This window comes from Odocoileus virginianus, chromosome 6 (genome assembly GCF_023699985.2).
Source record: "Odocoileus virginianus isolate 20LAN1187 ecotype Illinois chromosome 6, Ovbor_1.2, whole genome shotgun sequence".
NCBI lineage: Eukaryota > Metazoa > Chordata > Mammalia > Artiodactyla > Cervidae > Odocoileus > Odocoileus virginianus.
In genome coordinates this window covers 9950861-10022949 of record NC_069679.1, presented here as the reverse complement: position 1 = coordinate 10022949, position 72089 = coordinate 9950861, and the positions used below count along the sequence as shown (strand labels likewise).

At 47.5% G+C, this 72089-nt stretch overlaps 1 long non-coding RNA gene across 1 annotated transcript; it reads right to left on the bottom strand.

Moving 5' to 3' along the window:
* Positions 1-67835: 67835 nt before the first annotated feature.
* LOC139035471 (uncharacterized) lies at positions 67836-71480 on the bottom strand. The gene is made up of 2 exons (XR_011488068.1): positions 71012-71480; positions 67836-69963 (listed from the first exon to the last, which is right to left on the bottom strand). It is a non-coding gene; the product is annotated as an uncharacterized lncRNA (long non-coding RNA).
* Positions 71481-72089: the final 609 nt, after the last annotated feature.

Here is a 72089-nt window from a genome sequence, read left to right as displayed (position 1 = left end):
CTTCTGTATTAGCTAATCAGCTGTGCCCACACGTCTGTCCCCAGGACCACCAGACCTCCTGCCCTTCCAGAGTGCTTGCTCAGGAAGAGGCTTCCCGGAGACACCTACGGGGTTAATTGCTCCTGATGATCATTTGAGGGCTGGTGTGGTATAAGGGGAGGAGAAGGAGGGAGGGAGGGGCAGCTCATCCCACCTACTACTCTCTTCTGCAGGGGAAGAATCCTGGAACTCAGGTGGAGCTGTGTAGACTCCAGCAGGCAGTGTCAGGAGTCTTGGGTTCCGAGGAAGTGGGTCCTAAGGGGAGGGACGTGGGGCGGGCAGAAGGACCCTCCTGGGAGAGGGGAGAGAAGAATCACCCAAAGGAGACAGGAGGCTCTCAAACATAGCCAGCGCCACGTGGAGGGACCATGCCTGTCCTGTTCACCCCAGTGCCTGACACAGCACCTGGCATACAATGGGTGCTCAATAAATGCCAGAGGAATGACTGGCATGTCAGAGGAGAGCAGCCTGACTTGAAAGTCGTTTAGTCGTGTCTGACTCTTTGTGACCCCATGGACTGTACAGTCCGTGGCATCCTCCAGGCCAGAATACTGGAGTGGGTAGCTTTTCCCTTCTCCAGGAGGTCTTCCCAACCCAGGGATCGAACCCACATCTCCCGCATTGCAGGCAGATTGTATACCAGCTGAGCCACAAGGGAAGCCCTCGGACCCCCTAGAGATGCTGAAATCCACCCCTGCTTGCACCCCTCCAATGACAAAGCACTCACTGAAGCCCGTGGGACCCGTCCACGGTGGTTCGTGCCTTTTTCGTATCCTGAGCTGAATCCCAGCCCTCTCGCCGTCACCTTCAGAGTCACCAGAGCCAGTACCCACAGGAGACAGCACAGCCACTTCCTGGCTGTGTGATTCCACCCACACTTCTCAACCTCTCTGAGCCTCAGTTTTCTCACTTATGAAATGTGGAGGTGACAACATCTTGCTGTTCTTTTTAAAAGGTAAACACAGGTACACACAACCATTTAGCACATCAAGGGTGCCTCTTTCAGGTAACCCAACACCCACCGGCCAACACCCAGCCCCCACTTGTGAGTGGCCTCACTGTCACAGTGCCCAGTGACCCATCCCCATCTTGGCTCCTCTCACCCCAGCCAGTCCAGAGGCTCAGACTTCCTAATGCAGGGCATCGCTGGACTGCCCTAGCTCACTCAGGATCTGCCTGCCAGCCCTTGCTGCTTTCCAGAGGACTATGCTAGGGGAAAGGGGGGAGAGAATGAGGAAAAGGTGGGGCTTTTAAGGACCAAATGGGAGCAGCCCCCAAGAGGGGGAAGTCAGGGTGTGGGGCCAGACTGTGCTGGATTTGAGTCCAGTCTCTACTCCTTGCCAGCCGCCTCTGAGCCTCAGTTTCTTCATCTGTAAAGCAGTAATAACTCGTTATTTGTAGGGTTCTTAAGGAGACCATTTGCAGGGGTCTGACACTTAGTAGGTCCGTCTAGTCAGAGCTATGGTCTTTCCAGGAGTCATGTACAGATGTGAGAGTTGGACCATGAGGCTGAGTGCCGAAGAATTGAAGCTTTCGAACTGTGGTGCTAGAGAAGACTTTTGAGAGTCCGTTGGACTACAAGGAGATCAAACCAGTCAATCCTAAAGGAAATCAACCCTGAATATTCATTGGGAGGACTGTTGCTGAAGCTCCAATACTTTGGCCACTTGATGTGAAGAGCTGACTCAGAAAAAACTCTGATGCTGAGAAAGATTGAAAGCAGGAGGAGAAGAGGGTGACAGCGGTTGAGATGGTTGGATGTCATCACTGACTTAATGAACATGAGTTTGAGCAAACTCTGGGAGATGGGGAAGGACAGGGAAGGCTATCATGCTGCCGTCCATGGGGTCGCAGAGTGAGACACGACTTAGCATTGGTGGTGGTTGGTTGGTCAGTTGCTACTGGTAGTTTTCCTACTGCTTATTAAGTGCGTTTTGTTGCTCATGGCCTCTAACTCTGGGGTTCTTGTCTTGCTTTGTTAACCTGGAGTTTTAGAAACCCCCAGGAGCCCCAGCCCCAAATCAGGTCTTAGGCAGAGATGACTCCTATAGCCCAGGAGAGGGGGCTCAGCCCTTTCATCTCCAAGATCTGCACAGTCCGTCCCATGCGGAAGTGCCCTCTGGCCAGCTTCTGACTGAATCGGGTCAGCCCTGACACCAGCTGCCTTAGGAAAAACGGGTGCTAGCAGGCGCGGGAAATGACCAGACCATGAAGAAAGAAAATGGTTGAGAGCCGAGAAAGGCGGCTGTGGGAGGGGGGAGAATGCTCATCTAAAATGGGGAAACTAATGAAGGAATCTCCATCTAATTAGACAGGCTGCAGTTTTAATCAGAGAGTTTCCTTGGCAAAACCTGTTTGCATGTTTTCTGTCATTCAGCCAACGTGTTAATTAGGCAAATAATATTAATAATGATATTCACTTCAGGAAAGTTAAGAGGGGAGGGAAAAGGTGGTAGCGATGGTTTGGGGCCAGGCATGAGGGGGGTTGGAAGGGGGCTGGAATGCACAGGCGGCCTGAAGATGGTGAGAGAGAAAAGCTTGGAGTGGGCTGAACGTGGGCTCAGGTCCCGGATGGGTCTTGTAGCCCAGAATTTGCTCCTCTCCAAGCCTCCATTTCCTCATCTGTACAATGGGAATGATGACACTCCAGCCCTTCCTCACAAGCAATATGATGTGTGTGAAACCAGAAGGCTGTGTGCAGGCCTGGCACAGAGCAGGTGCAGGGGGTTGGGGGGTGGGCAGTCAGGAGAGCTGCTGCTTCCTTGTTTCCGCCCTTCCTGCACTCAACCACCTCTCTGACCTGCATCTCTGCACTGTCTGGAACCCTCACTGCTATAAGAGCAGGGAACAGGGCAGGGGTGTGGGGCCTTGAACCCCACTGAACACTCTGCTTAGGTCCCCAGAACCCCACATGGGGAGCACCCCAGCCAATTGCAGCCCTTCCTCAGGACGGTCTCAGGTGGAACTTCCAGTCTACTGAACCTGGGTGCTGGGATGAAGGGGAGGAAGCCTTCTGCAAGTCCACCTTGCTTCGGCCTTACACCTGAGCCTGTGCGAAGACAACCTGCAACACCCCCCCAGCTCCGGCCCCGAGCATCCCCGGTCAGAGGACCCCTTGGGCACGAGGAGGCAGGAGCCCACTGCGCACCCTCCAGGCTGGGCTCCTGGAAGGACACTTCCTCCGACTCGTGATCACAGAAGAAACCTTAGAATCAGCCAGTGAGCCTCCACCCTCCCTGGTACCAGAGCCCCTCAAACACGGTGATGAGCCTCATGTTGGATATATCCTGTGACAGGGCACTCATACCCACCAGAGCTGCCTGGCCATCAAGCACTCTGGCTCCTCTTCACTGTGGGTTAAAACACGTCTAGGTGCAACACTTAGTCCCTGGACCCAGTTCAGCCCTCCTGAGATACACAAGTCGAGGCTCTCTCCCTCAGGGAGCTGGCCCTTGAACCATTTGAACCCAGCTCTCCTGGGCCCCGAGGTCTTCCTCTCTCTAAAACCCATGGCCCCAGCCTCCAGCAGGTCCTGGTAGACTGTGTCTGCGGGTGCTTACTGAGCACCCACTATGTGCCAGGCACAGAGTCTGGCATCATCTACACAGTGTGTCTGCCAAGTAATCCTCCCAGCCAGCTCATCAGACAGGGCGCAGTATCCCCATCATACAGTTGGGAAAACTGAAGTTCAGAGCCATGAAAGTTACCTGAGGCTTCTTATAACTTGGTCACCAAGAATTCAAGTCTTAATGTTGTACTCCACGATCTTTCTAGAAGAAACCCCAGTAATGGTTCATGAAGCAACTCTTCATCTGAGTTCTGTGAGGGGAACACTGCCGTCTTCCCTGTTCTGCAGGCGATGGCCTCAGCATCGGAAGTCACAAAGGTTGCCCGTGTTCCATGACCAAAAGATGCCAGCTTGCCTAGATCCGCCCTTCTGTACTTGGGTTGAGAAAAACTGGATTATTCTGGCCCTCACAGGGCACCGTCCAAACCCAAGGACTTGAATGATGCCAGCTTGTTGCATTTGCGGGGTGGGGGCAGGGATGGTGGGCCTCACAATGCTTAGTGCCTCCTCTTTGCCTCTAAAATTCCCACCCTGACTCTTGCAGCTCACCTTCAGGAGAGGCTGGCGAACCCTCTTAGTTGCAGTCAGAGAACTCGGCTGCGTTCCCCTTGCCCTGGGGTCAGACACGTTTCACACCTCCCAGCCAGCCTCGAACAAGGTGATTATAAGCTAGTAACCTCTGGTTCCAGAACCCCAAACTGAGCACTGACCAGGGGTAACCCCGAAGGCAGCTCCCGGGGAGGCGTGGGAGCCAGGGACGCCCTCGGCTTTGCAGCCACGAAAGAATTCCCTTCTCAACGGCAGGGTGCCCTCCCTGGCTCCTCTCCCGGCCTGCTGTCACTACCCAGCGGCGGGACGAGTCCAAGACCACAGAGGGTCCCGCTGGGGCCTGCCTGCTGCCCTGAGATGGGATAGGGTGGGCCAAGGTCCCCGAGGGTCTGTGGCAGGCAAGCCAGGAAGAAAAACTTCACCATCCACCTGTGGGCCTCTGGGTCTTACCAGCTCTCAGGATCTGCAGAAGGTTTTGCTTGTTTAGGGGCCGGGGTGGGGGCGGGTAGGGTGGGGAGTCCAGCCCTCTACATGAGCTGCCTACCAGCTTATTACTGGCCTCTTTCAGACACTTGAATTTTCTTCCTCTAGTATTATTATAATTTAGATGTCAGGCCCAGTTGCTGAGGGGTGCAGAGGGGCCGAGGTGAGGGAAAAACTCAGGGTGGGAGAAGCAGAGTTGGGGGTGGGAGGGGGCTGCCTAGGAGCCCCGCAGGCGACAGCATTAACTTGTTATGTAAATACCTTATTCAATTATTCTTCCTCCTCCACCTCCAGCACGCAGCCGCTAATCACTCATGCCTGGCTGACTCATGAATATTAAACCCAGCTCCCCTGCCAGAGCATCTCAGTGGTGGGAAGCCATGGCTTCCGGGGGAGGGAGACAGGAGTGGGAGCCCCACATCCCATCTTTAGTGTCCTGGAACTCGAGAGGGAAGACTTGGGCACCTTATTTTCATATCCCTATCATGGGCTGGCACAATCTGTCTACGGAGGCCGTGTGCCTGTTCTTGTGGAGACACCAGACTAGATGCAGGCCCGACTGGCTGTGTGTGCCCTGAGCCAAATGATTCAGTTGGTCCAGGCCTCAGTGTGCCTGTCTGTAAAATGGGATAACAGCTTTCACCTCAACAGTGGTTTGTGATTCATGAACCCAACGTGTAGAAAACATGTATATGTATCATATGTGTGATTAGGAGTTCCTAACTGCTGAAATCCTCTCTGCAGCCCAAGCTTGCCCTTCTGGAGCTCAAGGCCTGGTTTGTAGGGTCATCCATGGAGGAGAGAGAAGGGCAGAAAGCAGGTAGAAAGGGAGGCTGGGGAAGCAGAGGAGCCCACAGTCCAAGGGGAAGGGGTAGAGGGCTTCCTGGCAGAGGCAGGCCTGGCTGGACCATAAAGATTTTGTCTCTTCTTTCATTTACTCAGTACATACTTATTGAGTACCTACTATGTGCCAGGCACTTGGAGTATTCAGTTCAGTTGCTCAGTCATGTCCGACTGTTTGCAACCCCGTGGACCACAGCACACCAGGCCTCCCTGTCCATCACCAACTTCCAGAGTTTACTCAAACTCATTTCCATTGAGTCGGTGATGCCATCTAACCATTACATCTTCTGTCATCCCCTTCTCCTCCTGCTTTCACTCTTTCCCAGCAACAGGGTCTTTTCAAATGAGTCAGCTCTTTGCATCAGGTGGCCAAAGTATTGGAGTTTCAGCTTCAGCATCAGTCCTTCCAGTGAACACCCAGGACTGATCTCCTTTAGGATGGACTGGTTGGATCTCCTTGCAGTCCAAGAGACTCTCTCAAGAGTCTTCTCCAACATCACAGTTCAAAACCATCAATTCTTTGGCACTCAGGTTTCTTTATAGTCCAACTCTCACATTCATACACATGACTACTGAAAAAACCATAGCCTTGACTAGACAGATATTTGTTGGGAAAGTAACGTCTCTGCTTTTTAATATGCTATCTAGGTTGGTCATAACTTTCCTTCCAAGGAGTAAGCATCTTTTAATTTCAAGTGTCTTTTAGTTTCCTAATCTCAAAAGCATCACCCAATGTAAGGCTGTCCACAAATGGTGAGATTTGTCACCACTATAGACAGCAGATGAAGAGACACAAGACTTTGAGTCAAGTCATGCCATGAAAGGGACCTCTTCTACCTTCTTCACATCCAGGTCTGGGCCAGCCCACGGGGAGCCAAGTGAAAGCAAAGCAGGATAAGCACTGGCAGAGTAGTCAGGAGATGGTATAGGAGACACTGACTGTATTCAGTCCAGACAGTGATAGAGGGAAAGGGAAAGCGGAGTGGAGTCAGCAAGATCTGGTTCTCTGTGGGTCTGCTTTCAACAAGCTCAGAGAGGAAGGAAGGAAGGAAGGAAGAAGAAAACACTACTCTTGGTTAAGGTCAGCATTGTTAATAATTGATTGAGGATGATAACATATCTAACATTGATTGAACTTACCTTCTACCAGCCTTTCAACACAGCTGATTAACTCTTCACAATAAACCAAGAAGTAGGGATGCCCACGTGACATAGGACACTGTGGCTCAGAGAGGTTAAGTAACCTCTGCCCAGTCACACAGCCACCAAGCATGCTGAACCCAGCCCTTTTCAATACCAAGGCCCATGCTGTTAATCACCGTGTTACATATGGAACAACTAGCAAAACATGGCCCCTGCATTAGGCCATCTGCATTGAGCCATATACAAGCTGTGAGCGAAGGTGATCTATAGACGGAATTTCAGGCATCAACCTCCAGGACTCGGAGCAAGGCTCCAGTTTTGTTTGTGCAGCCAGGTTTGAGCCTCCCAAGAGGCCCTTGAAGTTAATATCACTCTTTCCTTTTACAAATAGGTAGGCCAATAGCCACAGGTACTTAAACAGTCTCGGAGAGTTAACTTCAAAGTTGGGACTTGAGCCCCAGCTGCCTCCCTGCCGCCCAGCTCACACACCCCTCGGTGGCCCATGGTCACCCCTTCACGCAGCTCTGGCCACGGTTAGAGCCTGGGAGTGTTGTGCCCACTGGGAGGGCCGCACCCTGTGATTGTGCTTCTGTGTGGAGGGCCAGACAAGCCCTGGCAGAAGCTCTAGGCTCCGGGGCTGAAGGCCTCCTCAAAGCCAGCACTATGTGCCAATTTGCTCAAACATAAGATGGGGACAGATTCGGGCCTGGGGTGGGGGCTCCCATGCTCATTTCAGGTCCTATTATACCACTGCATTTTTTAATCAATGCCTTACACGCTTTTCTAAAACGACTTGAAAAGTTAAGTCCCAAATAGATCTCACTAATAGTTGTACATGTGTGATCAGTCACGTCCAACTCTGTGTGACCCCATGAACTGTAGCCCTCCAGGCCCCTCCCTCCATGGGATTTCCCAGGCAAGAACACTGGAGTGGTTTGCCATTTCCTGCACCAGGACATCTTCTCAGTCCAGGGACTGAACCCACATCTCCTTCATTGGCAGGTGGATTCTTTACCACTCGTGCTGCAAAGGAAATAATGAAAAGATGTTTTCATCTATCTGTTTGGCAAAGAGTTAAAAGATAGTACCTAGACTTGGTGGGGGTTGGGAGTGTTGTATGGACAAAAGGCCACTTGGAGAATATTGGTGGGAAAATAAGTTGGTAAGGTTAGCACTTCCTATCCATGTGTTCCGCAGACACAGATTCAGCTAATTTCAACCTGCAGCAGGTTGAACCCACAGATGGGGGGACCCCACGGATAGCCCATGGGTGTGAGAACTGACTATAGGACAATATTTTATATGAGGGACTTTGAGCATCCATAGGTTTTGACATCTTTGGGGGGCGGGTCCTGGAACTTCAACTCCCCAAAGATACTGGGAGCTGACTCCAAGTAATACATTTTTGAGAACCAAATGGGCAACAGACTAAATATAAAATATTTTTACCTTTCCTCTAGCAATTTTACTTCTAGGAAGGCATCCTACAACCATTCAAAGGCACTGACTTACATTTGTTAAGATGTTAGTTGCAGTGATGTTTAATTTTTCGTGGTTACAGACAATACCTGAATATGGTCTATGGGGAATTCATAAATTCAATGGAGTAATAATAGTTATGAAAAAGAACATGGAAGATCTCCATATAACAGAGCATGTGTAAGTAAAGGCAGAACAGATTACCTTGGGGGTGTGGAGGCATTCTGGCTGGGGTAGAGGTGCAGTGTGCAGGGGGGCAATAGAGACAAAGTAAGCCCAGGGTCAAGGGAACTTTGGGCCCACCCAGCTTTAGGTGAAATGGTCATCACAATGGGTCCTAGGAATAGTGGTTCTCCAAGGAACTCCAGACCCTCATTCCCGAATCTCTGAGCATCAAGGCAGGAAACTTTCATTTTAACACTATTCTCCTATGAGTGTTCGGTACTCTGAAGTTTGAGAACTAACAAGTTGTTGTTGTTCAATGGCTAAGTTGTGTCCAATTCTTTGTGACCCCATGGACTGCAGCTTGCCAGGCTCCCCTGTTCTTCACTACCTCCCAGAGTTTGCTCAAACTCATATCCACTGAGTTGGTGATGCCATCTAACCATCTCATCCTCTGTCACCGCTGCCGCCTCTTGCCTTCCATCTTTCCCAGCATCAGGGTCTTTTCCAATGAGTTGGCTCTTTGCATCAGGTGGCCAAAGTATTGACGCTTCAGCATCAGTCCTTCCAATGAATATTCTTCAGGGCTGATCTCCTTTAGGATTGACTGGTTTGGTCTCCCTGCTCTTCAGGGGACTCTCAAGAGTCTTTTCCAGCACCACAATTCAAAAGCATCAATTCTTTGACACTTAGCCTTCTTCATGGTCCAGCTCTCACATCTGTACATGACTACTGGAAAAACGGTAGCCTAGTTGAGTGCTGTCAGCATTGGCTGGGGTACCATGGAAGCACCCAGCCAGGATATCAGGCCAGGGCTGGGGCTCCAACTTTGACTCACTGTGCCATTCTGGGGGAGTTAGTCCTCCTTCTGGCCAGCCTCCTAGTCTGCAAAATTAGGAAGGCAGACCCTACATTCTGCAAGGTTTCTCCAGGGTACATAACTCATCTACACACGGCACCAGAGCTGTGACTCATCCTGAACCACCCCCTCCCCACCCCAAGTCTCTGGCTCTGTGCTGGGCAATTGAGAATTCAATAAATATTTAGCTGATTGATGTAAGCAAAGCATAAAAGTCACTGAAAGGGACGTTAAGCTTCCAAGAAACACTGGAACCGTCCATGGTATCTCTCTCTTGTGAATTCTCTCAGAGGGCAGAAAGCATAAATAAAGTAGGCAGCCAATTTTTTTTTCTCTCTCTTTAAAGTCAAAGGCCTATAAATCATGCATGTGCAAATTCACTTCATAATTAACATCTCTGGGTATATGTCTGTGAATGTTGTGCTTCAGCTGAGTGCGATATTCTGTTAATTAAAGGCTTATTTTGTGATGGGAATCATTTTGTAGAAGCTGCTTCACATGCACTAGTTTTGATTTTTTTTAATGACCCATAGGCTCTGCAAAGCGACTCAGCTGATGGCACTGAGCCACTCATGGCTTATTAGACAGTAACACCGCAGGCACTCCAGAGCCTCCATTTTCAAGCACAGCCAGTGGCGAGTTTGTTATCAAAGTCACAAAGATCGCATGCAGAGAGCCTCTGAGCAGGAAGGGAATCCAGCAGGCCTTGGAGATAACAGAGGCCCAGAGAGGGAAAGCGATCTGCTCAGGGCCTCCCAGCAGACTGGCCGAACCCAGGCTGAGAATCCCACTTCTCACCAATCCCCGCACCTCCGTCCCTTGCTGCACGTACCCACGTGCCCCCAGGCATCTTGGGAGCTCTGGGTTCGATAGCTGGGCTCTGCCTCTCCATGAACAAGCGCTCGGTAGGTAAGCCTGCTCGCTGCCTTGCTGAGCACCCCCCTGGAAGCAAGAAAATTGGAAAGAGACAGCTGGGATGGAGTCTTAACTATTTTAATAATGTTCATACCATGGCTGTTGCCGGGAGATTAGCAAGGAAATGTAACGGTGTGTAATTTTTCCTAAGAATTCCATTAACAGAATCAAATGGGCAGACAGAGGCAGAAGCTGGTGGAGGGGGATGGAGAGCTTTCTGGACCTTGGCTTCTAGGCTCAGGACTTCAGCAAAGCTCCGGAGTTTAAGTGCCATCTTTCCTACCCATGCCTATCATCCATGTGGGATAGACAAGGCAGAATAGGGGAAGAAAGAAAGGGTTCAAATATCTATGTTGCTGCTTTCTCAGCATGAGGCCTTAAGGAAATGGCTAAACCTCTGAGAATCAGGTTCCTTGCCTGAAACTAGGGCTGTCCATGTGGTGTTACTCTGAGGGTCAAGATGATGAGCATGGCGCCTGATGCAAAGTGGCCTAGGATGGATGCCTGTCTGGTTGCTCTCCAAATATTCACTTGGCAGCCCACCCAGATCTGTACCGTCCACCTGTCCTCCACTTTCTCTCTGCATGCCAGGCCAGGGCTGGGGCTGAGAACAATGCCAGAGAGAGTAAGATATGGTCCCTGTCTCTGGCCACTTGCAGGGAACTGAGGAGGCCAGATATTGACATCCTCTTTTCTCCAGCTTGACAGCAGACTTAAGATACTATAGAGTGTTTTCCTAGCCAGCATCACCCAGATCCATCTCAAAAACCTGAGGGAAAGGGGCTATCGGGTCCCATTTTACAGATAAGAAAACTGAGGCTCAGACAGGTCGTGACTTCCCTGAGGCCACCAGCTGGTCAGCAGCAGAGTTAAAAATAGAGCCCAAACACCCACATTGGTGGTGGTGATGTTTAGTCACTCAGTCGTGTCCTACTGTCTGCGACCCCATGAACTATAGCCCACCAGGCTCGTCTGTCCCTGGGATTTCCCAGGCAAGAATACTGGAGTGGGTTGCCACTCCCTTTTCCAGGGGATCTTCCCCACGTAGGGATGGAACCCACATGTCCTGCATTGGCAGGTGGATTCTTTGCCTCTGAGACACCAGGGAAGCCCAGGTATCCCCAATTCTCTCTCCAACAACACTTTCCTGTGTCGGTGTCACCCAGCATCACATTATTTTCTCACTTTCTGTTTGGTTTGGTTTTGCACTATCAACTAGACTGTAAGCTCCGTGAGGGCAGATGTTTATTACTCCCCCTCTATCTTCCATGAGACTTGGCACACAGTAGGTACTCAAGTAAAACATCGAATCAAATGGACAGAGACCCTGTGAGACACCATTTGCTTAATAAATCCAGACTTGGAGTTGTCCCTTTCTCCCTTCCTCCAGCCTACACACACATACACACACACAAACACACCACACACACACACACACCACACACACACAGCTTGCAAAATCTAATAACCACCAGTTTAAAAACATACTAAAAACAGAAAATTTATGTAGCATGACCCAAATTGAATTATACATTACAGCACTATAATTGATTTTTTAGAAGAGAGATTAAATTTATTTTATGCCTCACTAACTAACAGCTAGATTTACCTAATTGCTTGGAGTGCAGAGTTACTATGATTCATTAAACTCCATACATGCTTGGGTACACTGTGCACTGAGCAAGGCTTCCCTGCTCGGAGCAATTAACGAGGAGAAACCCGAGGCCGCACCAGTAATTGACGAGAACAATTCAGCCTGAAGTTTGCTCTGGGTGTTTTATTAAGTTCTTTGAGCGAAAAGCGGATACTGCGCCTCCTGCTAAAGCGGTTCCAACAAATCAAAGACAACTCATGCTCTCTCTCTCTCTCTCTCTCTCTCTCTCAACTCTGCCGCAATGGGGAGGGGAAGAAGGAAAGGAGAGAGGAAAAAAGGCAAGATGGAAGCCTTGTCTCGATTTAATTACATCAATCATAACAGTGCTTTTAAAAAATCTCACCAGCATCTGACAGCATACAGGCAAAGTCAGCCAGCCTAACAAAGAGTGAGTTTGGGTGGAATCAGGGAGCATTCAGTAATTATATACACATTATCTAAAAGGTAGCAATTTAGGAAAATGGAAAAAAATATGCTAATTTTTGAGAGCAAGAGAAAATTAGAAATCCCTGAACCATTGGTTTATTATTATTCTTATTAATACAGGACATTTAAAGTGGCAAACATTCAAATAATAAGTGTCATTTCCTCTTTTTGGTGCCTGTCTGGATATGCTTTTAGGTTCTGTGGATGCCATACACACACCCTTTCCTCTTCCTTCAAAGGCACACTCAGATTTTTCAAATTCACTGCTCCCAGGACCAGAGAGGGGTATGTTTTGACTGGTCTGTCTATAAAATGGATGAAATTGCTCTGCCCACAGCATACTTTAAGTTGTAGGTTTTTTGCAATTGTGGAAACAGAGAAAGAGAGGTTCCCACACCCCCAAAACCAAATCTCTAGAGGCCCTCTGCCTGTATTTTGGACTTGGAGCAATTTGTTTTGCTCTGGGAGAGGCATTTTAAAACATAGATTTCAGCCATGACTTTTATCTTCCAGGAATGGACAGTATAACTGGGGTATATATCCAGCATATATACTAGTATATCCAGCCACCGATAATGCTGCCATGATACCAGGACATCTTTCTCTGAATCCTCCCAAGATAGGCAAGTGGCATCCCACAGCCCTGACTAAAGTTGACTGGGCCGGGGTGAACACCTGGCCCTGCTGGACCAATCACATTCTGTCTTGTGGGGACCTGAATCTGAGCAAGAGCCACAGAGATTGGTGGCTGTTTGTGGTCAAGGCACATCGGGGGCAACACTCAGAGATGTTCTACCACCTTCCTCTTCTGAAGCCCCCAAAACAATTGAGATCCAGAGGTTCTGCACCTCTTTTAAATCTGTGGTGCCCCCAAGTCTTCCTTTTGTCTTATGTCACTCAGAGCCATTTTCATTATTTGCACCCAAAGATCCTTACCTGATCCCCAAGGCCAAGGCAATATAACCACACGAGACAGAGTGGGAAGCTGGTTGGCACTCCAAGTACCACTGAAACGGCATCATCCCTGCTGGAGGATTCAGGAATTCGGGATGTTTGGGCTGGCCTGGCCCCTCATAGACCCTGTCCATCACAGTTTTGCAGACTGGGTTCTCAGGAGCAGGAAGGCTCCTGCCTTCAGATCAGCAATGACATCAGCTGATAGATCCTTCTGCCTCCCAAAGCATGTGCAGCTAAGCCCATCACACGTTTGAAAGCTTCTGTTCTAATTGGAAACCATCATTGACAGACTGGAAAACGGAGCACAGAAGTGTTTAAAGTGACTTCTTAAGGTTATAGGAGGGGCTTCCCAGGTGGCTCAGGGGTGAGGAATCTGCCTGCAAATGCAGGAGACACAGAAGACGAGGGTTTGATCCCTGGATCTGAAAGGTCCCCAGTAGGAGGAAATGGCAACCCACTCCAGTATTCTTGCCTGGGAAATCCTGTGGACAGAGGAGCCTGGCGGGCTACAGTCCATGGGGTCGCAAGGAGTCAGACACGACTCTGAGATAAAACAACAAGGTTGTAAGAGCTGCATCCAGGCAGAGATGAGGCTCAAGCCATGTCTCCGGGCCCTGACACCATCTCCTGTTTTATCTCCACTGCTTGTGATGCATTCCAAAAGCCCCCGTGAGGGCCTCTCTCTGGCACCATTCACACACATCCTCCTCCTCACCCCTCTCCCCAGGATGCGTGTGAGTGGCTGAGGGGAGATCCATCTTCCTCATCTCTTGTTATTGGGAACCCCCTCAAGTACACAATATATCCCAGTGTCAGGGGCTCAGAAAATGATCTTTAAGTTCCTGTAGGGGTGATTCTCAGTAAAGTTTCTGTTGATCATGAGGGGCTCTCCTCACTGTAAAGACAGGAGTGTGGGAGGCCGGAGTCCCTGCCCCTCTCCTCACTGAGGCCCTGAGCCCAGGCTGGAGGCAGCAAGCAGGAGTCCCAGGTTGTGCTCCCACAAGATACTGGGACCTGCCAGGGTTTGTGCTTGGGGTGTGAGGGCCCCAGGATGGGTGGAGAAGGAAATGACAACTCACTCCAGTACTCTTACCTAGGACATCTCATGGACAGAAGGGGCCTGGAGGGCTGGTGGGCATGACTTTAGCAACTAAACCACAATTCACAAGGCTCAGGCCTCTGCTGCTGGGAGCTGGGTCCACACATCCCTGCCTGCAGCTCACCCATCTCTGTACCTGTGTGATATAGGCTGAGTGCCCTGTTTCAACACAGCCTCCAGGGATATCTGCAAGGGCTCAGCAGGGCTTTCACTTGGCTTTGTGGGACAGCTTGCCCCATGCCACAACCCAGCCACTCAGCTGTCCCTCAATGCCCAAAGTGTAGCCACACCATCCACAAAGACAACCAACTGGAGTAGATGGCTAGTGTAGAATCCTGGCAAAGGCTCTGCTATGGATCTAGTCTGTCCTGTGTCATGCAACCCTGGGAAAGTCATTTCATCACTCTGAGCTGCAAGCTTGAGCATAGTGAGGTTAAAAATGATTAGTTCACAGGACTTACATGAAGATGATCAGTTCAGTCGCTCAGTTGTGTCTGACTCTCTACCACCCCATGAATTGCAGCATGCCAGGCCTCCCTGTCCATCACCAACTCCCGGAGTTTACTCAAACTCATGTCCATCGAGTCAGTGATGCCATCCAGCCATCTCATCCCTTGTCTTCCCCTTCTCCTCCTGCCCCAATCCCTCCCGGCATCAGGGTCTTTTCCAATGAGTCAACTCTTCACATGAGGTGGCCAAAGTATTGGACTTTCAGCTTCAGCATCAGTCCTTCCAATGAAGACCCAGGACTGATCTCCTTTAGGATGGACTGGTTGGATCTCCTTGCAGTCCAAGGGACTCTCAAGAGTCTTCTCCAACACCATAGTTCAAAAGCATCAATTCTTCAGTGCTCAGCTTTCTTTATAGTCCAACTCTCACATCCATACATGACCACTGGAAAAATCATAGCCTTGACTAGATGGACCTTTGTTGGCAAAGTAATGTCTCTGCTTTTTAATATGCTGTCTAGGTTGGTCATAACTTTTGTTCCAAGGAGCAAGTGTCTTTTAATTTCATGGCTGCAATCACCATCTGCAGTGATTTTGGAGCCCCAGAAAATAAAATCTGACACTGTTTCCACTGTTTCCCCATCTATTTGCCATGAAGTGATGGGACCAGATGCCATGATCTTAGTTTTCTGAATGTTGAGATTTAAGCCAACTTTTTCACTCTCCACTTTCACTTTCATCAAGAGGCTTTTTAGTTCCTCTTCACTTTCTGCCATAAAGGTGGTGTCATCTGCATATCTGAAGTTACTGATATTTCTCCCAGCAATCTTGATTCCAGCTTGTGCTTCTTCCAGCCCAGAGTTTCTCATGATGTACTCTGCATATAAGTTAAATAAGCAGGGTGACAATATACAGCCTTGACGTACTCCTTTTCCTATTTGGAACCAGTCTGTTGTTCCATGTCCATTTCTAATTGTTGCTTCCTGACCTGCATACAGGTTTCTCAAGAGGCAGGTCAAGTGGTCTGGTATTCCCATCTCTTTCAGAATTTTCCACAGTTTATTGTGATCCACACAGTCAAAGTCTTTGGCATAATCAAGAAAGCAGAAATAGATGTTTTTCTGGAACTCTCTTGCTTTTTCAATGATCCAGCGGATGTTGGCAATTTGATCTCTGGTTCCTCTGCCTTTTCTAAAACCAGCTTGAACATCTGGAAGTTCACGGTTCACGTATTGCTGAAGCCTGGCTTGGAGAATTTTGAGCATTACTTTACTAGCGTGTGAGATGAGTGCAATTGTGCAGTAGTTTGAGCATTCTTTGGCATTGCCTTTCTTTGAGATTGGAATGAAAACTGACATTTTCCAGTCCTGTGGCTACTGCTAAGTTTTCCAAATTTGCTAGCATATTGAGTACAAATACTTTCACAGCATCATCTTTCAAGATTTGAAATAGCTCAACTGGAATTCCATCACCTCCACTAGCTTTGTTCGTAGTGATGCTTTCTAAAGCCCACTTGACTTCACTTTCCAGGATGTCTGGCTCTAGGTGAGTGATCACACCATCGTGATTATCTGGGTCGTGAAGATCTTTTTTGTACAGTTCTTCTGTGTATTCTTGCCACCTCTTCTTAATATCTTCTGCTTCTGTTAGGTCCATACCATTTCTGTCCTCTATAGAACCCATCTTTGCATGAAATGTTCCCTTGGTATCTCTAGTTTTCTTGGAGAGATCGCTAGTCTTTCCCATTCTGTTGTTTTCCTCTATTTCTTTGCATTGATCACTGAGGAAGGCTTTCTCATCTCTCCTTGCTATTCTTTGGAACTCTGCATTCAAATGGGAATATCTTTCCTTTTCTCCTTTGCTTTTCACTTCTCTTGTTTTCACAGCTATTTGTAAGGCCTCCTCAGACAACCATTTTGCTTTTTTGCATTTCTTTTCCATGGGAATGGTCTTGATCCCTGTCTGATGTACAATGTCACGAACCTCCATCCATAGTTCATCAGGCACTCTATCAGATCGAGTCTCTTAAATCTATTTCTCACTTCCACTGTATAATCATAAGGGATTTGATTTAGTTCATACCTGAATGGTCTAGTGGTTTTCCCTACTTTCTTCAATTTAAGTCAGAATTTGGCAATAAGGAGAATCCCATGAACAGTATGAAGAGGATAGAATGTTTATTTCAAATGCCTGAATTGTTAGCTATTCTTCACATTAGGAGTCTCCCCCCCACCCCAACTTTCTCACCCTGGAAATGTTCTAGAAAGTTTGTCAACACTCCTGCTAGTCAGCAGTGTGAATCAGCCAGTCCAGCCTCTTCAGAGGGTCAGAGTTTTCTCTGCATTCCAGTCATCTGTGCCATAGGGACAGGAAGCTCACCTTGCCATCACTACCCAAGTCTTATCAGGGATATACAGAACTCTTGTTACCAAGGGTTCAGCAGGTAGAATCGGGGCTTCCCCTACAGAAACCAGAGGTTTCCTTGTCTCCTCCTAGAGACCAGCAGAATTCTGAGCTTTCATCTAACTAATCCTTAGTTGGGAGTAATATACTTCAAGCCAAACTTGGAGTCTCTCCCTTTCCTCAGCAGATTGAGGGGCTTTCTCTCCCAGGCCCTGGTCCTCCAGGGGCGGCCAAACTAACCAGAAGTTTTCTTTCATTCACTCCCATGGGTCCCTGAAGCCTTTGAGGCAAATGAAGCGCAAACCAAACCTCTAGGAAAAACTGGCGCTGGTCTTTAGTCGCTGTGTCGTGTCCGACTCTTTGTGGCCCAGTGGACTGTAGCCCACCAGGCTCCTCTGTCCATGGGATTTTCCAGGCAAGAGTACTGGAGTGGGTTCCCATTTCCTTCTCTGGGGATCTTCCCACTCAGGGATCGAACCTGCATGTGCTGCATTAGCAGGAGGGTCCTTCACCACTGAACCACCAGGAAAGACTATGGGGAACACAAACTACTATGTGCTTCTTTAGACAGACAGAACAGTCCAGAAGTCCCTCAGTTCTTGCTTGGTATGACTGTTAGCTGCGATGCAGACTAAAACATCAGAGAAGCAAGCAGACAGGAGCAGACAGCGGGCAGATGAGATAGAGAAAGCTTTCATCTGTGCAGCACTGCACAGTTCCCAGGACAGCATCCACTTCTCTTTCATCCCAGAGCAACCCTGTGGGCAGGTCAGGCACCTTGCCCAAGTGCACCTCAACTAGCCAGTGGCCCAGGAGTTCTGGCATTGACCTCCACGGCCTGCCTCCACAGCGACGCAGCATTCAGGCAGAGTGGGGATGAACACGGCAGGCAGAGGGGGCCTCAAAAGCCATATGACTGACTTTGAGTTTCAATAACAAATTACCAGAACATCAAGCCCTTTGTGCTACAGCACACCTGGAAAGTCACGCTGAATGGGGAGCTTTTCTATGTGAAATCAAACCATGTTCTCTGCACATCAGCAATGCCAGCACAAAGATTTGTCGATGGCACAAACAAACCTGAATCACTGGTGAATGCGGGAAATTTCGAGCATAAATTCCATGTCTCCTGCTTGCAGGCGAGGCATAATTGAAAGGCATTTGCTCTCAAAGAGGAGATAACTAAGACATGAAGTCACTTTTAAAGAAAGTCTCAGGAATCTCTTTATCTTGTTCCTCGGTCCTTGGTGGAGCCACGGTCATAAAGATATTTAAATTAGCCCTATTTATATCTTTCTGAAGACAGTTTCTCCATGTGGCAGAAACTCCAGCCTAGTGATAGTCTGGGGGCATCTGGGGGAGGTCTTTGACAACAGCAAGGAAAGTTGGGGGTGTCTTTTGATAGGGAGCCCAGGGAGGGGGTGAGGAGTGAGAAGCTATCCAAAGGGCTTTTATTGAATGTTTACAAGCTAATGAATGCATTTAATGGGAACAGCGTTGGATGTCAATGCACTGTAATGATCACGTAAGCTGTTTGGCTATGTGAAGCTTTCCAGGAGGAAAGAGAGAAGGACCTGCCTCGAGCACTTAATCACGCTGTGTGTAGCCAAACTTCGTTTAAAGTTTCACCGTGTTCCCTATACTGCGCCAAGGGGAGGGTGTCACGTGTTTCAGGGAATCACTTGTCACCAAATCCAGAGACCCAGCCATTTCCCCCCATATTTTGAGCCTCTATTTGTGGTGGCAGGTATTGAGACAGAACCTAATCGAATAGTATCAGTGGCAAGTTTCACATCTGGCCCTGTTCCAAGCATTCCCAGGACATAGAGATGTGCCTAGTTCCACTCTGTTGATGGGAAAACTGAGGCCCAGAACAATTAGGAGACTTGCCCAAAGCAGTCATAGAGATAGAAGGTGGGACATCTAAACCTTTTTCTGTTGTTTTTAATTGTAATATCTGATTTACAATGTTAGTTGAAGGTGTACAACAGAATTCAATATTTTTATAGATTATACTCCATTTAAGGGCTTCCCTGGTGGCTCAAAGAAGAACCCTCCCGCCAATGCAGGAGATACAGGTTCAGTCCCTGGGTTGGGAAGATACCCTGATGAAGGAAATGGCAACCCACTCTAGTAATCTTGCCTGGAAAATCCCATGGACAGAGGAGCCTGGCAGGCTACAATCCATGGGGTCACAAACAGTCGGACAAGATCGAGCAACAATACTCCATTTAAAGTCATTATAAAATATTGGCTGTGTTGGCTATGCAGTGTAAGAACCTCGTCTTTGACTCCATAGTTCATCCTTTTCACCAACAAACCCACAGAGTGGATCCCTAGAACAGCGGGAGTAGGCTGCCTTTGTCCTTCCTAAGACTCCCCTCTGTCTGAGCTCTTCGCTGTCAGCTGTGCCGGCCTGGGTGGCTGCGGGACAGAAACCACCGTGCTATGTACCTTCAGCAAACGCCCCACAGCGTGTGCTCCTGGCTTTGACCCATTCTGTGTACGGAGAAACCGAGAGCCGGAAAGGTGAAGTTAGACTTGCCGGATGACTGAGGGAAGCCTTTCACACAGCTGGTCGATGTTAGCACTGGATTTGATCCGGGGCTATAGATTCTAACACCCTGCCTGTTTCCTCCCTCGATGTGGATTCTGGACGGGGAGAAACTATTTTTATTATCTATATTGGACAGATGGTGAAACAGAATCCCGGGAGGTGAAGAGGCCCATTGTAGGGCTGTGAGATAATGGATATTTAACACTAATGTGAAGGTTTTTCAGTGGATACAGTACAAATGGGACTTCCCTGGTAGCTCAGCTGGCAAAGAATTCATCTGCAGTGCGGGAGACCTGGGTTCCATCCCTGGGTTGGGAAGATCCCCTGCAGGGAGGGCATGGCAACCCACTCCAGTGTTCTTGCCTAGAGAATCCCCATGGACAGAGGAGCCTGGTGGGCTACAGACCGTGGGGTTGCAGAGTCAGACACAACGACTGAGCCACTAAGCACGGAACAGTACAAATGAACAATTGTTGAGCACAGATATAGTCACACGCACATGCACACTCACTCCTCCAGGAGTTAATACAGTCAGTTTACATAGTGCATGTGGTGTCAGAGAAGGGGCGCGTCCCCTTCTTTTTTCTTTCTTACTGCTTCCTTTCCTCTTCTGACTCTCAGCTGAGCTCTGAGGTAGTAAACACTTTCTTTCCAGTATTTGTGTTGGAATTTGAGCCCACGTTGACCTGGTGCAGCCCTATGCCAGTCTTCCAGACTGGATTCCATCCTCACTGGGCTTTTCCCCCCTTACTCTGAGCTCCTGCAAACTTTTTCCATCCCATGGGTGGCTTCCTATCGAAGTCATTCCTGGCCTCTGTGGGCCAACCTGACCTCACTCTCTCAAAGGCAGAGCTCAAATTTCCACCCAGAAGAAATTCTCCAAATGGGATTTCAAATTGATTTAAAATCCAGATTCCCCACGTGGAACCAATAGCATTACCCTCTGTCTGGTTTCACTCATGAGCTAAGTGTTACTGAAGGCTTGTGCTCCAATCCCAGTCTGGCTTTATTGAGAACATTCGCCAGCTGAAGGATTTCAAAGGGAAGCCAGTGATATCCTGGGACCCCTTGAACGTGTGGCTTGGCGCCCTCCCTCCAGCCGGCACTCAGAGCAAGGCTGGCCCTGAGAGGAGGTGGGGGGTGGGGCAAGGGGGGATGGGCAGGGGGAGACAGAGGGAGCGGGAGAAAGACCACCTCCTCCCCTCCTCCTCTGAGGACAGAAGCCGGATGATCTCCATGAGGTGTCGGCTCTCAGACTAGAGGTCAAGGGGCCCAGCACCGGGGCTTGGGGCCCTTGGCCCATGCACAGGGCACCAGGCACGTCACGTGGCCCTGGGCAGGGCAGGTCCGTCTGCACAAGGAGCCTGCCCTGCAGCCTCTGGCAGAGTTGAGGATGGGGAGAAAGAAGACCAACCTCGTCTCTTTCTGAATAGAAGCATCTATTCCAAGAGTAAAAGTCAATAGGCCTTCCCTCTCATGAGAAAAGTTTTTAAAAATTATGTATATTTATATACACACACACCAGGAAATTAAGCCAGATGATGAGGTCTTAGGAGTGGCATTCTCAGCCCTCTGAAACATGGGCTTGTTTTTGTTGTTGTTTAGTTGCTAAATCATGTCTGACTCCTTTGCGACCCCATAGATTGTAACCTGCCAGGTTCCTCTTTCCATGGGATTTTCCAGGCAAGAATACTGGAGTGGGTTTCCATTTCCTTCTCTAGGCGATTGTCCCGACTCAGGGATTGAACTCACATCTCCTGCATTGGTAGGTAGACTCTCCATCACTGAGCCACCTGGGAAGCCATGCTTGTTTAGTGGATGGAAAAGGAGCATTGACAAAGATACCCAAGACAACACTTAACAGGCTCACTGTGATTACAACAAAGCAGGGAGATTTCTGGGCAAGAAAACCAGGGTTGACAGACACGAAGGACATGGTTTCAGAGCTGCCTGAGTGTCCCTCCATCTGAGGGCGCTCTTCCCAGGGCCTGTGGAGAATTGGGGGCCTCAACTCCCCATCCCCCACCCTCTACAAAATTCTAGGAAATGGAAAATAATTTCCTGCTGACAAATAAGACGCCCTGTGCTGTCCGGTCCCACCTCCCAGCATCGGTCCTCGGTCCTCAACAGCCCCCAGTCCCGCCTCTCCCTGCAGCATCGCTCCAGGCCCCCATTATCCTGCATCGGAAGGAGAAGCCTCTGAGGGCTTCTGTCCCACCTGTCTGCCCCCACCCCACCCACTCCCAGCTCAGCACATGATGCCTGAAATGCTCCCAGGGTTGTAAAGCCATGTTAGGGTGTAGACTCTAGAAGGTAAGGCTGAAGTTCACATTTTTATTATTCTTGATGCCGAGGTCTGAGTTTGTTTAGACCTTCAGTCATAGCCTGAGGAACTCTGTCAGCAGTATGCCTGAGTTATCCAGACACTTCCCAAGTTCCACTCTCTGACAACCTGCATCATTACCCTCTGATACTATGATCCCTGTTTAAGCGATGAGGGAACAAAGACTTGGAGGGTCAAGACTTGCTCACAAGTGCTAGACAAGGAAGTGGCAGATCTGGGTCTCAAACCTGGGCTGCTAGTGAACATCAGTGTTTTCTCCATCAGTAGCCTCCAGCCCGTCCAAGCACACACATCCTGGGTGAGTTCAGATAGAGTGCTCCATATCCATCTCTCCCTCCACGGCCCACTCTGGAGGAACGGGCACTCAGCCCAAGGAACAAAGTTGGGGACAGTTATGAGCAGGTCTCCAGGATGGAGAGCCAGCGCCTAATAAACTTCTTCCTGGCCCGACGCTTGGGTGGAGCAGCTGGTCGTGGATGCCAGACTTGCTTCCCTCTCTGTCCCTTGCCTAGCTCTGGATACCTCTAGGCTTTTGTTGATGTCTAAAATTATTTCCAGAAGGAACTGTCTAAAGACTCCTAAAAGGGCAATAAAACCCTCTGACTTTTATATTTCCACAGGCTCAGGTGGGCTTTTGCAGGATTCCTAGCATCCCAGCCGCAGTACAAATCACAGAAAGCCAAGCAATTCTCACCCTGGAAGGCCTGGCTTGATAGGGAGGTGGTCCATGTCCCAGCCCATAGGTTCGTCCTCGCTGGTCTGCCAGGCTGTCTGGGTCCTGATGGCAGAGGAGAACGTGGGTTTTGGAGACATCCTCTGGATAGATACCGGCAAGGCATCTATCTTGTGACAAGAATGGTGACTGGAGGCACAGCAAAGGGAAAGATATTGAAATCCAGTGGGGAGTGGGGATGGGCAACAAGTTACGAGGCAGTTCTAATTCAACAGGGATACAGGCAATGCTGCAGAAACAGGAGGGGGAGCTGTCAGTCTGGGTGTCCCGGAAGGCTTCCTGGAGGAGGTGATGTCTGAGTGGAGAGGACCAGAGAGTTGAATATGCAAATACCTGGAGATCTGTCTCAACAATAGCTCCTACCTCCCAAATTGGTTGCATGATCTTAGCCCAGTAACTTAGCCTCAGGTTGGCCTGATGTCTTATCTGTAAAATGGGACTAACAAGAGGACCTATTTCATAGAGTTGTTGTGTGGACTGGGTTCTAGAATGCTTATAGTCCTCCCCAAATTCATGTGCTGAAGCCCTAACCCCCATTGTGATGGCATCTGGAGATGGGACCTTTAGGGAATAATTGTTTAGATCTGGAGGGCAAAGCCCCTGTGATAGGATTAGGCCTCTTATAAGAAGACACATAGAGAACCCTCTCTCCTTCTCTCTTCCTGCCTGCCATGTGAGGGGAAGACACAGCAAGAAGTCATTCCCCCACCCAGGAAGATAGTTCTCACTAGGAACTGAATCAACTGGCAGGTTAATCTTAGATTTCCATCCTCCAGAACTGAGCAAAACTTCTCTGCTGTTGAGGACACAGAGTCCATGGTGTTTTGTTACAGCAACCAGAGCAGACCCAGACAGACCACATGTAAACAATGAAATGTTTAGACTATGCCTGGAAGCATAGGTGTGTTCGGCTTCCTGGGTGGCTCAGCGGTATAGAATCCACCAGCCAACACAGGAGGCAAGTGTTTGATCCATCGATTGGGAAGGTCCCCTGGAGAAGGAAATGGCAACTCCATTTCCTCCAGTATTCTTGCCTGGGAAATCCCACAGACAGGAGCTTGGCAAGCTATAGTCCACGGAGTGGTAGAGTCAGATATAACTTAGAGACTAAACAACAACAATAGGTATGTTAACATAATAAAGGGGCAGAAATCATTGGGAAAGAGCTTCTGGCATGGAGGCTGTGACCAGGCTGCCTGTATTCAAACCTAGCACTGCAGCTCGAGCTGTGAGTCCAGTGAAAATCTTCTTAACCTCTCTGTGTCTCAGTTTGCTTACCTGTCAGGGCTGGGGGAGTGTATGTGAGAATATTTGTTTCCAGAACAAGTAAGCACTAATATTCAGCTGCTGTATACAATAATGCAGCCTATGAAAGTGTCTGAAAGGGTTAGCCTCTCAGTCGTGTCTGTCTGTCTGCAACCCCATGGACTGTAGCCAGCCAAGCTCCTCTGCCCGTGGAATTCTCCAGGCATGAATACTAGAGTGGGTTGCCATTCATTTCCTTCATTCCCTGGCAGTGCAGCCAGGCTTATGGCTAAAACATTGAAATATTTCCATACCAACTCATCTCCCTGAGGGCCTCCCAGGACCCTCCCAGGCGTTCCCTACAATCTTGCAACTGAAGAGTTCATAAGCAGCACCAGCAGCCTGCTCTTCTAAGTTAGTTCATCATTAAAAAGGGTTCCCAAGATGCTTTGATAGGTGACGTCATTGTTACTGGAGTAAAACCTGCTTTTACTCATCCATCCATTCATTCAATAAATATTTATTGACTGTCTCCAAATGTTGCACCTGTCAGGACCTGGGGATCTAAAGCGAAAGAAGGCCTGGTCTGTGCCCTCAGGAGACCTACAGTGTAGCAGGAAAAAAATCAGAGTTAAGAGGCTGTGTAAGGGGATTCCGAGGGCCCTGGGGCCTCTAACAGACGCCCTGTGGGGAACATCTGGGAGGGTCCTGGGAGGACTTCAGGGAGATGAGGAACTTTCCTAGCTGGTATGGAAATATTTCTAACAAGGTGATCGAGACCAAGGACAAGTCCAGCCCCTGCATTAAGGTGTGACACTTTTTGGTCCAGCAGTGGTTTCTCTACCTGATACCCACCCTCTCCATACAGACTTGCCAGATTTAGCAAATAAAAATTCAGGGCACTCTGTGAAATAATTTCAGATAAATAATTAACTTGGGATTATAAGCATGTCTCAAAATATTGTGTGGAACATATACTGAAAAATGGTCTTAGGGGCTTATCTGAACTCTATATTTAAGTGAGCATGCCACAATTTGTTGGGTTGACCAAAAAGGTGGGTTTTTTTTCCCCCCCATTACATCTTATGAAAAAATCCCACTAACTAATTGGCCAACCCAATATCTGGCAACCCCATTCCTAGGTCAAGTTATTATAACCAGTGCCCCCATTAATTGTCAAATGGGACGCTGACACTCATGTCTGAAAGACCATCTCAGATACAGCTTGATTTCCTAGAGAGAATAAAAAACAGCACAGAAGGACATGAGAGTGGGGGGCCCAAGGGAGGTGGGCAGAAAATGGGGGGTGCCCCAGGAAAAGGAGGGAGGCAGGGGAAGGAAGAAAAGATGGGCAGCAGGACTGGGGAGCTTCCGCGTCTCCGCAGTTGCCTCTCCCTCCCCCGGCACCGCCCCTCCTCCGCCCCAGCGATCTGGATGTGCCTGGAGGGAGGAGCCGGGCGTCTTGGGAACCTGAGTGTGCTCTCTGAAATGTCAGCAGAAATAAACCTGGCTAATCCTCCGCGATGGCCCGTCACATTAATATCCCTGAAATTCCAAGCGGATTAAAATAACCACAAGCATGACACCATTTGGAAGGCCGGGGATTTACTTGGAAGCGGTGCCCCACTGGCGAGCATTCCTCTAATTGCTGCTTCGTATAAATAGAGTGTTCTTTAATATCGCCACCAGCCCCGGCTGACAGATTTAGAAGGGAGCTGTCGAAGTCGTCAGAGCCCAGGCCACGGTAAACCGAGGCTCCGTTCGGGCTGTAAATGGGATTCTCGCGGGCCGATCAATCTTACCAAAGCCGCCAGCGTTGCCTGTTGATCTGTGAGGTCCTGAGAGGCTACAGCTTCCCAGAAATGTGCTTGCATCTGTCAGAATTATAAGCAGCTGGCAGCTGACACAAAGGTCAAATTTGCTGCTAGTGTGGAAATAGAAGCTCCCCAGTACACGAAATGCTGCTTAGCAGTAGATCAATTGCAGGCGGGTCATTACGGGAGGATGGGGGGTGTGTGTGTGTATGTTACAACCTCAGTTGCCCAGAACCCACTTCACCTGTAGGTCCATGCTGGGCACAAAAGCAGATGCTCAGATGAATAAAATTAAATTACAATTAGTTCACAGCAAAATTTTTAGCATCATCATCAGCAGGGAGTTTTCACTCTGTCATCTAACAAGTAGCTGAGCGCTTCTGCTGATTTAGGCATTGTTCTTAGCATACTGTAGAGACTTGGCTAGGACCTCTCTTACTAAGGGGCTGTGTGGCCTTGGATGTCTTATTTCTTGGCTTTGCTGAGTCTCAAGTTTGCTCTCTTTAAAATGGGTATGAGAGAGTTTCCTGCTGGTCCAGTGCTTAAAATTCTGGGCTTCCAATGCAGGGATGCAGGGGCCAAGGGTTCAATCCCTGGTCAAGGAACTAAGATCCCACATCGTTCATGGTCTGGCCAAAAAAAAAAAAAATAATAAAATGGGAAGATAATTTCTACTTTAGAGAGTGTTGAGTAGAACGGATAAAATCAGCTCCCTAAAGAGCTGGCACAGGTCATGCCCAAGTGTGTTAACAGTAACTTGTGTCAAATGGTTACCTAGGAAAATGGCAGAGGAGGCAAGGGAGCCAGGACAGGACAGGCCCAGATGCAGACTTGGTACGCCCTGAGAAGCAATTCAAGGTCTAGATCCCAGTGTCCCAAGCTTGGGAACTCAGGCTCTGTCTAGGGGAAAGATCTAATTTGGTGGTGGGGGGAGGGGGTAGGGGTGGTTCACGGCAAAGGCAGTTTCCAGGGTCCATGAATGCTTGACCTTCCATTTGACCCAAACACATCCTCAGTCAAGAGTGGGCTCCAGGACTTCCCTGGTGGTCCAGTGGTTAAGAATCTGCCTGCCAATGCAGGGGACACAAGTTTGTTCCTTGGTCCAGGAAGATTCCACATGCCTCAGAGCAACTAAGCCTGTGTACCACAACTACTGCACCCAAGAGCTGCAACTACTGAAGCCTGCACACCCTGGAACCTGTGCTCTGCAAGAGGAGAAGCCACTTCCCTTGTAGGACAACCAGAGAGCAGCCCCAGCTCACTGCAACTAGAGAAAGCCGGTACACAACAAGAAGACCCAGGGCAGCCAAAAATAAATAAATTAAAAATGTTTAATAGAGTGGGCCCCAGGGAGGTGGGACTTGCCCTACCCAAGGAGAGGGGCTGGTGAGATGCAGACCTCAGTGCCTCCTGCAGCCACAGACTCAGGGCAGGGCAGAGCCTGGGGGAGTCCAGGCGCTCTTGATCTTCTGAACTTCATTCTGGTCTGTTGCGTCAACCAAAAGTCTTCTTGTTTTTCCAACAGATCTGTGAGTCTAGCCCCTGTAGGGAATTGGGTCTGGGGTAAGCCAAGCCATTCTTGGATGTGTTGACTCATAACACTGTATCAGACGCCTAGGCTAGAATCAGCTTTTGGCGTTGTAACCAAATTCCACCCAAATCCCACCCCAATTCCAATTCACTGAAAATCTGTCTAAATGAGGTGACTTCCGTAAGAGCCAGGGATTTATTCCACTCCAGCTGTTGGCACGTCCCTCCTGGTGACGATTCCTGCATCTGCACCGCACGTTAAAAGCTTAGAAGTCCTCTTGCGTCCTGTGGTTCTTTCAAGTCTCACTCACATCAGCCTTTGGCAGCTGGTCCGAATGTAAAGACCTTGAGCTTTGCATCCCTCAGACTCAGGATTGCACCCTTGTCTGCTCATCTCAGCAGTCTGTCAGTTCTAAGGCTTACTTTTCACACATTTTAACATCCCTGACATTAGAATGGTCTTAGGATCTGTGACCCCTTGCAGTTATAATTGTCAGCTCTTTTTCTTTCTTCCTATAAAGTCATGGTGTGTCTTACCATCAGTGAAGTCCTAGATCCGATGAATTAAGTGTCTGGCCTTTGGCAAGTCCCTTCTCTATACATCTACTTTCAGCATCTATAAACTGGCAGGGCTGTTGCGAAGATGAAACAAGAGGCTCATGGAAAGACACCCGCCCGTGGCAGTCACAGGAAGCCTGAGAGTGGACTGCTGTGAGCAGCAAAGCAACTTTTACAGACGAGGAAACCAAGCCCCAAGGGGAGGCCTAGTCACAGGCAGAGATTTGGGGTTTTCACAGTACAGCTGACCCTTGAACAACATGGATTTCAACTGCACTTCTCCACTTAGACCCAAATATTTTTCAATAAATGCTTAGTTTTTCTCCCTATCCTGGGATGCAAAACTGTGTATACAGAGGGCAAACTATGAGGATCTTGAGCATCTGAGGATTTTGGTACCCACAGGGGTCCTGGAGCCAACCCCCAACAAATGCCAAAGGATGAGTGTACTCTCATCAGCATTATGTCACCAGTGTTTACCCCACCAGGAAGAAGAGTGACTCATGGAGTGTTCAGCCCCAGAGGCTGGGCTAAATGAGGGGCCCGGTCACTCCTGGACACTCAGCCGCTGGTGGGCTGCGGTGGGACTAGCCAGCAGGGTCAGCCCTATTTTATATAAAAAATAAGTGCCAGTGTGTCGTCCATCGTTTTCATTTTAATCCAGATCATGGGTAAGGGAAAACCAGCATCACATAGTTTGGTAATAATTCAAAAAAGAGACGCTTCAAACATTTAGTTGTTAAATATTGTGGATTAGTTTTAACTGTATTAGAATTAATTTCATAGACCACAAATTCAAATGGGAAATAAAAGCTTATTTCCCCATTGACCCCCCCGCATTCTACTTTTGGCAGAATCTCCATTTTAGTTGCCTCAGGGGCCCCCCCTTTCTTTCTCTAGATGGTGTCACCCGACTGGGGTCAGGAAACAGGCATCAGAGCACCCAGGGAGCACGTGTGGTTCTCTCTGGTCACCTGTCCACATCAGCCTCTGCTGAGCAGCGCATTTGTCCCTTGTGGATACCCACATGGGCTGGTGAGGAGTCCTCATTTCTGCCACTCTGGTGCTGTTGGTCCATGCCTGCTCTTGATGTCACATCTCCACTTCTCCAGGCATGAGGCCCTCTGGGTTTGCTGGCCCTCAGGGTCATCAGCAAAGCTCTCCTGCGGCCCCATCCTAATGAGACACAAGCTTGTGACGTAGCCTGGGCCCTCAGGCCACCTCTTCTGTTTGGCTGGTCCCTTGCTGAATGCTGATGCTTTTCTATGAAGCTTCCAGTCCCCCAACTTGTCTCAGGGAGTGGGACACCTGCCCCCTCTGTTCTCTGAGCCCCCAAACTACTGAGTATCCTATTTCCCCCTCAACTCCAGGGTCTGGGGACATGAAGTGTACAGCAAGACCATTTCCAGCCAGAATTCCATGTCAGCATCTAAGTCTTTCTGAAACCCCCTTCTGGGTAAGTGGGAAAAAAATAGTTAACTTACCACACCCTTTTCCTCCTGAGTCCTGTACACTTAGGGTTTAGATACTCCAAAGGAAAGATTTTGAGACCCCCCAAACTATTTTCTTTGCCATGAAATTCAAAATCAATGTTGACTGCTTGTTCTTCTATTTCTGCTGTGATGACTGTATCATGAGGTTGGAAGTAAAGACCGAGGAAAGGGTAGGAGACAACCGAGGGAGAATAGTCCAGGTAAATGTTTAAATGATTTCAAAATTTTATCCTACGTGGTAGGTAGAAGTTCGTCAAGGTCCATGTTGTTCATTAAATCAGGATTTGAAATATTTACAGGACACATGACTGAATCATGTGAAGTGGAAACTAGGAGATGGGGTGTGTAAACTCGCTCTGCCCTGAGCCAAATAACTGGGCTGCTTTCCTCTGCCAGTCATGGGGAAAGGCAGGCTCCAGGCTTCAGCTTCAGAGGCCAAGCCAGCCAGACACGTGTTCTCCCAGGCCTTAATGGCCGAGGAGGGGCACACGGCCTGTGCTGAGTCAACTGGCTGCTCCCACCGAGGGTGACACGAAGAGCTGTGGGTCAGTTTCTAACGTGTCCTGGCTCCAGCTGAAGCTGCCTAATCCAGCTTCGGGTCATATCTGGCCACGGGCTCAGCCACCCACTTGCCTTGGGCTCCTGCCTACTTTGTGAACATGGTTCTCCAAGCTTCCAGTGGGTGGGCAGGCTCCCTGATAATACACTCATCAAATCTCCTCCTCCCGGCTTATCCAGCATCGGCATCAGTGGTGTACCCCCAGAGAACTCTGGTGACAAGGAGTAATCAGCTCCCTTCTATGGACCTCAGTGGCTGTCTCTATAACGTGAGGTGTCTAAATCAGATGAAATCCAAGATCTTTACTGTCTATCCTATGATTTTAATGCTCTGGGGCTGAATCACCCCCATCTACCTGGCTGGTCCACACATCCATGCCCCAAACTCCACCATGCTCTAGATGGCCCCTCTCCACATTTCAGGGAGTAGTCACCTTCTGCACAGTTGGCCTTACAGCTCACTCACTCCAGCCTGTGGGTGATCCCCCCCACAAAATGAGTCCTGGAATCCTTCAATCAACCAGGCTCCTTCACTGAAAGACCTCTCAGAGCCATTAATACACTAGTGTACATTGCGATTCTCCAACACAGGACTAGAGTGTTCATAAATTAGCTCCCAAAGGAATATTGCTGCAAACATGCTTCCTTGATGCCCATTACAAGAACTAGATGACAGGGAACCCACATTGAGAAAACTCAGTGCCAGGTATCACTTAAGGAAAGACTATAATCCTGCATGATTTCCAAAACTCCCTCTCTCTCACACACACAGGAATTCCCTGGCTCAGCCTGACTCCATCTGAACTTTTTTACTGCCATCACTCCGCTTCCTGGATGCACAGACGTAAGCAGGACTGAGCGCCTGCATTTGGAGATCTGCGCCTGAGGCAACAGTCAGCAGTGACTCAGGTTTTGGGGTTTCCATGTTCCACGGCGCGTTTGTCCTCCGTGCCACTCAGGATGCAGCAAGTGCAAAAACGCTTGTTTTCTTGAGCGCTGGGCGCCCAGCTGGGCTGCGGGCAGTGTGCCGCCACCCACCTTGCCCAAACCCTAACGTGGAAGACCAGGTAGGTGCAGTGTGGCCGCCCAGCCTCGCAGATGGTCCTGGCCTGGCCTCCTAGGGGCTTCCCTGACTCCCACCCCAAGGCCAGAGGCAGCCCCACACGTACCACACCTCCCTCCAAGTCTGCGACAGAACTGCCATTCAAGAATGGGTCAAAGCCACTTGAAGTCATTTCTATTTTCAACTTGAGCCCTCTCTGGAGAGAACAGCTGCCTTAAGTTTACTTCTCATTGTGTGAAGAAGGATTTCCTCATCCAACTTTAAGGGGAACTCCTCAAATGTCTGCTATGGGGCTGGGTAGGAGGTCTGCCTCCACGACCCAGCCCTCCAGGAGTGCCTGACGGTGACCCATGGCTTCTGCAGGGCCTGAGAACTGGCCCCTTTGGCCTCTTGCCTTTCCAAACTAAAGTATTTAATATAGTACTTCCTAGAGGTTTTCCTTATTTGTTTGTTCTTTATTCACAAAACATGCTTGCTAAAAGTAGGAAAATAAAATATATGAAGAGATGAATAAGAATAACTCATGATCTTGCCACCCAAAGATAATACTGTAAACATTTGGAAACATATCCAGGTAGCACAGTAGTAAAGAATCCACCTGCCAATGCAGAAGACACAGGAGATGCAGGTTTGATCCCTGGGTCAGGAAGATGCCCTGGAGAAGGAAATGGCAAGCCACTCCAGCATTCTTGCCTGGAGAATCCCATGGAGAGAGGAGCCTGGCGGCCTCTGTCCTTAGGGTCGCAGAGAGTTGGACACGACTAAGTGAGCAATCACACATGCCCCCTTATATTTGGTCTTTTCTTTCCTAATCTTGTGGTCACACTTGTGTAAATGATGACTCATTCAGCCTCAAGTGACAGATAACCTGATTCAAATGGTTTAAAACATAAAAGAATTCATTGGTTCATCACTGATAAAGAACCAAAAGCAGGACCAGCTTCAGGCAAGGCTGGATCAGGAGCTCCTCACTGCTGTCAGGATTACAGCCCCTCTCCAGTCCTTGGTTTCATTCTCAGGCTGCAGGATGCCATCCAGGACTTGGCTCACAAGGCTTCAGGCTCAAGAAAGGAAACCTGAGCATCCTTTCCAGGAGTTTCCACAAAAGTCCTGAACCTCATTTTGATTGTGCCACCCTCTCATCAATGCCCACCCCTAAGCCAGTTTCTGAGACTGTGGAATGTGAAGTACCAATTAGCTGAGGTTGAGGTCAGGGGCTCTGTCTCCAGAGGCCTATGCAAGAGACCTGGACTAAGAAAGGATTAGTGCCAAGTGAAAACTCAGCTGTTGCAAGATGAAGAAATCAATGAAGGGAGGTGGGGGATTAAGCAGTAAGTGTGCACTGAAAGTTGAATATGAGGCATCTAGCTCAAAATTGTGAGTGGCTCACCAGTCAGCCTTTAAAACTTCTTACCAAGCATGTCTAGGAGAATTCCCAGTAATATCTCCTAACCTACCTAGAATGCCCTGCATCAAGCAGAGGAGGGCCCATTGGGAAGAGGTGGGAAGACTCTTCACATCCTTCCTCTCCTGAGTCCTGTCTCAGTGACCCAGGGTGGGACCCATCACAAATGGGCCAGCTACCCTTCTCCGTATCTTAAGAGCTATTCTTTGAAGGAGAGTTTTGTAACCTCTCCTCACGGCACTGCCCTCTCTTTCTTGGTCATCATCTGTCCACAACCAGGCAAGCAAATGATAGAAAACAGAAAGTAGGGAGCAAGTGGAAAAATGCATTCTGGGACATGGTCATTTCACTGACAGCTGGACCTGGGGCCAGAGGAGAGAAGCCAGAACAACCAGAGTGTGCTGGGGTTCCCTGCACCCCAACAGTAGCTTCGAATGCCCAAGGGCCGGACAGGAGTGACAGAATCCCAACCCAGCACAGCACAGATATGCCAGGAGTCAGGGACTGAGCTGGGAGCCCTCACACTGGTCTACCCCGACTGTAGATCTGAGAGGAACATGTGTTCCCCTTCTCAGCAAGTTCAGTAGAAGAGAAAACATGATCTGCCTAAAAGAGGAGCAGAAAGCCTTAGGGAAAGAACATAGACTTCATTTTAAGATGAAATAATGAGGTAATAGGAAAAGGGAGATGGGTGAAAAGCAGAAGAATTATAAAGTAACTAAAAACATAATAGGTGAATTAAAAACCACTTTGGAAGAAGGTAATGAAAAATAGACTTGATGACCCAGAAAAAAAAAATCAGCAAAGTAGAGAAAGAACTTGGCCAGCTCTCCTGGGATGCAAAAGAAAAAAAGGATAAAGAGATGACAGTTATGAGAGACAGACATGTAGGAGAGCTGAGGTACAAATGTTAGAGTTGATTTCTTGAGCAGACAACCAAACAGAAACTTTTTTTCCCCCCCATGCAAACTTTTGGCAGGGCGAACCAAGAGGGAAGTTGGAGGCACCATGTTGAGGAGAGGCAGGGCAACTGACCATTGGTACTGTGGTGCCCGGGTTACACAGAGAGCTGGCAATTACATGAGCTGAATTTTTGGCAGTCTGGCTACACCAGAGCCTGCAGGCTCGGTTTCAGCCTTGTGAATTTCATGTCTATCTGCAGCATCACGGAGCTATGAGGCACAGGACATGGCTGCCTGGAGGATGCTTATGCCAGACGCAAGGTACTAGGAGTTGGAGGAAACCAGGTCACTGTAAGGACCCAGAGCAGGCTCATGGGGCCAAAAGGGACGCGAGCAGGCAGCAAAGACAACTTTCTCATTCTGCGAAAGAAGAGCGTGGCAGCACCAGGCCAGGAAGAGAGGCGGCCCACAAGGAAAGAGCTTTGCTCAGTGGAGTTACACATTCAGGACGTCTCTCGAAAATAAAGATCTGTCAGCCCAGAAACCCCAGCAGTTCTAAGGAGGCTGGATTCGGCACGCAGGCGAACCACAGCGTTCGGGAGACGTAGAGGGTGGCTGACACCGGAGAGGCCACGTGGCTGCCACCTCAGCCTGTCCCTTGTGTTCCCCAGAGCTCCGCCCCAGGATGGATCGTGCAAGAAAGCTTGCTCTGGGTGCAGTGACCTCTGAGGCTCAGCCCCACCCCTGGAAACACACCTCCACGCCCCTGCTGGAGAAGGGGAGGAAATGCTGGTTTTGCAGTCACAAATCTAAAGTTCTGACCTTGACATGCTTGGTGACTACTGTCCCTTAAGATCTCAGAGCAAGGTCTCCATGGGGGAGGAATCCCTCCAAACCTGGCCCCATCTCTCCATTTCCTTCACAGAGTTCTGTGACATCAGGCTGAGGCATTCAGCGGTAAAGTGCTCTGAAAAGAAGAAAGTGATGCAGTGACGGGGGTTTGTTGTTCTTGTTCAGTCACTCCGTCGTGTCCGACTCTGCGACCCCATGGACTTGATGAAGCACGCCAGGCTTCTCTGTCCTTCACCATCCTCCCGGAGTTTGCTCAAACTCAGGTCCATTGAGTTGGTAACGCCATCCAACCACCACGTCCTCTGTCATCCCCTTCTCCTCCTGCCCTCAATCTTTCCCAGCATCAGGGTCTTTTCTAATGAGTCGGCTCTTCGCATCAGGTAGCCAAAGTATTGGAGCTTCAGCATCAGTCCTTCCAATGAACACCCACGACTGATTTCCTTTAGGATGGACTGGTTTGACCTCCTTGCAGTCCAAGGGCCTCTCAAGTCTTCTCCAACACCACAGTTCAAAAGCATCAATTCTTTGGCGCTCAGCCTTCTTTATGGTCCAACTCTCACATCCATACATGACCACTGGAAAAACCATAGCTTTGACTAGATGGACCTTTGTTGGCAAAGTAATGTCTCTGCTTTTTAATGTGCTATCTAGGTTTGTCATAGCTTTTCTTCCAAGGAATAAATGTCTTTTAATTTCATGGCTACAGTCACCATCTGCAGTGATTTTGGAGCCCAAGAAAATAAAGTGATGGGGGTTAGGAGGATTCTAAGGACATAGCAAGTGAAAAGAAAGAAAGAAAGAGATTATTTTAGAACAGGGATAGAGGAGGAGGGAGTAATGTCAGAAAGCCAGCGTCTTACTTAGAAAAAAAGAAAAGATAAGTCTCAAAGGCTTCTTAGTGAGCAAGAAAGATTCCAGCAAGTCCTGACTCTGACACTAACTCTGGGACCACCCCCAAGCCCTGTCTGTCCTGATCTGTGTGATGTGTGTCGTCAGCTTTGAAGTGATTGCATATGAGGTGCAGAAAGAAAATCCCAAAGTTATATATATATATATATATATATGAAGGGAAAAGGACAATTTTCCATCAGTTTGAAAACGTGGCCTGTCGAAGGAGGTGAGAATAAAGAGGGACTCCTTCCCCCTTGGCTGTATACCTGCGGACATAGCCTGTGCTCTGATTTCTTTTTCAACCCCAAGGACTATTTCTCTAGGCCAGAAGCAGCCCTTCAAGGGACACATAGCAGAGCCAGATCTCACAAGAAAGGGGCCCAGCCCTGGAGGCAGAAGATTCAGGATCAAATGCCTCTTGCTGTGTGTGGCAATAGTGTGCCTGCCCTTGGCCTCAGTTCCCCCTTCTGTAAGATAGGCAGGGTGGATCAAAACATTCTCATCCCTCCCATCACCCTTCTTTAAAAAACAGAGCTTTGACATGTGCTCACTGCTATGTTTAAAATAGATAACCAGCAAGGACCTACTGGACAGTACAGGGAACTCTGCTAAATATTATGTAATAACCGAAATGGGAAAAGAATGTGTGTGTATTAGTCACTCAGTTGTGTCTGACTCTTTGAGAACCCCTGGACTGTAGCCTGCCAGGCTCCTCTGTCTATGGGATTTTCCTGGCAAGAATACTAGAGTGGGTTCCCATTTCCTTCTCCATGAAAAAAAAATTGGGGCATATATATGTATAACTGAATTATTTTGCTGTACATCTGAAACTGACAACATTGTTGATCAACTATACTCCAGTATAAAATAAGTTTTAAAAATAAAAATGAAATAACAGAGCTTCAGTGGAATAATTAGAGGAAGGAAATCTTTTGTCAAAAATACTTCAGTTGTTTTCTTTTTAGATATCCTGCACAAATATATTTAATATTTTATAAGTGCATGAATGTAGTCATTTGCTTGTGTGTTCATCTTTGTTTTTACTCTTCGTTGTTTTGCTTGGCTCCTGTCCTAACTCTGAAAGATCTTTTAGGACCTTTTTGTTCTGGTGGTCTTATTTCTGAAGCCAGAAAAATTCCAAGGAAAGGGAAAACAGTGCCATGGGGCCACAGATACCATGGTGATAAGTGGTGAGTCAGTCTCCATGTGGGGTGTTTCCTGCTCCTCTGGGAACATAATGAGTTTGCCTTGCCTCTGCCTGTCTAGCCTTGCCCACCCCGACTCTGACCATCACCCCCATGCTAATTCCAAAGCAGGTCAGGACTCAGATCTGAAAGCCGGGTCATATCTGAGTTTGACCTCTGAATTCCCTGTCTTTCATGGAAGCTGGGGACCAGAGAAACCAACAGAATCGTTTGGCCCAGCCCTCTCTATCAAGGCAAGTAGTCAATCCTCCCTGGAAAACAGCTACCTGTGGAAAGCTTGTCCCACCCAGCTTCCTGTAGGGAGTGGAGGTGGGTGCACACCCAGGCCAACTGGCTCATTCCTTTCCACCTTAGAAATCCCTGGAAGCTAGGATGCCCACACCTTGGCTCAACTTTTAGGCATCAGTTCAGCCAGGAGCTACTCCTACCAGGCAAGAGAAAGAAAGCAAAGCAAACCCCACGAAATTTGGCTCGATGAACAAGCCATTCACAAAAGAATTAGAGTGACCAGGAGCACGTGAACATACTTTAAATCTTGGTAAAAAGCAAGAAAACCGAAATGAAACAGTGGTACCCTTGGCACACAGGAAAAAGTAAGAGGTACGACTCTGTGGGAACCAAGGGTAGTGGGTGCCTGTCAAGAGCAGCAGACCCTCTGTGTGGGGAGGACCGGGGTTAGGATTGGGTGCAAGGCAAGCTCGCAGCAGGCACTAGCCTCTGGACCCAGCAGTTCTACTGTGGGGGGAGGGTCCCTCTCAACTGAATAATAAAGAATGGATTCAAATATCTGAATTCAGGAATACTCATTGAAATTAGAAAGAACCTACTGTCCATCAAGAGGTGATTGGTTGGACTAATCACAGTACATCTGGGGAATTTTTTCAGAATCAAAGCTATACAAAGGTGGTGGTGTTGCTGGATGCCTGTTCTGTTCATGTCCAGTTCTCTGCGACCCCATGGACTATAACCTAGCAGACTCCTCTGTCCATGAAATTCTCCAGGCAAGAATACTGGAGCGGGTTGCCGTTTCTTTCTCCAGAGTGCCTTCCTGACCCAGGGATCAAACCTGTGTGTCTGATGTCTCCTGCACTGGCAGGCAGATTCTTTGCTACTGAGCTTAGTTCACCGTTTCATTGCAGGGAGAAAGAAGGGTGCTGCAGAAGGGCGGGAGCTCAAGAAATCTAAATCTGTCCAATGGATGCCCTCTCTGCCTTCTATACCCAGATGAAGGCAAGCAGGCTGCTCAGGCTCACTCCCCTGTGTGGCTGATCCCACCCATTCAACTCCCCACCCCTCATTTTCTCCCTAGGTTAGTCCTCTGCAATTTCCAGTCCAGATCCAAGGTTTGACTTAGTTCATGGGAGAATTACACACTCCAAGAAGCACCAAATGGGCTGCTGGGAAAGGAGTTGGACACAAATCTAAGGTGGATATTCCCAGAAGGATGGGGCAAGGTGAATGATGAATATATTTGTTATATGCCAAGAACTGCATTATCTTGTTGAATTCACATGAGGATTCTGTGAGGGGGTGGGGAATTTATACCTGGGGAAAATGAGATGTACAAAGGTCAGAACTTACCTAAGGTCATGTAGCTAAATAGCTATGGTCTTAGGATCTTGAACCCAGTCAGTCTGGCTCCAGAGCTTACCTGTGCACTTGGTCATGATGCTACAGGAGAAATTCACAAGAATTCAAAGTAGTCTGTTGGGCTGCCTCCTGAGGAAGAAGTTTCAGGTGGATAGAAACCAGCTATCCGGGCAGCTATGAGTTCATTTCCAAAGGGGCTGGAGGGTAGGGGGCTGGAGCCACCTCCAAGAGCTTTGGACTAGCCTCATAAGCCTCTGATTCCTTCAAAGCTAGAGGACTGAGGCCTTTGAATCCTAAGGCCTGTTGCTCAGAATTGGAGCAGGCTGCAAGGGAAATGGCCACCACAGGTCCAGGAATGGAGAAAGGAATAGGTTAAGTCAGGAGTTGCGGGTGTCAGTCATCGATGGTCAAGGCAAGACAGACACCCACCAGCACCAAGTGAGAAGGCAAGGCAGCAACACACAGCACTAGCCCCAGTGACTCACTCCAGCCAGGAAGCATCTCACATGCTCTCTGCTGGATCAGGAGCTGGGCTCAGGCTGAAGCCTGTCCAGAGCTGCCTCGTGGAAGGAAGTGAGCCACTGTAAAAAGTCGTAGAAAATATTAGTAGTGACATTTATCAGGCAACTTGTGTGCCAGGCTCAGCACCAGACATTTTACACAGGTTCATCCCTTTTCACTTTTAATCTTTCAAACCACCCTGAGAGGTCTGAATAACTAGTGCCATTTTATAGAGAGGCAATGAGAGCTGAAAGAGGGGCAATGGCTCACCCAGGGCCACGCAGCTTCTATGCAGCAGATCGCATAGACCAAACTCGCAGCCTCTCACCAGGCAGCCTCTGTGGGAAGGAGATGAGGCACCCCTCCATCAGGCAGGCCCTCCTTTCCTTCCCTATTCTCACCACCTACTTCCGAGGCATTTCCACTACACTCTTGCTCAAAGGTCAGCCTGCTCAGCTCCATGGCCCTGTTGGCAGCAGCCACCCTGCAAGCCTGAATGATGCCTTATTCGTCTACTCTCACAACCACGCTGTGAGATCAGGCAGGCCTGTTATCCTATTTTACTCTCAGAAAACTGAGGCTCGGGGAAAACAAAATGGTTAAATATCAACAACCCATCATCTGGGAAGGGATGGGACAGACCCAGACCTCTAAATCGAGTGTCCCCCTGGGACACCTCACAGCACCGCCTGTCAGCTCAGATATGTTCATACCTCTGCAGATCTTCAAGCTTCTAGCTCACAATGGCCAACTTACAAGGCCTGCCTGCATCAGGGCTCTGGTGCCCAGACCTGCCATGATTCTGCAGGTGTCTCATGGTCTTCCCCCAGCCAGGAGGCATCTTGCCCAGTTTACTGAGCAGGAACTCTCCTCCTGAGGTGTCCCGAGGCAGTGAAGATGCTGCAAAGCAGACCATGGAGTTGGTAGTGGGTGATTATGGCCCCCTGGGTGGCGAGTCCTTCTTCAGGCTCCTGCTGCTCAGGAGGGCCTCTCTGATAGAAGGATTCAAGGGGAAGACAGCTGTCCACCAGGACTGCAGCAGGCCGGCCCCCATGGTCCCGGAGAGCTGTGGTACTGAAACCACAGGAAGGATTCCCAAGAAACCACAAAGGCCTGTGACTGGAACCTCCACCTCTTCTTCAAGAGTTTGGTTTCTGTTTAATGTTTTTCGCCCTAGGAGACATCACAGGTCCACTTGGGGTTTGTTTCAATCCCATTTGACAAATGACGAAGCTGAGGCTCAGATACATAGCAAGCTTCCCTAATGTTTCAATGGTTAAGAATCTGCCTGCCAATGCAGGGGATATGGGTTCAATCCCTGGTCTTGGGTAGATCTAACATGCCATGAGGCAACAGGGCCTGGGAGCTGGGACTACTGAAGCCTGTGTGCCTAGACCCCTGCTCCCCAACAAGAGAAGCCACTGCAATGAGAAGCAACTAGAGCTCACTGCAGTCAGAGCAAGCCCTCTCACAGCAACAAAGACCCAGAGAAGCCAGAAATAAATAAATGAATGAAGTAATAAATAGCCAGTTAGGAAAGAGCTGGAGTGAATACAGATGGCTGCCAAGTCCAGAGTGACCCCTCCTGCTGAGTGCCATGCCTCACATTGTCCTTCGACCCAGGCCTTATCTGGAAGTCTCCCTGGCACAGACGAGACAGAGAATTTGGCTCTGCATCCACCCTTGTGAACGCTTGACTGTACACCATCAATTTTAACTCAGAGACTCAGACTTCTGGAAAGGGTGGGGTTGAGGGAATTCCAAGACATTGATTGACCTGGAAGGAATTTCAGAAGACAGGATTGCCTCTTTCAACTCTACCCACAGCCGAGCAGGTCTGCCTGAGTCAAAGACTTGCTCCGTCTCACTAGGGTGGTTTGTCCCAAGCCCTGTCCCCCATTCCTTCTTTCCCTCCCTGCCCCCCTCTCACGCCCCATCCTGAAGTTTCCAAGGAAGCAGGGAGGCCAAATTCCACAAGGTTTAAATCATAGTTCCATTTCACTCTGGTAATTGGCATTTTCAAAGAGTCACGGACTGTGAGAACTTGAAAGGACCTTATTGATGGATTTGACCAACTCCAACTTTTAATAGCTGAGGAAGATGAAGGCAGAGAGGGGGAAGGAGGTCACCGGGGTCAATCACTGGGTCAGCAGAGTCTGAGCCAGAACCGGGAACCCGAGTCCCCTGGGCACCACCCTTCCCACTTTCCACTCCGCATCACACGGTGCTGTCACTGGAAAAATCCACAGGAAGCAAGGGGTTCAGGCACAGGCTGGGGACAAAGCCACAAGCCACTGGGGCCACAGGTCATGTCAGAGGAGCAGGAGAGCCAGGACAAGTGGGGCAGGGTGACAGCCACACAGGCTGCTGTTCTGCGGGCTCAGGATTATCTGGACATTCTGACTTTTTTTAAGGACATCTATAAAATACAACTTTTAATGTGAAATATTCCCCCTTTTAAATGGAGAAACTAATTCAAGTTTAAAATGAAACACCCGGGACTAACTCGCAACTGGCAATGGAGTCCAACTCCACCCCCTTTTAATAGTTGAGGAAACTGAGTCACAAAGAGACCACACACAGCCCCAGGTCCAGCATGGCTGAGTCATTTCTGGGAATCCCACTTCGGGGCCACCTGTCCTCTTACCACTAATCTTGGGACGGCATCGCAATTGCCCCCAACCCTGACTTCTCATGTCTTAAGTGATTTGCCCCAGAGGGACTTTACCCTTGGCCCTCTGTTATATTTTCCCTATGGCCCACATTCCCAAATCTCTGAGTATTTTTTCCCTCAACACGTCCCTTTAAGACTCCAGAGTGGGCCAGAACATTCCAAGACCCACGGAGGCTGGGAAAGGCTGCAGACACCCTTACCCTTGGCCAAGCCCTTCCCACATGCCATCCCCTGCCTCTGGACATTCTGCCCTCCGCGGCCCAGCTCAGAACAGCACAGCTGACACTCCAGAAAAAAAAATCTCATAAAGCCGAATTAGGAACATGTCAGCCAAAGGGGAAAATGAGATCATGGCCACCCTGCCACCTTCCCCGGCTGGCTAAATCTGTCAGCAGGCCGTCAGTCGCCAAGTCTTCACTGACCCCCTCCTGTGTGTCCCGTCCTGCGCCTGAGACCAGGGCATGGCACAGTTATGGGAGGAGATGACACATAGCCTCATAAAACTGGAGGAGAAAGTCGAGTGCTAAGAGGAGCATTGCAGATAAGAAGGGTCTGCTGAGCTCCAAGACAAGGCTGGCTAAAATAAACAATGGCACAGCACACAGATGGGTCTCGAAGAATAGATAGAATTTGTATAAATGGAGAGGAGGGGACATTCCAGGTGTCAGGCAGGCACAGAGGTGGGTGAGATGTGGGTTGGAAGAACCTGGGGGCTCAGAGGCCCCAGCTGCCGCAGCTCTTGGATAAAATTCTTCATGGTTCTAAGCTCTGCTTCCTCATCCACAGATGGAGGCTTGGGCCAGATGAGTCCAACATGTTCTTTATTCTTGAGCAGAAAATCTGTGTTTAATTCTCCAAAACTCAGCTTACACCTGATCTATGTACTCTTGGAATGAATGAATGAGTCATCAAATGATTTAACATAAACATCAACCCAATGAAAAATGTATCAGAACAGATACTGAATATGAAAATTTTGGATTTACAGTGTTTCAAGACATTTCCCCATCACCCTTTGTGGCTTCTCCACAACAACTGGAGAGGGAGATAGCATGGGTTTCATTAATCCCATTTGACAAGGAAGGAAACCAAGGGATGGATGTGTTGGGAGTAGGGGGGTCAGTGACTTATCTGAGGGATTAGTTTGGGAAGGAACTGAGCCCTGTGGCTCTGCTGTTCTGAGCTCGTTCTCTTAGGGGCCCATTTGCCTGCAGCGAGCATCCCTTAGTCCCACTACTGAGAATGGGGTCTGCAGTCAGTCCACTGGGCCTGTGCTTGGGTGGAAAAGTCTGGAGGGTTGTGAGCAGCCCCTCTGCCCATGGGCCTGAGCCTCATACTCATACATAGCACTTAGCAGAATAAAGCTGAAATTTTGATCTTCCTCTAAGCGACCCTGCAGTCACCTCTCAATATGTCCTGAACTCAAGTGGGGCAAGAGAAAGGGGTGTTGTTTGTTGTTTCTCCAAACCTCAAAAGAAATGTTAAGCAACTTAGATAATCCAAGACCGTACCTGGAGGTAACTTCGTCCTCTTTCCAGCAGGAAGAACCCTATCAAAGAGGGATGGGGAGGAGTGGGAGAAGTGGCCTAGTGGGCCAGAGACAGAAGATTGTTCTCTGATCATGAAAGTTGGGGAGACCGTAATGACTTAAAAGCCTATCAGATTCTACTCAGCAGTACTTAGAACCACCAATATGCTGCTGTGCATGACGGGTCTCCAAGTAGAGACAGATAAAACGCGCATTAGTTTCCACACTTACTGGAATACAGGGGTTTTCTTCTCATAGGTCAACACACAGGCTCTTCCCCTCACTCCCAGGCCAAGTTCATAACCAATCTGCTGCCCCAGTTTGGCTCGCTCTTGTGGCAAAGACCGAGGGATCTGTTCTCCCCATGGCCTTGGGAACATAACTAAAGACTCTACCCTAGGCTGGAGGTGGGTAGGGCAATGGAAAAAATTCTATCAATGAGATATGAGGGGAAGTGGTGTATATAAGTTTTAGATCATGCCCATTCTTAATGGAGATGGCATTTCTTCAACTTTCACTTTTCCTCTTTCTATAAACTGAACTCATGATATGATGGCAGGTGCTATAGCAACTATCATGGGCCATATGATGAAAGTTGCTGATAGAGAAGGGCAGAACGATAAGACAGGATGGATCCTGGGTCTTCAAAATGATGAAACTGCTATATTAACCTGGTCTCTTAAGTTATTACTGCTACATGAGGGAGAAATAAACTGCCATTGTTACTTTGGCCTTTATAGCAGCTGAACTCATTAAATTTATGTAACTACTTCTCATCATTCTTCAAAACCTGCCCAAAGGCCACCTCCCCCAGGAAGTATCCCCTGATTATATACCAATGACATCTTGCTTCACGCACTGCTTCATCCATCCAAGAATGCATTGTCTAAACCGTATCTTGATGCACTGAATTCAACTTTATTTAGTGTTATTTGTTCCAATATAGAGCATGGCACACATCAGGAAGCATGGAAAGATGGCTATTGATTTGGGTTACGTGACCTTACCTGATTCATAGTTGGTTTGGCGTCTCTTTCACTGGCATAACACCTTCCAGATAGTGCCGTGTGCCACTGTGGCGGGGGAGCTCTGTTGCCACCATTCACGGCATATGACACTCACCTGAGACCCACGGGCTTTACTTCTGTGTTACCAAAAGAAACCAATGGGAAATAAGGCCAGCCAAGGTGGGGTGTGGCAGGGGACAGTCCCGGCGCCGAGCCCTTAAATATGACCTGATGTCAGAGAACTCTGTGACATGTAACTCAAGAAAGGTCCTGCTATAATTGGATTCTTCCGACATGGAAAAATAAGGCAGGCTGACTGCCGCCACCACGAAGAGGTGACAAATGTTTGACCTCGGGTGTGAGGATGACTGATTCCATGCTGTCACAGAAACGCACACCTGTTCCGGCTGGAACACAGTCAACCCTGACCAGCCGATTTCAGATAGACCAGCTGGAGCCCTGGGAAGAAAATGGATCATGTTAGCTGTTACACAACGAAGCTATTGAGCAGCTGCCCAGGATGGAATAGTCGGCCTCATCAAGTAGTGAGCTCTGTGGAACTAGGGGTAATCAAGCCAGATGACCCCTGGTGGGGATACTTTTAAGGAGATTCTGGCCTCAGGTTCGGAAAGGGGATTACTGGATGGCTTGAGGCTTTCTGATACTGTGATTTTTCGAACTACAGTGTAAGTCTCCTCTCAAGTGACTTCATCTCAACATTTCTCCCTGAGAACTTACCATAGTGCCTGAAGTTCCAGCATTAGAGCTTTATTCATTGGAAGTGAGACATCACAATTTCCTGAAGATGCCTGTTAAATAAAGGGATGTTACATAGTGTTATACTTGCTGATTCTGTGAACTTCTTTAGCAGATCTTTCTCCCAGATGACTAGGGGCAGTGGTTACCAAAGCACTGGTCACCACAGCATGGGGCACTTATCATTCAGAAAGCAAAGTGCAGGAAGGGTATGCTTGGGTATGGCTGTGATGAGAGAACAGAGGGTACAGGAGGATCTGAGAAAGCAGCAGTGGCTGACTACACCATCAGAAACACTTTCATCCAATGCACAGCTTGACCCACAGTGGCCCCGCTTGCTCCAACAGCCCAGCGTCTGTATGGCACCTTACTCTTCTCAAAGGAAGACCAGGACCAGGAGTCTGAAGACCTGGCCCCTGGGGCTGGCTGGCTGCTCCCTGGCAGCGGGCCTCAGAAATGTCTCTGCTTCTCCCTGCAGAGCCCAGCTTCTGCCAATGCCAAATAAGAGGAGGCACATACTGGTTTCCACAGGTGCTTTCCCCGTGACGGGGTCAGGCCAGGGCCAAGGCACCAGGGATGGCTTTGGGGCCGCCCAAAGCTAGTAAAACCCAACTCTGCTTTTCCTGAGTGGTACAGCATTAAGCAAGCTACTTAGGCTTTACTGAGCCTCAGTCCCCACCTCTGAAAAATGGGAACAGCAATACTAGATCCAAGAATTAAGATGGTGAAATGTGAAATTACTTCACATCAACAGGGTGGGTGTTATCACTTATCCATCATGTCATTTTACTAGTTAACACCTCAGTAAGAGAAGATAGGCTCCACCCATTAAACGCAGCTAGGGCTTGGATTCAGACTCAGCTGCTGCCAGCCTTTGCCCTTTTCCCAAAGAGCCAGCAGCTCTGAGCTCCTGCCAGCTCAGACCTCGGCCCTCTTATTTCCTTCTGATGGCCCCATTCAGAAAAAGCCTGGTGGCAATGGGGCTGTGCCTCTGGCTGCAGGCACGGGAAGCCTGGATCCTCTCCCAGCATTCTCTATCCTCACCGGTCATCCTCCCAAAGTGGCCTCCGGTGGCCAGGGTCTCTGCCCTCTGGGCCCACGGGAGCCAGCCTGGGACCAGATGTCAATGTTTTCAACCCCACCCATTCCCTTCCTCACTGCCCCGCTGCCCAGCGGTGGGTGGGAAACTTCTATGTTTGGCAGTCAGGCAACTGTGGGCTTGAAAGCCTGCCTGGCCACTAACTGCCATGTGCCCTAGGCTGGTTCCGTAGGGGCTCTGAGCCTCAGTTTCCTCATCTGTAAAATGGACATAAGCAGCACCCTTCCAGGGGCCCTGTGGAAATCTAAACGTGGAAGTCAGTGCCCAGCACCTGATAGGTCCTGTACAAGTAGGAATCACCTGTCTACCCTCCCGTCATAGCTTAAAGCATTGATCCAGGGAGAAGCGATAATTTTTTCCTAATTTTTCAAACCTAAGTGCATATTTCAAAAATAGGACCACAAAGTCGTATGTACTTTTCACCCAGAATGACTAATTTAGCATTTCGCCACTTTTGTTTCATCTCTACTTATACACATCATGCTGTCTATTGCTGTGACTATTCTCTTTCCCCTTAACTAGTTTAGTGTTTTCTAGAAACAATGATATTTTCTTATATATCCACATCAACAAACTCACGATGCAACAGAGGTGTAATGCTCTTATCTAGTATGCAGCCTGCATCCAAATTTTGCCAATTGTACCTCTAATGTCCTTTAGAGCATTTTTTTTTTTTTTTACTGGTCCATGATCCAATCTAGGCTCAGGCCTTGCATTGACTTGTTGGGTCTCCTCAGTCTGGAATAGTTCCTGCATTGTTCTTTGTCTTTCTTGACCTTGGTAGGGGAAGATGAGGGGAGGAGAAGAGGGAGGGAGAAAGAGTGAAGAAGAACAAATCCACGAACAGGGGCTTGGTTAAATATGTTTCGGAACATTCACATGAAAGTTTTTTGACCAATAAAAAGGAAGTTTTTGAATAACTAAAAATTTTCCAGTAACATAATATTAACTGGGAAAAGACAAAAAACAAGCTATTGGCACAGAATGATCTCAGTTTTATAGGGACACATACATGCAGAGCACAATATTGAAGGAAGTAACCCAAAGACGTTTGCCTCAGTATAACTGGAATCACATGGGATTTAAAAATTTTAATGTTTATACTTTCCTATACTATTCGTTTTACAAGGACATATGTGTTATTTCTTATAATTAGCTGTTTTAGAAATTGAAGGATAACATGCACACAATGGGGCTTCCCTGGTGACTCAGATGATAAAGAATCTGACTGCAATACAAGAGACCCTGGTTCAATCCTTGGGTTGGGAAGATCTCTGGAAGAAAGGAATGGCAATTCTTCAGGAATTCTTGCCTGAAGAATTCCATGGACGGAGGAGACTGATAGACTTCAGTCTATGGGGTTGCAAAGTGCTGGACACCACTCAGCAACTGACACTTCCACTTTACTAACTTCTATAAACAAAATCAGAGGGACTCATTCCTTCTGGGAACATACAACTTTTTGCCTTAGCAGGGGAGGCTGTGGTGAGGACAGGTCATGAGTGGGAGGTGGCCAAAGTACGGGATGGAAGCCAGGATTTGGGAGGGGGGATTAAGTGGGTTAGGGAGGATGTAGGCTAATTATGGAGGGTTGGGCAGGGGCCATCTCTGACTTCTCTGGCACGTAATTGGATGTCGATAAATATTTGCTCCAGACCCTTAGAGAGGAATAGTCAAAGAGCTTGAAAGAAGCCAGTTTGCAGAAAAAGGAACACAGATGACTTTTAAACAGATGAAAAGATACCCAGCTTCAAGCATAATCAAAGAAATGCAAAATAAAACAAGCACTATTTTTCACTTAGCAGGTTGGCAAAGATCACGACATGTGATGAGAACACAGGATGACTAGCCTGGAGGGAAGCGGGTTCTGCCCACCCTGCAGAGTGGTTTGTAGTATCTATCAGAACGGAAAACACACGTGCCCTTTGATACGGCCACTCTGCCTCTAGGAATTAGTTCTCAGAAGTAATTGTGCATTGCTCATCTGCAAAAGGGGGTGTGCAAGGTGTTTATTGTGGTGTTGCTTATCTTAGAAAAAGATCAGAAGCCACGTTTTCAGTAGGGGTCTAATTAAATAAACCCTGGGGCCTTCATCTGCTGGAAGGCTGTGCTAAAATACACGCATCTCAAAGATAGAGTTATAAGTGATAAAGTCAAGATGAAGAACAAAGTTTACAATGTTCTATTTTTGTAAGAAAAAGCATGTACATTTACCATCTGATATTTATAGCACACTTCTGGTGTCCTTGGGGTACTTAGGGTATTTGAGGACCTAAAGGAGAGTTAACATTCATTATTTACACTTTCATGTAGGTGCATGCATGTGTGCTCATGTCATGTCCAACTTTGCAACCCCGTGTATTGTAGCTCCTCTGTCCGGATTCTCCAGGCAAGAATACTGGAGTGGGTTGCCATGCCCTCCTCCAGGGGATCTTCCCAACCCAGAGATGGAACCTGCATCTCTGTGTCTCCTACACTGGCAGGCAGATTCTTTACCAACTGCATCACCTTACTATTGGATTATTTGATTGTGTTCACATGTTATAGTTTCACTTTCAATATATAATTTGAAAATAAAGACTTATTGAATTAGTAATTGGATTAAGAAGCCACAGCAAGGCATTTCGATGTGACAACAGGAGCCATAGGGAGCCATTGGTGACTCTTGAGCAGGGGAGTTAGAACATGAGTGATACTGAACAAGAGGGACCCTGAAGAATGGCAGAGTGGCAGAGAGAGGCTGAGAGTGGGGAGAGGAGCCTCATCAGCCAGACCAGCCCAAGGCATCACAGCCCCCAGGCAGGCAGGCTGGACCCAGGGCATCTGGGATCAAGGATGGAGGAAGGGTTACTCCTTGAGTAGCCCGTCTCATCCTATTCAATCTGGATGTTTTCTCTCTGTTCCCATGCCCCCATTATACTCACAACTTTCCCAGCTGATTTATGGAGTAATTCTCAGCTTTTCAGTAGTACAGATATTTACTCTTTAACTGTGGTCTCAAGTACCACTCTAACTTTCACCTGCTGGGATAGATTCGCTCATCCTCTCCCTCCTCACATTCCCCGTGCTCCCATCAGGACGCTGCCTGCTCTTGTCCTGTGTGCAGCCCTCTCACCTGAGTCTCACCTCTGAGCCCACCCTGCTCTCCGTCACACACACAGGGCTACCCCTCTCGCCTGACTCGGTCCTCCAGTGAGCTCTTAGGCCTGCTGTGAGATAGATTACACGTGACCTTCTCCTTTATCCCAGCTCCGCTAGGCTCCCGAGGGGTTGTGATGGGTCTTAAGCCTCAGGAAGAGGGTGGGGAGAGTAGAGGGAAGCCAGGGTTTTAGGGGAAGAAAAAAATCCTGTTCTGCTTTACTACACCTTAATAGGTATACTTATTTTAATATTAAATGTTGTTTTAAATTATTTCCCAATGAGTAAAATGAATGTTTTTAGAGATGCTCCAAACTGACACATTTATCCCTTAGTCCAGGGTTTCTCAAACTCTGGATGTTTTGGGATGATTGTTCTTTGTTGGGGGGTTGTCCTGTGTGTTGTAGGAAGTAAATCAGTGTCCCTGGCCCCTGCCTAGCAGACACCAGCACCACCACCTGCTCCGGTTGGGACAAACAAAAACGCCTCCATGTTTTGCCAAATGTGCCCTGGAGGCAAAATGGCTCTAGTGCGAGCCACCGCTTATAGTTTTCATGTGTTGCCAAGTTCAGAAACGCATGCTGATGGGGGGAGGGCACAGTCTCCCTTTATTGGTCTTCACCTGAAGTCATAACGGGGAGTTTCCGGCATTGTAGGGAAGGCAGGCGGCGGCTGGCAGAGCGCCCTATAAATCACAGCTCAGAGACGACCTCAGCTTTGCCACTTGCCCCCTCTCTGAACACTAACCTGGAAGCCTGGCCTGAACCACTTCCAAAACTCTGAGATTCCCAACCTACATCTCACTACATTCTTTAGGTTCTTTGGTTTTTCACCCTGAACTACCAACAGTCTGCCACTCAGACTTTTCTACAAGGGCAACAAAAAGCCTCAAAGGGTTTCCGGGACATCAAAAACAAAGGAGAAGAGGAGACCTCCAACCTTTGTATTTTGTTACACAAGTAAATTAGACACATATGGAATATGTTTCCTTCTAGCTGGGTGCTATTTTAAGATTTAGGAGAAGGTCCTTAAAATATTTCCCAGCCCTTTATGGCTGCCTGCGTTTTTAGAGGAACTGGCTGTCACATAGGAATTGCAGTCACCAAGGCTGTAGACCAGGATTCTGAGAGTTGGTAGCTGCTTGACGAGGAGCCCTGATCATCATGACCCAGGACATCCAAGAGGATGGGTATTGCACCTCTGGACTGGAGTGGTCAGGGAGGGCTTTGAAAGAAAGAAGAGCATAGACATTTTGATAGTTCTCAACAGTCTCTGAACTATGAGATACACTTTCAACCCTCAGGAGCTTTGCTCAAGCTTTTCTCTCTACCTGGAAAGCCCTATCTCCTTTGTGTACTGAAAGTGAAAATCACTCAGTCGTGTCCAACTCTTTGCAACCCCATGGACTATACAGTCCATGGAATTCTCCAGGCCTGAATACTGGAGTGGGTAGGTGTTCCTTTCTCCAAGGGATCTTTCCAACCCAGGGATCGAACCCAGGTCTCCCCAGTTGCGGGCAGATTCTTTACCAGCTGAGGCACCAGGGAAGCCAAGAATACTGTATGTGTGGTGAAATGTATATATATAAATATGTCTATATACAATGAAATACATATATTGCAATGTGGTTTACAGTGATGAAAAAGTGGAAATACACTGAAATGTAAGAGGGGATTAGTTAAGAAATGACAGTATTAGTCATACAATGAATAATCACTCACTCATCAAAAACTGAAGACATGGCTGACTATTGATTAGATGAAAAAAGTTAAAAACAACATATATGATCTGATATTTTAAAAATATATGCTACAAAGAGGATTCTGGGAAATGGAAGAGTAGGAAATACCAGGAATCTATCTTCCCATTTAGACAACAGTTGCAGAAAGTGTATAATGTAAATATTTTGTAGCTCTGGAGGTTTTTGAAAGCTTGCAAGTTCCAGGAGAAGGGTCTGATGGTAAAACGCAGTTAATCTTGAGCAATTTCAGCTCTTAGCTCAGCAGTGGCTACCTATCTATCCCCACCCAAACCCCCCTGGCAAGCAGCTATACACAGGTACCAGGAGTAGCTTGCACACAGTTTGTGTGAAGACAATAAGGACCCTGTCCCCAGTCAAGAGCCCTATTCTGCAAAGCTGTCCTTCAAAACTGAGGGAGAATTTAAGACCGTCCCAGACGAACAAAAGATTCATGTGCCATGGATCTGAACTGATCGCTGCCTCTGCTCATAGAGGTGCAAACACAGAGGCGGGCTGCCATTCTTGTTGCATCCCCTGCCGTTGCTGCGAGTCTCTCTGCCTCCAGCTGAAGCAACATCTAGGGGATTTACAGGGACCAATGCCTTCTGCTCGCTCGCTCTCTTTGTTTTTTGGTAACCAGACATTAAAGACCAGGACGTTCAAAAGCATTGTATTTACAGGGGAACGTAGAAAGTCACTGAACAGACCCAGGCAAAGGCATAGGTTCATAAAAGACCTGAGAAGACCTGAAATTCATACCTCAGACTAACACTTAGTACAGAGATAGCCTATAACAACAGAAACAATAACAAAAAATAAACAGTAGACCTTAATGGGGGGATCTGATTCTCAGTTACTACATTATTAGATTAAATGTCCAGTTTTCAACCCCAAAATCATAAGACATGCAAAGAAACAAGAGTATGGCTCATTGAAAGGAAAAAATAAGCCAACAGAAAATGTCACTGGGCCCAAAAGACAGGCTTACTAGACAAAGACTTTAAAACAACTGTATCAAAGATGCTCAAAGAACCGAAGGAAGACACGGAGAAAGTCCAGAAGACAATGCATGAACAAAATGGATATATAAATAAAGAGACCAGAAACAAATTCTAGAGCTGAAAAGACATTAACTGAATTGAAAAATTCACTAGAAGTTTTTAAAGACATATTTGAGCAGGTAGAAGAAAGAATCCATGAACTTGAAAGGAGGGTAATTGAAATTATTGAGTCTATGGAACAAAAATAAAAGTGAGCAGAGCCCAAGGGATCTATGGGACATCATCAAGCACACCAACGTATGCATTATAGAGTCCCAAAAACGAGAAGAGAGAAAGGGGCAGGGATTATTTGAAGAAAAAGTGGTCCAAAAAATCTTAAACTACATGAAAGACATCAATATAATTTTAAGAAGCTTAATAAACTCCAAGCAAGATGAACTCAATGAGACCCATACAAAGACATTATTGTAATCATTCTATTGCAAGACAAAGAGCATTTTAAAGCAGTAAGATGGAAGTGATTCCTCACAAAGGATCCTCAAGAAGATTATTAGATTTCTTATCAGAGACTTTGGAGACCAGAGATATTGTGCTGACATATTCAAGGTGCTAAAAGAAAACAAAACAAAGCCTTGTCAACCAAGAATTCTACATCCAGCAAAACTGAGGGAGAAATTAAAGCATTCCCAGATCAACAAAAACTGAGAATTCTGTTTCTACTAGAAGTTCCCTGAAAGAAATGCTCAAGGGAGTCCTGCAAGTTGAAGTAAAACAGCACTAGATGATATCTCTAAGTTGTATGAAGAAATAAAGCTCTCACTAAAGATGAATATATGGAAAAACTTAAAAGCTAGTATTACTGTAACAAGTTTCTGACACCACTTTTTGTTTTCTCTATGACTTAAGGGACTAAAACTTTTAAAATTATTAATCTAAAAGCTAATATTATTGTAACTTTTGGTTCATAGTTCCATATTATGCTTTCTATATAATTTGAGACCAATGTGCTTAAATAAGAGGGGGGCTTCCCTGGTGGCTCAGAGAGTAAAGCTCTGCAGTGCAGGAGACTTGGGTTCAATCCCTGGGTTCAATCCCTGGGTCAGGAAGATCCCCTGGAGAAAGGAAATGGCTACCCACTCCAGTATTCTTGCCTGGAGAATTCCGTGGATAGAGGAGTCTGGCAGGCCACAGTCCAGGGGGTCACAAAGAGTCTGACATGACTGTGAGTGACTAACATACACACACACAATACACTAAAAAACAACTTTTACTTTGGTTTTAGATACACAATGTATAAACATATAATTTTGTAATGTCAATAACCGAAAGAGTGGTGATGGAGTTATAAAGGGCCAGAGTTCTTCTATGTTACTGAGGTTATGCTGGTATCATTTCAATGTGGCATGTTATAAATTGAGGATGTTAATGTAATCCCTGCAGGGACCACAAAAAATAGGTGTATGCAAAAGGAAATGAGAAGGGAATTAAAACATTTCACTATTAAAAAAAAAAAAAACCACTAAATAGAAGGCAAGATAGTAATGAAAGAAATGGGGGACCAAAAAGCTATAAGAAGTATAGAATAAAAATAGCAAAAAGACAGAAGTAGGCCTCATTATTAGTGAGATCATTAAATGGATTAAACTCAACAATGAAAATGCAGAAACTGGCAGAATGGATTTTAAAAACATGACCCAACAATAAACAAAAACTACTTTATATCCAAAGATACAAATGGGTTAAAAGTGAAAAGTATAGAAAAATATATCATGCTAATAGAAACCAGAAGAAAATGGGAGTGGCTATATTAATAAGTTTCAATATATCAAGAAGATATAACAATTATTCACTGAATAATAGGCCATCAAAATATGTGAAGCAAAAATTGACAAAATTGAAGGGAGAAATAAACAGTCCCATGATAATAATTGGAGCAATCAATACTTCACTCTCAAGAATGAGTAAAACTATCAGACAGAAGAAAAGTAAGGAAACAGAACTTGAATAACATAATAAACCCACCAGATCTTACGTGCAGTTTAGCCAACAATAGAATACATATTCTTTTCAAGTGAAAATGGGACATTTTCCACTATAGATCATATGTTAGACCACAGATTTCTCAATAGACACGAATATAGACATTATAAAAAGTATCTTTAAAATGAGGTGAAGTTAAAAATAACAGAAGGAAAACTGGAAAATTCACAAATTTGTGGAAATTAAATGACATCCTCCTAAACAACCAATGGATCAAAGGAAAAGTCACAAGGGAAATTAGAAACTAGTTATAAATTTCTTCCCTAACACTCCTTTTGCTATAGGAGTGTTAGGGAAGAAATTTATAACTACAAACACTTAACATTAAAAATAAGAAAAGATATCAATATCCTAACTTTACAACTAAAGGAACTAGAAACAGAATTAAACCCAAAGATAGCAGAAGAAAAGAAATAATGAAGACTAAAGCAGAGATAAAGAGAAAAACAATAGATAAAATTAACAAAGTCAAAAGTTGGTTCTTCAAAATGATCAACAAAATTGGCATGATCTACCAAGACTGAATAACAAGGAAATAGAAAATCTGAATGGACTTAGATATAATATTAAGGAAACTGAGTCATGCTGACAAGGCATCTAGGACAAGATGCAGCTAGACTTGGTCCATGCTGCTGGTTCCTGGAAGCCAGACCATGAAACAGAGAGGCCTCAACCTCAGCTGATGCTACTCCCCTCTCCACTGGGAAAAGCTCCACGAGGCGGGATACCTCTTAGAGCTCTGCCTTCTCTGACTCCCAGGTCTCTCTCTTGTCTCTGCCTAGCCTAAGGATTGGTACCCTACCTCTGCATAGAATAAGTAACTCCCTCTTGGGTGCAATATGAAATGAAGCCATACATTTCCCCATCTCAAGCCCTGATGTTCAATATTATTGATGGACTTAACAGAGGCAAGCATTACCCTCCCCATGTTTATCTCTCCAAAGACACATCCCTCACGGAAAGGAAAGCACATTAATGCCCATGGATCACACTGTTGAGATATTGGCTGGCCCTGCTCTCCACTCTTCTGGAGGAACCTGGGCGGGTGAGAGCACTGGCACCTGGAGTCAGACAGCAAAAAGGGTATGGTTGGGGAAGGACAAGGGGGAAATAAAACTCTACTGATGCCATGATTGGACCAGGCACCAGCTCTGCCAGGACCTTGCCTCCTGGAGAATCACAAAATCTTAGACTGTCAACCAGGAAGGATTCTTGAGTCCAACACCATCATTGGACAGACGGGGAAACCGAGAATTCACAGAGGCAAGAGAGATACCATGGCTATCAGTGGCAGAATCAGGATGAGAACCCGGGTGTATTGCTCCTGGCCTGGGGTTTTGCTTTTTTATGAAGGCTTTCTAGAATTTTTAAAAGCCTGGGGCAACAGGGAACTTCAGAGATCATCAAATTCAGACTTTCTTCAGAGATAGGTATGTTCTAGAACTTCACCAGCCAGTTCAGACAAAAGGACTGGAGCCCTGGCCATCTCTGGAGGAAAAAACCTACTGTGAGATTTGCATACAGTTGCTTCAGGAGACGCAGGTTCAATCCCTGATTCAGGAAGATCCCCTGGAGGAGGGCATGGCAAACCACTCCAGTATTCTTGCCTAGAGAATCCCACAGACAGAGGAGACTGGGAGGCTATAGTCTTATAGGGTCACAAAGAGTTGGACACAACTGAAGTGACTTAGCACACACGCACGCACAAAGGTGATAGTAGATTAAAAATCTGACCAAGCTTACTTGCTGAGAGTCTACTCTAGGCTAGAAAATTGATGGAAGTTCTTTCAACCTATGCACTCTAAACTAGCCCTTGAAGGCCATTATTTTCCCAACTTAATAGTGGAAGATACTGGGAATCGGAAAGCAAGCAATCTATTCAAAACCAGAGAGATAGGAAGTTGAGAATATGGGATTTGAACCCAAGTCTATTAGGATCAGAAGTATATGACTGTTCGATTAACTGATCATTGGTTCTGTGTGTGTGTATGTGTGTGTAGAGAGAGTGGGGCAAGGAGAAGGATGGAAGAGGAAGGGGGGAAAGAAAGAGTTTGAAAAAACAAGAGTGAGTTCTACACTCTTAAGGTCCCTAATGGTGGGAGAGCTGATAGTAACAGGCTGTTTGTATAGTATTAGCCTAACGTATCTTCTGGCATCTGCCCTTGCTTTCATTGACTGGCTTCCCCAGAACAGGTCAGCGCTCCTATGACATGCCTTCTCAGTACACTCTGTATTTCCCTTCCTAGCATTCGTCACAGTAGTGATTCGTTTACCCATGTACCTGTTTCTTCTCTCCCTCACTATACTGTAAGCCTCATGAAGGTAGGGACTGTGGGTATCTTGGTCACCACTATATCATTTTGCACCTAGCACAGGGCCTGCACAAACTGTGTGCTCATAGTATTTGTTAGATGGATGGACAGATGCCTACACTGATGCAGGGATGCTTGAATACCTGGAGGAACAGATGAATCTCAGCTCACTGGAGACCTGAGATGTGCAGCGACCCAGAGCCCTAGGCCTGGGCTCCTGGCTGACAGTCCCAGCAGACCAAGACTCTATCTCTGTCCCCAAACCCTGCCTATGTGGTGAGTCACCCTGTTTCTGAAAACCACATGCTTCTTTCCAAAACAAGGCTGCCCAGAGGGGCCCCCAGGCCTCAGAGTGCCAGAACTCTGCTCACACGCACGACTGCCAGCCCCTTATCACCGCCGCTCCTTTGGTGTGCTCTTTGTGAGTCAGAGCTCCTGTTGCCTCAATGCTGTTCCTGTTTCAGCAGCGCTCTGACATCTTTAAAAGAAAAAAGTCGGAAGTGGCAGGCTCTGTCTTTGGGCTAAAACTGCAGACAATCCTTTGATTTGATTACTCCTTGATTTGATTATAAACGGACTTGGGGTTGAAGGGGGACAGTGATGTCAGAGAGACTATGAATGGACCTCTCACCTATCGGCAAAATGAAGGGAAATGCTCCGGGAAGTTGGAAGAAACTATCCCTAACTTCTCCTCTACTCCAGAATTTACTGTATGTACCCCGATTCTGGTCAGACGAGGGTCTGTTGTTTCTTGACACACCTTGAACTTCCTCCTTTCTTTTCTTGCCTACACATTTCCTCTTGCTAAGAATGCCACCCCATCTCCCATCTCCACTGCTCACTTATCCAATACTGGGCATCCTCCTGGGTCCCACTCAATTGCTCCTTTCTCTTCTAAGCCTCTTCTGATCACTAGGGTCCCACCATCTCACGACCTGCTTGCTCTGTGAGCTCTTGTCATATTCACGTCCCATGTGGCAATTACTCAAGTTTCATCTAATGATGTGAATTTTGCAATGTTATGTTGCAACCTGAAGAAAGTCATGGTATCTTGGGAACAATGACACTCTTGGAGCCAAAAGAAAGAAAGTGGAATCCAATTCAGCTACCTCCTTCTTATCTGATCTCACAGTTATTACTTCAGTTTGTTCATCCCTGAAGTTGGTTTTTTTGGATAGTTTTGAATATGAAATAAGATAATGGAAGTAAATATGCTTTGTGACTGTACCATGGCTCACACATGTGAAGGATGATCAGCACCATCATCATCTTCCTTCTGTCCATCATTTCCAGCATCGTCAGGATTATGATGAAAGTGCTATTGCACATGTGTTATCTTCCAAACAGGATGGTGAGTCTCTCATAGTTAGAGACCCCTTTCTTCCTATACCTAGTACAAGACTAGGTACACAGTTGGTATCCAGTGACTTTCTCAAGCAACTGATAAACTCAGAGGGAAATAAATGAAAGGGAGAAGGTTATATTTTGACAAGGATGCCTTTTAGAGACCCTGTTGTTTTACTTCCTCTGTCTAAAAAAGAACAAACGGAAAGAAAGGACATTTTTAGTCAGACACATCCCTGCCTAAAAAGGAAGGTCATGAACATTTTTGCTATAGCCCCTGACTGCACCAGGATACTTCCTGTGCAGTATCCTGGAATAATCTCATCCAGCCTTCAAGACTCCTGAGGAAGGGGGTGGAGAAACACAAGTGCGTCAGCATCCCATTCTACAGTCAAACAAAGTGAGGCCCATGAGTAGGTCATCAGTAAAACTCGGCCCCTGAAGCAGGCTCCTCACCTTGGCTTTGAATAATTTCAGGGGGACACTCATTCCACTGAGAGAGAATTTTCTACCACTAATTGAGACAGAGGTTTTATAAATGTTACTATTCCTCAAGGTGTCCTTGCAAGGACCCTTCGCCATCCCCGTTTTACATCTGAGAAGTCTGAGGCTCTGAGAGGCGGGATGACCTGCCAAGGTCAGACAGAGGAGAGAGGGCCAAGCTCTCATTTCCCAGGACCTGCAGATCACACTCGAGGCCTGTGGGCTGAGCCTCCTGCCCGGGTGTGAATCTCTCCCCGTGTTCTCTGGTTCCCCCATTCACAGGAAGTTCAGGTCAACCACATCCTGCCACGTCCTTGCAGACAAGATAACGATCCTCACCGCCACCATTCTCTGTCCCACCACAGCCCAGCCCAGCCCAGAGAAGGCAAACAGCCTCCCTCGACTCTGTTGACATCCACTGAATGTCAGAGCTGCTGCTGCTGCTAGGTCGCTTCCGTCGGGTCCGACTCTGTGCGACCCCATAGACGGCAGCCCACCAGGCTCCCCCGTCCCTGGGATTCTCCAGGCAAGACCACTGGAGTGGGTTGCCATTGCCTTCTCCAACGCATGAAAGTGAAAAGTGAAAGTGAAGTCGCTCAGTCGTGTCCGACTCTTAGTGACCCCATGGACGGCAGCCTACCAGGCTCCTCCGTCCATGGGATTTTCCAGGCAAGAGGACTGGAGTGGGTTGCCGTTGCTTTCTCCAAATGTCAGAGCTAGCAGAAGTCAAGTTCTCTGCTCCTCAGGGTATCCCCTCAACAGTCCTCTGGGACACATGTGGAGCAGCCCAGAGCCCCCAAGCCATCTCCAGAATTTGAGATAGTTGAGCTGAAGTAGGGGCCTAGGAATCTGTATTTTAAATAAGCACCCTGCATCCTTCAGTGAGTGTTCAAGTCTGGGAGACCACTAGTCCAACTCCCACTTTCAGAGAGACAAACCGAAGTGTCGAGAGAAGGGCCTTTGCCCTCCCAGGCCAGAAGCGCAGGCTTGGTTGCCTCTGGCATGCCCGTTGAAACTCTTGAAACGGACTACTGAATCCTATTGAATTCACACTTCCCCATTAGGGAAGCATTTGCAAAACTAATTAAGCCAGCTTGTGATCTAATCCACCCAGCTCCATATGAGCAAAAGACATGAAACTTTTGTGGAAGGAAAGAAAGGCCTTTGGACGCCCTCCAGAAGAACTCCCTACATTCAAGGCTGAATCCACAAGCAGACAAGTTGGAAGGCGCCGTCTTTGGAATGATCTGAAACTGGCCTCCCATCCAAAAGTATTGACTTGTTAGCCCAGAAGTAGGCCAACTACTGCCTGCAGGTCAAATTTGGCCCATGGCCAGTTTCTGTGAAGTTTTGTTGGAATGTATCCACCTCCGTTTGTTTATGTATTGTTTATGGCTGCTTGGCTTTTGTGCTAAAAGGGCAGAGTAAAGCCTAAAATATTTACTATCTGGCCCTATACAGAAAACGTTTTCCAACTCATATCTCAGCACATCAATCACCCAGCAAAGCTTCATTCCTATAGCGGTTCCAGTAGATCTCTGGTTCCCCAGTCCTGTATTCTCAGCACCTAACCGCACAGTGTGTGGCATACTGTAGGTACTAGAAAAAAAAACTGTTAAATAAGAGAACCATCATAATAAGCTGTTTTACTTCCCATTATACAGATGAGAAAACCACAGCTTTCAGAAAAGGTTGCGTGTATAGCCTCAGTTCTCAGAGGTAGAAAGGGCCAGGATTAGACTCTGTCTTGATCCAGAGTACAATAGTTTCCCCTCCATACCTGAAGCAGGAGTCAGGCAGAATCTTGCCAGAAATCTGCAGAAATGGCACACAGGGTCAGTCTTTCAGCAACAGGGGCTGGAGAGGTGGAAAGACCCCAGGAAGGAATGAAGAATAGTCAGAAGGGATAAGAAGACCCTGCTTCTGATGGGAAAATGATTCCTGGAAATTTTCTGACACTAATTCATACTAGAGTGTTGGCTGCTTACTGGACCTGCTTTCTTCTTAAGTCAATGTGAGTAATCGAGCTTTTTCACTTGTAGGCAAAGGAGAGCTCTTCAAGGAGTGCCAAGAGAAGAGAGAAAAAGATGTCAAGCATGCTTACCAGAATAGAATTCAAAATGAGCCAGGCTCTGGTCTGAGGGGTGGTGAGCCCCTGAGAACATTCATGGAGAGCACGGATAGCCACTTGGCAGTGAGGCTGTGGTGGACAGGCCCACCGCAGGAAGAGCCTGGTCCCATTGACCATGAAGCCTCTCTCGGCTCTGAGCGGCTAGTGATGTGGCTTCAGTCAGCCTTGACACTCTGCTTTCAGCTCATGGAGAGTCATTAAATGTACAGGACAAGCTGTCTTGAATCTGATGAAAGCTGGCTTTATGAGGGTCACTTGGCCTAAACAGTCCTACAAAGTAGGGAATCCTTTGGGTTCTCTGATTTAAACCCTTTGTTATCTTTCACAAACAAACCACACCCACAAGGTATCATTGATGTTTTATAGTCTCTTTTGCTTAAAGTGGAATGAGAACATAAAACTGAATGTCAAAAGTTCAATTTTACAGGGTTTTCTCCCCCCCTAACCTTTGAAGTTATATCACCTACAACTAATTCACCAGAAAGTTGTTGAGCTGTCACATGCATTGATTCTCTTTCAAGCACTCAACTTAGCTCATGAAGAAACAACTCTACTTTTATGCACTCATATTTCATTTTATTATAGAATAATAATTGAGCTGTTTAATTAAAGTGATAGGAACAGGTACAGAACAAACACAAATAACACCTGATAAGCACACACAAACCCACTGATGGGAACAGATGTGCCCGGGAAAATCGGAGAGAACCTGCTAGCTTCAGGGGTTTGGTGTGTTCTGGGTAGGGGCACAGTGCTTGCTGAGGGGCATGGAAAGCCTCCAGCAATCTGACAAGGTGGTTAGTTGTTTAAGAAGATTCTGCTATTTAACCACATATGCTGCAGCCCTTTGTCATGGGCAGAGCACTGTCCCGTGTGAGCCTCATGACCCTCTGAGATGGGCAGAGAAAACTTACATCTAGGTAAAAAGAGAATCAGGGACATGAAGGGACTTTCTCAAAGACAAAGGCACAGAGATGATCTCCTTTATGCTGCAGTGCTGGAGCCCAGCTCAGAGTGGACTCCTGAAGAAACAAAGTCCATTGTTTATGGGGCAGAAGTGGGAGAGCTGGGCGCAAAACCTGGGAGGCATGCTTTGAGATGCCCAGTTCCCCTAGCTCACTGATAAAGCATTTGTGAAAGGCATACTCCATGCCACACTCCATGCCTGGCTTGGGTACAAAAGAAGGAGCGTAATAATCTCTCTTGTTTAGGGCTCTGTGCATCCTAATTCTTATTCTCCTCCCCAACTTTCCCATGGCGGGATGCGGGGGAAGCCAAATCCTGCTGCCTCCTTTGGTGTTACTGTTAATTTCTATTGCAGAATGACCTGGGAAGAGACAATTGAGAGCATGAGGCTTACGCCAAGCTCCTCAGAGGAAGGCTCAGCTGAGTGCCCCCTATCTGGCTCACCTTCACCCCTTCACTTCAACTTCATCTTTAACTTCCAACTCCAAGACTTTCCGCACTTATGCAAAACATCCTGGACTATCTCCACACACTCCACTCCTCCAGCTCTAGGGGAAACCCTAAACCTCAAAGTGAAAATAAGGGGCCCACTTGCCCCCAGGAAATTAGACACAAACAAGCCTGGGGTGAACCGCTGGGCCAAAACTGTTTCTCTGGATTAGTCACAGTTACCCATTCACCAACGTCTCCCCAGCCCCCCACCCCCCCTCAACAGGCTACCCCTTCAGCCCCAGCTCATCTGGAAGGCTGGCCTGGCCACCAGCAAGACCAGATGAACAGCGGGTGAAGAGGGGAAGCTGGGGGAGGGACGTGGCCTAGGAAACCGCAGTGACCTTCCATCTGGGTGGGGCTTCTCATTTCTTCTTTTATCCTCTCGCTATACTGTTTGAGAAACTGCTTGTCAGCACCTCCGCTTCCTTCCTGCCTACTAGGAGGCTTGACAGGCTTAATAGGATGGGGGTGGTGGCCCCAGTCCAGTCTTCACTCTCTCGGGGAAGGCTGCATCTATCCTGTGACTTCTTTGTCAAATATTTATTTAAAGCCTGTTTTTTGACAGGCATGCATTAACCATGGAGCTGACGGTTAGTAAGGTGAAGACATCCAATAATCATGAGATAACACACTCACCCCACCAATGGCAGGGGTTTCTATCTATTCTCCTCTTGCTGTATCATCAAGGCCAGGAACAGTGCTTGGCATATAGTAAGCATTTCACAAGCATGTGTTGAATGAGTGAATGACACACAGAATTGCAGAGGTCATGCTGAGTGCAAGAACTGAACCTATCCATGGCCATGAGAATGTGTCACGTCCAGGTAAGGCTGCTTTGCAGAAATGATGACCCGACTGAGATTCAAGGAGCAAGTAGAAACTGGCTAAGGGAAAGAAGCATGGTGGCAGGAAGAGAAGTCCAGGCAGAAGGAGCAGCATGGTTGAAGGTCCAGACACAAGAGGACATCGTTCCTGAAGAGCTCAATGGAGGAAGTCATTGGTGTGGAGGATGGGCAGGAAGCGACGGTTGGATCGAGGTGATGCTGGAGAGGACAGCAAAGCAAGCCCAGCTGACTGGGGAGAGGACTCCAACTCCCTCCTCCGAGAAATGAGGAGCCACTAAAGCATGTTCAGCAGGAACTGATGTGGTCAGACTTGTATCAGCATCACAAGTTGAGATGCCTCTGGATTAATAGTCTGGCTTTGCAGAAGAGGGAGCTGGTGAATGCACCTCAGCTGTGATTGAAGTTTAAACTGATGTGTTTCCAACCTGCTAGAAGTTTACCTTCACATCGCTACATAATGTGTTCTATTTATCAAGTACCAATACTATGTGACTACAGGTCAGATGCCATTCTATGTGCTGGGCAAACATTCACTCATTTCATCCTCACAATGATCTTGTGACATTGGTGCTATTATTATTATGTTTAGAAGATGAGACAACTGGGGTGGGGCATTCAAACTGAGACCACAGATGACAGAACCGGAGTCTTCCTCAATCCTGTGGGGCACAGAGGGCTCCAAGTCTCAATTGCCCTGTCGGGGGAAAGGGAGGAGGAGGCTGGCCCAGGAGCTGCAATCGGGGGGAGGGGTAACTGGGGAAGCCAGATGGGCCTTGAGTGAGGGTCAGTCAGCTGTCAGGATGCACGGCACCAGTCACAGTAAAGTGAGGGGGAAGAGATGGAGCCCTATGTCTGGGCCACAGTGGCAATCCTGGCATCTCTCCACTTCATCTTAGGAATCCCTTCTCTTGCTCCACCATTGGATCATCTATTTCATGGAACCCACATCTTCCTCTTTCTCAGTGAACTCCTTCATTTTAGCAAAACACCCCCTCCAGTAGCATTGTGGGATAGGGAAATGGATGGCAAATTTGGGGGGAATTTGCGTTTTTAGAAATGTCTTAACAGCCTCTGCTGGAGTGTGGTTTGGTTGAGTACAAACTCTACGTTGCAAATCACATTTCAAAATTGTGAAGACATTGCTTTTTTGCTTCTGGTTTGCAGTCTTCTACTGAAAAGCCCACATTTGATTAATAGTTTGGCTGGGTATAGAATCCTAGGGTGTAAATCACCTTCAAAGACAGTTGTTGAGAAATCCAGTGTCATCCCATATCCTGATCCTTCATGTATATCTCGTTTTAGTTTTCATTTTTTCCTTTCTGGAAGTTTTCAATATTCCCTTTCACCCTGGTTTTCTAAAATTTCACAATAATATGCTTTGATGTGGGTATTTTCGTCACTTGCTGTATTGAGCATGAGGAGGATTCAGACAAGGAGACCCATGATTTCAGTTCTGGGAATTTTATTTTTGTATTATTTCCTTGAATATTGCCTCCTTTGTGTTTTATCCATTTTCTTTTCTCTTTTTGGGACTCTTACTATTTGGATCCTTACTATCCTGGATGGATCCTACAATTTTCTTCTCTTTCCTATTTTCAGTCTATTTATTCTTTTGCTTTACTTTCTCACTGTTCACCTCATGTTCCAAATATTGTGTTATTTAAAACTTTTTTAGGGGTCTGTTAATTTTCATTTTCAAGAGGTCTGTTTAATTCTTAGTTTGATCTTCCACTGTTTCTTTTTACATTCTGATTTTGGCTTTGGATATGCAGTATCTTCTTATCTCTCTGATATTAAATAATTTTTGGAAGTCCAAAAAATGTATTGAAAATAGGTCACTAAGATCAGATGAAAACCTCTTGTGGGGTTGAATAGGGCTTGTCAGTTGGTGAAATTCACTACCAGATAATCACATGGGGAACTAAACATTTCATTGAGGAAACCCCAACCATTAGGAATACACTCAGTTGTAAATGGGGGAGCAGTTGCTAAGAAAGTAAGCAGCTCACCCAAGTTCACACAGTGAGCTGGGGGTAGCTGAGATTCAAACCAAGGATGTCTCACTCCAGAATCAGTGTTCTAAACCACTGTGCTACCCTGCCTCACAGAACAGCACAACAGCAGCGGGCATTTATTAGGTGCTTTTTGTCTACTAAGCATGGTTGTAAACCCTTAAAAACATGAAATCTATTTAATCCCCACAACAACCCTTGGAAGTAAGTACTATTACTAGATCTATTGTTGATGTTGATCTGAGACACCGAGAAGAGAACCCACTGGCCAAAGACCACACAGCTGGTGTCAGAGGCAGGATACAATCCAGGGCAAATGGTCGCTAGAGACCTCTCTCCTTAGATTCCCAGAGACTCAGTTTCCCCATATGAAAAAAAATGGCCATGTGATCCTAACCCCCTGAGTTATTTTGAAGATGAAATGAGAAAATACAAAAGAAACTTGTACATAATAGAGCCTCATCAAATGTTATTTTCATTAAAAAACATCCTCTGCCCCTCTCCCCATCCCACCCAGTTTTCAACTCCTTTAAAACCAGAAGCTACGGTACGGGACTCTGAAGGTTTCTCCTGCCTGTGAGCTTCCATGGTTCCAAGAGCTGGACTGCAAAGTTAGGGGACCTAACCCAGAGGAGTGAGACGGGGTGGGAGGTGGGGTGAGGGTGGAAGGCCCCCAGGCCTCAGGGATAGAAGACAAAGGTCCGAGATGGGAGCAAATGTGACTTGGCCCAGACTGGGGCCCGGAGCATCACTCCTGTGTTCCCAAATAGCTGTGAAGTTCAAATAACAGACTCCAACTGACACATAAAAAGGAACACATGTAACCACTTACAGGCCAATTAATATAGGGGCGGGGAGAAAGCCACAGGGCGGGGAGGCTGCTGGGGTTGAAGTGAGCGAAAGAATGATGGCCGTGCTTCCGGCCCCCCGGCTGAAATGGGCTATTATGTGTCATCAGGAAACTTAAGAAGGGGGGAAAAAACAACCTCTGATCAAAGTCCCTTTTGTCAACTTCTAACAGATTAATAGATGACAGATTTTGCACTTAGAGCTCTACTGCAAGGTCAAGGGCGCTGAAACGGGGCTTGTTGGGACTTTTTTCTTCTTTCGTTCAGCTTCTAGGTCTCAGAACTCATCATTCTGTCAGCCTGCCTGCCTGACACGGCTGGAAGAAGGTTTGCCTTTCCCAGAGCTTTTGTGGGGGAGGGCGGGGAGCAGGGGGCTCCATTTTAGTAGAGACAAGCCAGGCTTGTCTCCTGTTCACAGTCCCTTCTCTGCTCAGGCTCCTGCTTTCCCTGCAGCCCCAAGCTCATCATGCCATTGCCCCCAGCTTCCCTCCAGTGGCCTCATGGTGGCTCTCCGTGGATCACAGAAGGAAGACACACTTCTGAAGCTGTCTTCTCTAAGTCCTTTAGTGATTTGGCCTCGCCCTCAGTATCCCAGTGTGTTTACATCAGTCCTACCGGATTACTTGTAGCTCCCTAAATGCCCCTTGCCCTTTGCCTCCACATCTTGGCCTTTTCTGCCAACCATTTCCTCTTCCTGTCAATTTCCTATGTGTACATCAAAGCAGTGCCAGTGCCAACTCCTTTGGAAAGCCCGTCTGAGCTCCCTGCCCTCCCAGACAAAGGAGATATTCTAAATCTCTGTGACTCCCAGATCCTTCAGACACACAGCCTTGGGCATTTACCTTATTATAAGTCCATTTGTGCTCTAGGCTCATCATCCCCACTAAGCTGTTTACAGAGACCAGCATGCTGCCCAACATGGAGCAGGGGCTTCCTGTTACATAGAGATAGGTACACGCTGGATAATTCACCTGGTGTGAGAAATTATGGGGGAAGTCCTTAATGTCACCCTAATAACCCCTATCCCTGGCAGAACCCGTGACTTGCTCTGAACCAACAGGCCAGGATAAAGATGATGTGCTGTTACCCCCTTGATTTGGTTACATTATCCAGCATGAGTGAAGGGCTGCCAATTTCATGATGACATTGCTTTATAGAAAACTCTGTGCTGGCATCCTAGAATAAGAGATATCCTCCTTGCCTGTTTGATGAAGCTAGCAGCCATGTTTTGGAAGGACCCATAGCAAGGAACAGGGTGGGCAGCTCTAGGAAAGCCTCCAGCTCCCAGCCAGCAAAAAGCAAGGTCCTTGGTCATACAGCCTCAAGGAAATGAATTCAGCCACAACCTGAGTGAGCTTGGAATTGGATCCATCCCAGCTGAGCCTCCCAATGAGAATGCAATCCAGCCAAGACCTTGGCTGTGAACCTGTGGGGTCTGACCCAGAGGACCTAGCTAAGCTATGCCTGGTCTCCCGACCCACGAAAACTGTGAGATGATAAATGTTTGTGTTTTAAGTTACTACCTTTGATCTTCTCTGCTACTCAGCAGTTAACAAACTGATAGATGGCTCTTAAAGATGCATGCTTTGGGATCTGGAAATCCCAAGTAATCTGGGGAAAATTCCGTTTCCCTCTAATCAGTCAATGCATTGGCAAGAAATTTTTGCCAGCCAACTCATAGCAAGACTTCAGAACAAAGGCTTGGAGAGTGAAAGTGGGGCTAGGCCCAGGGAGAGTGAGAGAGAGGCTTAGAAAAACGAGAGCACACAGTCAGACAGGGAACAGGTAGAGCCCTGGGCCTGAAGTCAGGTTCTGGGTTCCAGACTTTGCAGATGGTTTGCTAGTAGGCTTCGGGCAAAGCAGCCTCTGTCTGGGTCTCTGATCTCATCTGCAGGCCAAGTGGTATAAACAGTTTGAGCTCCACAGCTCCCTCTGGCTCTGGCTTTCTGAGTGAATGGCAATTCAAGTTTGCCAAGGACCTCTATAGCTTAGAGTGTGCTCAGTCTTCTACTTGTTCATTCATCCATTCATTCCCCTTTCAATAACTTTTAGGACTGCTAACCACATAAAACATACATTTACTAACACCATTAAAAGAACGACATACATTGAGTTAGGGGAGAGGGAAAGAAAGCTATCCCGGAATCCCAGGCTGAAGTAGACATCTGCTTGCATAGCTGTTCCCCACATCTCCTTATAGAATACATTACATGTGCTTAGGGTGGGGCTCCTTTTCCCACCTGTAGGAGTGTCACTTGGTCCAGATTTGGCCAATGAGAGTACCTCAAGCCTCTGGCCACTGTGAATGGTTCAAAAATGGGCATACACACCAAGCAGGACCAATCAGAATCTCCAACAGGACCTTGCTGCCAGAGCTGGTGGAAAAGATTCTCTCTTCTAGGGTTGCTAAGCTCATAGAATATAAGTTTGGGATGGTTTGGGGCTGCCTTGTGGAAGAAGCCTATCTGAAAGGGATCCTTGAATCCAGCTCCCGAATTCAGCCCTCTGAAGTCATCTCAACTTACTTGACCTGATAAATTATCATTTTATTTAAAGTAGTTGAGGTTGGATTTCTGCCACTCATAACCAAAAGTATCTTCAATGAATGTAGATGTTATTTCTAATAATGAGGTTATTTCAACTGAGCATGTAATTGAGCTCTGGGTCTCTTGGAAGCCAAAGTGAAAGGGGAACCACACTGCCTCACAAAGCTCCCCTCCACTGATATCACAAACCCAGAGTCACGAAAGAGAGCCTTCACTCAAGAACTCGGGCCTTTTTCTCATGGTCTTTTGCATTGGTGGCCCAGAATGACATCTCCCACAGCTGTTTCAGAAATGACGCAGAAACATTCCTCATATGGCTAGCTGCCTTTTGGACTGAATCTCAACCAAAGACTGACCACAAAAACCAAGCATCTCAGGGCTCAGGAAGACTTCCTAGACCTTCACCCAACAAGGCAAATGGGCCATGAGGCTTGGGGTCCTGCCATTAGTTGTCTCTGGCCCCTCCTTCCACAGCCTGCCAGAAACCTCTCCTCCAGCTGCCACCCTGAGCGTGGACTGTAATCCGTCATTTCTTTGGTTGGAAGGTTGGTGTTTCCTTGCAAGGGACCACAAAGCCATATTACTTTCAAACTTAAATAAACAAACGCTTGAATCTGTGTTTTATTGGTTCCATACCATCTGCCATCTGGTTTGGGGGAGCAAGGAAAACTGTGGTTTTGTTGATTTTATGTGTGTGTGTGTGTTTTGTTGTTGTTGGTTTTTTGTGTCTTTTTTTTTTTTTTTTTTTACTTTTCCCTGTGAAAATTCCCTAAGGTTGAGCACTGGCAGCAATACGGGCTGGTTAAAAGCCACCTAGTTTCCCACGTCTTAACTCAGAGCTAAATGTTGGAGGCTGGTCTGGGTCCCCATCTGCTAAGCAGCCTGTTGTGTGAAAATGAGATCTATACATATGCAGAGCTCCACAGCCCGGCTCCCAAGATCTAAAGAATTGTTATGAGCGAACCACAAGAAGTGCTTATTTAATGTTGACAGGCTGCACCCAGACCAAAGGCTAGAACGGGGCATATGGAAAGGCAACAGAGGGAGCCTGGTGTCTGAGCACCCCGGGGCTGTCAGGGAAGACAGCCCCGCCTTCAAGACCCGGGATTGCTGGAGATCTCGAACCTGTAATGACTTGAAGGAGAAAATACGTCCCAGACACTGAGTGGGAAATGAGCCCCAGCCTGCCTGGAATCTTTAATCTGGAAAATGCAATGGTTGTTGGGGGTGGGGAGGGGGCACATTCCACAGTGGAGGCGGAGTGAGGGCCAACATCACCTCCTCTTCTGTTGGGCCAGCTGTTTCTGGCCCACAGAAACCTGAAGCTGCTCAACGGGCTGGGATGGGGAGGGCTCTCAGAGTTTCCACGTCTACATTTTTTAAGCCAGGTCTCTGGCTTCACCATCAATAAAACACAGACTTGGGGAATGGGTCCCAGGAGCCATGCCAGGCAGGTGATGAAAATGAGGGAGGCTGGCTGGGTGGGAATCCAGGGACATATGCTAAAGGGCAGCAGGGACTCAACTGGCCCCGGAAATAGTGGCCACACAGGGCTGGGCACCTGTGTGGCCAGATGTCCCAAGTTCTCAGAAAAGGCCCAGATTTTTTATTTGAAAACAGTGTTTCAATGCTGACTGCTGTTGTAATTATTGAAAACAATTCAATCAAATAAACCCTGTCTGCAGCCCACACAAGGCCCCCGGGTCTCCAGTTGATGACCTCTGTAGATCTCCAGTTGATGACCTCTGTGGAAGAACGCAAGGAGACAGTCTTTGGGGAAAGCCAGGAATGAGGATCATCTCTTCCTATGCAAGGGCAGGGCCTTGCACAGGCCTCAGACCACACAGAGGTCCTCCCTAGTGCTGGCCCCTCCAGGCTTTGTCCACAGAGGCTTGGAAGGCCCCCCCTGCCTCCCCCCATCCCACCCAAGATGTCCTCCCTAGTTCCTCCTGAGTCCTGGCAGGTGATGAGATTCCAGTGGCAGCCCAGTCATGCCAGTGACACAGCGACTGCCCAGGGCACTCAAGCTCTGAGCATCCTGATCTTTCTGCTTTGCAATTCATTCCTGGGAAAGCGATGAACTCTGTGATCTGCGTGTATGATGTTCCTGCTGCACACACCCTCTGAGTCTCCACAGTTTGGTCACCTCCCAGTCACCCTTTAATAGTATCACAACTTGGCAAGTGGGTGACCTATGAAAGTGAGACACAGCCATTCAATCTCCTGCCGGACGTCATCTCTCTTGACACGATGTGAAACAGTCCTGTCTCAGGAGCTAAGGAAGTTTTAGTCCAGTTTTTCTGAGTTTTGTTATTGTTGTGTTTTCTTTATAATTGAGGTGTGGAGAAGTCTAGGTTCAGCTGAAGTTCCTGATAAAGAAACAGTTCAGACTTTTCTCAGTAACAAAATCTGCATATTTGTATTTCAAATAATGTAGCTGAAGCAAGGCAAAGTCCTCCTTTTTCTCTCTCTCAATGAGCATCATTGATCCAGTATGAAATCTTTATACTGTATGTCCCACATGTTAGGAACATATGTATATATTTTTTAAAAAGTACATGTACATTAAATCTTGGTAAGATGATTTTTAAAAACAGGCAGGCAGGAGCCCTGATCTCCCATCAGCTGTCATCTTGCTATCCGGTCCTGGTGAGTGACTCACTCCTCTGAGCTTCATTGTCTCCCACTGCCATCTGGACAAGGGGGTGTTAGCTGGCCCCCTCCTTCTCTCCTGCAGAGCAATTGTGTGGGGTAGGGGAAGAGGCAAGCATGTTAAGAACTCTCTTACCAAAAATTCACAGGCAAGCAGACACTATGCCTGTGTACAAAAGGCTCACAGACTTGAGGTCCACTTCTAGAAATAAGAATAGCCTGTGAGCTCATGGTGGCAGAGGGTAGGTCCTGCTGCCTCTGGCTCCTAGAGCCTACCAAGACACTTGCACAGACTCTGCACCCAAGTCATCAAGGAATTTACTCATGTAAGAATCAGTTGGAATGGGTTGACATTACATTTCACAACCCTTCCATCCCCTTGAGCCTCATACCAACCCATGAGGTAGGATGAGGTAGGCACAGCTGCTCTCCAAGCAGAAATGGGAAACTGAGACCCAGCAAGTTGAGGAGGGTTGTTAATGGCAGGTTGCAGAGAGAACAACAGCTAGGTCTCAAGCCTCCCAGCTTCTGAAGAATAATCATCCTTTTGGAGCTGTGGCTCTCGGGGATTCTCAAAGCTTTCTGGGGGCAGATGGTCTGGAAGTGAAAGTGCTCTCTGAGAGACGTAGAGAGAGTTAAAGTAACTGACTGGCTGATTTGGTGTTAAACCAAATCCAGACTTATACCAGATTCTAACACAGAGGTAAGGTCAGGCATCAAAGATTTATGAACCTGTGGGACAAATGGGAGGAAAGAGAGGGAGGGATGAATTGAAGAGTAGCATTGAGACAAACACATTACCATATACAAAACAGCCAGTGGGAATTTGCTGAGTGATTCAGGGAGCTCAGACCTGGAGGGAGGTGGGAGGGAGGGGACATATGTATACCCATGGCTGTCTCATGTTGATGTACAGCAGAAACTAACACAATATTATAAAGCAATTATCCTCCAATTAAAAATTAAAACAAAAGAATCCATAGGAGACTAAATCAAAACGAAGAGAGCTCTATTGCTCGCTGAATTTTGTTTTATGTTCTGTGACTTACATCACTACAATTTTTCCAAGGGTAAAACCCCCCCTCCCACTCTCACCCTTAAAAGAGACACACCACGGTAACACTCACCAGGTGTTTGCCCAGGTCTATGAGTGTCTATCTGGGTCCCAAAACGTCTTGGCATGTTGGGCAGGTCTGAGAGGCAGTCCTGGGCGCCTCAGGTGGCCATGAACCCCAGGTCCATGAAGGGCGAGCAGCTAAGACGCACGCACACTTGCCCGCACACACGCACGTGCACACACACAGGAAACCACATTCGGTCTGGGCTGGCCCCAAGCTGAGGAAGACACTTCGAAGAGCGACTACCCCACTCAGTAAATCAAGATGTGGGATTCAAACCACTTCCTCCCCCAGCTTTGTGTTAGGAACATCATCTACCTGCTTTGGGGCGGGGCTCACAGCCCGAGAGGGAGGAGTCATCCTCACATGATGCTGATACAAAAGCCCATTCAGATGCCATGTGACTTACCCAGGGAAACAGCTAGTGAGAGGCAGGGCTGAGAGAGGCAGTCAAATCTGCTTCACCCACTGGAAGACTTCTGTGGACCCCACCCTTCACGAACCCCTGAATACTGAGGTCCATAGACTCTGGTTCTTGGAGATGTCCAGGCGTCTACCCAGAATTGGGCAACAGACTATTTCCTGTGCTTTCATCTGCCCCATCAGTTCCAGCTGAGTGTCTGGGACACTCCCCAACCATTTCCTGGGCTCATTTCCCCAGAAGGAGGTTCTGGAATATCCTCTTAAGTGTGATGGCCTTTCATCTAGTTAGACACCCCTTTGAGAGCTAAAATTAAATTATAAGGCCCAGACCTACATTTCAGAAAACATCCCACAAAATCTTGGGTTGTCAGCCAACAGTGAGACCTCTTTAGGCAGGAGGATTTTTCTATCATGGAAGCCCTAGCCCCTCCCGCTCCTCCTCCTTCCACTCTCCCAGATAGAAAGGCAGGAGTCTTGGGTCCTGGGGAGTCATGGGCTCTTTAGGCACTGAAGTCATTGATACCCCTTCAATGTGATCCCAGCTCCACATTCCCTTAAGGGACTTATATAACCTCTGCTTGACCATCTCCTGCCACAGCAAGCTCACTACCTCTCTGATAATCTCACAGTTCAGAAAACATTAGGCATTGGGATGTGCTTCTTC